Source organism: Babylonia areolata, chromosome 5 (genome assembly GCF_041734735.1).
Source record: "Babylonia areolata isolate BAREFJ2019XMU chromosome 5, ASM4173473v1, whole genome shotgun sequence".
NCBI classification, from domain to species: domain Eukaryota; kingdom Metazoa; phylum Mollusca; class Gastropoda; order Neogastropoda; family Buccinidae; genus Babylonia; species Babylonia areolata.
This window is the reverse complement of record NC_134880.1, coordinates 48,107,893-48,179,981: the sequence shown is the minus strand read 5'-3', so window position 1 is coordinate 48,179,981 and position 72,089 is coordinate 48,107,893. Positions and strand designations below refer to the sequence as shown.

The 72,089-nt window shown below is 43.6% G+C and overlaps 1 protein-coding gene across 1 annotated transcript; it reads right to left on the bottom strand.

The window, feature by feature from the left end:
- Positions 1-25,041: 25,041 nt before the first annotated feature.
- On the bottom strand, positions 25,042-67,038 carry LOC143282108 (aldehyde dehydrogenase X, mitochondrial-like). The gene is made up of 15 exons (XM_076587611.1): positions 66,900-67,038; positions 65,388-65,472; positions 45,896-46,000; positions 41,018-41,158; positions 39,548-39,674; positions 38,411-38,472; positions 37,184-37,312; positions 36,614-36,727; positions 36,139-36,241; positions 35,436-35,620; positions 34,140-34,304; positions 32,541-32,698; positions 30,555-30,629; positions 28,435-28,474; positions 25,042-26,946 (listed from the first exon to the last, which is right to left on the bottom strand). Exons 2-15 carry the CDS (start codon positions 65,433-65,435, stop codon positions 26,914-26,916), a joined length of 1,485 nt encoding a protein of 494 aa, XP_076443726.1. The 5' UTR covers positions 65,436-65,472; positions 66,900-67,038; the 3' UTR covers positions 25,042-26,913.
- Positions 67,039-72,089: the final 5,051 nt, after the last annotated feature.

Sequence of the window (72,089 nt, the reverse complement as noted above, 5' to 3'; positions counted from 1 at the left end):
TCTCAGTAAACTACATGAGGCTGTTTCAGATGATGGTGGGACATTCAGCACTTCAGAATCTCCAGTCGCTCTATGGGAGTATAACTCATCACAATATTCCGTCCATCTGTTCATTATGTCCTCCTCTTCTGTCAAGCACTTTCCCGCTTTATCTTGTATGGTGGAGGTTCTTGTTGATTTTGTTGCAGTTAGGTCTTTTACCAGTTGATAGGCCTTCTTACAGTCGTTTCTTTCCAAGCTGGTTTCTATCTCCTCACATTTCTCATCTATTCAGTTTTCCATAGCATCTTTCATTCCTTTCTTCACCTTTTTAGTTGCTTCTTTATACTTTCTTGCCCCTTCTGCACTCTGCTTCTGACTCTTCAGTTCTCTGCGCTTATCACAAAGCTCTAGGACTTCCTCAGAAACCCATGGTTTCTTTATTATCCTCTTTCTTCCAAGGAGCTCTTTTCCTGCTTCATTGGGGTATAGGGGGTTCTGGAGAGAGATAGTACCTTTGTTAGCTTGGCTGCTGCTTCTTAATAGAAGGACGGGCGCACTGGTTCTCCTCCACCCCCCAACTCTCACATGCTGGCTCCAAGCGCCATACCCCGGGACCTCGCCTCAGCAGGCGTGCCAAACCATGTGAGGGGGTGATGTTAACACTGCATCACTGGGCGTAACTTCAAGAAGAAGACTAACGGCCAAGGCGAACAGGTTCCAAGATGAACTTAACGGCTATGTGTTCGAGACCAGGGCGAGCCACCAAGTAGGAAGAATATGGCTGTGGTCTGGCATGGAGAGGGATGGGCTCCGCCATGCGACATTGCCCAAGACACGCCAATGAAAATGTCAAAATGTCAACAATGAAAATGAAAATGTAATTGTATGAATGTATTTTTAAAAAAACAACAACAACAATAACAAAAAAACAAATATTTAGAAGGAAAAACAACAGAAGTACTCTTATTTCCTTCAACAAGGTATCCAAAGGACACTAATGGGTATGGCCACACAGTCAATTACTAAAGAAACACTTCAAGTTTACTCAGGGGCCCTCATCTCAACCCCACTCCTACCAGCATTTAAACGCAGATAACCAACATTAAACACAGGTAAGCATCATTTCAGTCCAACACTTTCTCTCTCACCCTCCACAAGTGAGTATCATGTATATGTGCGAGTATGTGAATATGAAGTTGACCAAGTTTCAATTATTATCACACGCACACAAATAAATAAAAATATAGGTTACTGAAACACAAATGTCAAGAGTGAAATCTGACCAGGAATCCTCAGGAGCAGAAAAGAAGAAAAAAAATTGAAGCACTGAATTGTCTTTCGCTTTTGAACATGGAAATATCACTGTCAAACATGGAAAGGTGAAATCCTTGAAGACGCTGGCGGCCTGAAGTAGTAGTCCTCCGAACCAAGAGTCAGTTGCAACGTTGGTGGACCCGTTGCTGGTACCATGAGGCGGGTGGTCTAAAAATAATGTGAGCTGGAGACCAGCGGAAGATCTAATGCCACGAAGATGAACACTGGACGGAGCCTCTTCGTTAGAACAGCATCCAGGAAAACATCGACCAGACAACAACAAAAAAACGACCCCCCCCACCCCCCCCAAAAAAAAGCAACCACTGGCCTACACACAGCGAGTTGTGTAAAAAAAACAAAAACTAAAGGTGCCTGATACAGAAAAAAAGATATATCGAATGCTGATATTCCCATCAGGCGGACACATAGTCTACAGAGGGAAAACAGAACAAACAACCAAACAACTGCAGCAGCCAAACGCCGCTCTCCTCACGACCTTCTCCAAGGACACTCTCCCCGATATCTGTTTGACACCTACGTCATTCTACAAATACGTCATACACCAAAACATTAAGAAAAACGTCACACATAACTTGTGTTATACAAAACATTGTTGCACAACCATGGCATGCCTCTGGCCCTAGACCAGCTACAAAGAGAAACATGCATGATAAAAAGACTGAGCACAAACAACAGTAACACACCCGCCTCAAAAATAAATCCCAGCGGTACACAGCACCTGCCAACTTCATCTGCTGCAAAGGGGACGATACAGATTCAAACCCCCATCTGAACAACAACAAAAAAAAACACACAAAAAACTGCAACTGCTTGGTCGTCCGTGACAACATACTTCAGACCTATTCTGGGGAATAGGCCCCAGGTAGCGCTCAATTTTTCTGAGAGAGTTGTAACACACTCAGCAGTGTCTTGCAAGAGAAATACAGGCAAAGAATTTACAGTTCCTAACAATTATTTACACACTCACACTGGTGCACCAAACAAGCATTAACACAATCTTACACAATAAATGATGAGATCCAAGAGGGGGTCATAACTATTTTGACAGAAAGAACGCCTCACCCTAACCGAAAGAATGTCCTAATGCTGCCCTATTCCAATCTCTTTATCACCAGTGGTTGGGTAAGGGAATGGTGAATGATGAAAACTAACATAAAAAAACCCCTATCAATTCGTTTAAGACCCAGGAGCCTTTCAATTCTCTGCGCTTAAAAGAACAACTACAACAGGAACAAAAATAACAACAACAACAAAAAAACACCAACTCTTTCAAGAAATGTGTCAAGTTTCTTGTCTGGATTAATTGACATTCACATACAGCTATCCTCTACGAAGATGGAGTCTTCTCTATACTTTGTCCAAATTTTTCCCCAACACGCACGACCAAGTTAGGTACACGTAAGATGACACTCGCTGTTTGGAACTGGGTCTCCTCCACAGAAGCTCTGGTAAATTTCCATAGGACGTTGAAGGCACTGGTTGACCGCAGCTCGGTGGTGGATAATCTTAATTTCTCCACTCTGCCTTCCTCCTTGAATAGGACTTTTTGAATTCTTCTTTCTTCTTTCTTTTTTTTCTTCTGCCAAGGTCTCCGGGGTTGAGCAAACAACGCAAAAATACAACAAAAAAAAAAGAAGAAAAAAAGCTAATATAAATGGTGGATGTCAGAAAACTGGTCAAGAGCATTGACCTCTGCCTTCTTTTTGTATCACTTTCATGAAAAACGTCACTCCATCAAAGATTAATGACGATGATACCATATGATGTAAAACAGACAGGACATATGAATGACCATACTTCAAAGTTACATACATAACCAGTAAAGCCCAACATAAAATATGAGAATGAACAGTGAAGAACACGATGACCTCCAGTATGCAGATCAAACAGCTACTGCCAAGAGATGACTTTGCTTGAAAGATATGGAAAGTTCCAGACGAGTGAGGCTGTCTAACATCAACTTGCATACAAGCGCATGGAAAAAAAAATCTTTAAACAGCTTAAGGCATGGTAAAAAATGTAGCCTTTTTAGTAGACAAGGATGATGCAAAGTAGTTTGATACTTATTGTGACATCCGGCTCCAGTAATCTCGTTCCAGGTTGGAGCACTCCTCAATCTGCTGGAATGTGAATATGCAGCTCTGAAGAAATAATAATAAAATAATGGATAATGCTGTTGAGCACCATAGAGTGGTGCGCGGCATCCAACTCCACAGCAGTTTTAGTTTTGCATCAGTATTTCTGTTCACATATTCCTTCATATTTTCACAAACCTGCCATTCCCTGCCACATTCCATTTTAGGAGCTTTTCTATTCTCTGCACTAAGAAGAACAACTGCAACAGGAACAAAAAAAAAAACACCCCGAAAAAACAATGGCAGCTCTTTCAAGAAATGGTCTAGTTTCTTGTCTGGATTAACTGACATTCACATACAGCTATCGTCTACGAAGATGGGGTCTTCTCTACACTGTGTCCAAACTTTTCCCCCAACACTCACAACTAAGTTAGGTGCACAAAAGATGACGCTCGCTGTTTGGAACAAGGTCTCTTCCGCTGAAGCTCTCGTAAACTTCCATCGGACGTTGAAGGTAACTTGAAGGCGCTGGTTGACCGCAGCTTGGTCATGGATAACTTAAATTGCTCCACTCTCCCCTTCTCCTTGAATAGGACATTTGAATTCTTCTTTCTTTTTTTTCTGCCAAGGTCTCCGGGGTTAAGCAAACAACGCAAAAATACAAAAAAAATGATAGTTAATATAAATGGTGGATGTCAGAAAACTGGTCAAGAGCGTTGACCTCAGCCTTTAATTTAAAAAAAAAATTTATCACATTCATGAAAATCGTCACCACATCAAAAAATTTATGACGACAATTCCATATGACCCAAAACAGACAGGACATACGAATGACCATACTTCAAAGTTACATACATAACCAGTGAAGCTCAACATAAAATATGAGAATGAACAATGAAGAACACAATGACCTCCAGTATGCTGATTGAACAGCAACTGCCAAGGGACGACTTCCCTTGAAAGATATGGAAAGTTCCAGATGAGTGAGATCGTCTAACATCAACTTCTGTACAATAGCAAGCGCCAGGTCTTTAAATCAACACAGATCTGATGGAATGAAAAAGAATGAATCTTTAAACAGCTTAAGGCATGGTAAAAAATGTACATTATGATACTAACGGATCGCGATGATGATGAGAAAAAATGATTAGTTTACACACAAGCACACATCAGATCAGTGATCAAATGAAAACAAAACAGAACGGAAAAGAATTAATAATGAAATAATAATGGATAATGCTGTTGCGCACCATAGAGTGGTGTGTGACATCCATCTCCACAGCAGTTTTACTTTTGCATCCATATTTCTGTTCACATTTCCCTTCATATTTTCACTCACTTGCCATTCCCTGCCACATTCCAGTTCATGTACTGCTGGTCCCACATGTTCCCTTGATTCTTTCCTTTAATTTTCCCACTTCCCAGTTTTATCTCCCACAGGTGGGTATAAAAAGTTGGATGGGCACACCACTTCTTATACACACTTACATCAATATTTGAATTGTCCAGTTTCCAATACAAACCAATTTCTGTGTTGGACCAGCAGTTGATGAATGTTACATTCCATGCAGTCATTCTTCTTGTGTTTTGATATGCCTTTCACAAAACGTCAAAGCCTGCCTTGTGATTTTTCTTTTTATATGTCTAAGTTCCCAACAATAGCCAGTATTGCCACCATCGCCTCAACAACCATATTCCTGACTCAGTCTTACTCCAACTTTCCCTTCTACCATAACCAGTCCTTGCTTGCTCTATCTCATGTTTCCTCTATTCCCCACTCAAAATCTTCTTTCCCATTTGCAGTTTCTTTAATTTCCTTCAGCTGCCATCCAGCTCCATTTCATCCCCTTTCATCTTATCACACCTACATGTATCTGTTCCCACTTAACTAATTTTTATTTATATTCATATTCCCCTCCATTTTCACTATCAGCTCCCTCCCACACTGCTAATCAGTTCATCCATTTTGAAATAAGGTCAAAATACAGGAGTTCATCAAAGGTAGCACAGGCCTTTGAGTTAAAACAAAAATGAAAATTGATGTCATGACACTGATAGCAAGGCTTGAAGGGCCACATTATAAAAAAATCTTTTGACATGACTATGACTATAACAAAGCAGACATGCATAATTTGTATTGGGGACTTTAATGGGGCTGTTCTCTGCAATCCTTTCAGAAAATGCCCAGGTGCTAACCACCTATAAGAGATACATACATCTGCAGTGCTGGTCAGGACAGTTGATGTGTCAATGAAATACATGACACTTGCACAGTGAAAGGATGACTGTTGACTGTAATCCCCATCTTCCCTCTGTAGTCCATGGCAGACTGAGATCTTGGCAGGAGGTAGCTTAGGCTGAGAAATCTCACAGTCATAGTTGTGACACAAAGTGCTCAGACACAGCAGTTTGTTGACCTGTCAAATGTTTGGAAGAAACTTTGTGAAAAGGACAACAGATCTTTTAGAAAACTTGTGAAGGCCTGACTAAGCGCGTTGGGTTACGCTGCTGGTCAGGCATCTGCTTGGCAGATGTGGTGTAGCGTATATGGTTTGTCCGAACACAGTGACGCCTCCTTGAGCTACTGAAACTGAAACTGAAACTTGTGAAGAGAAATGCAGGATGCTTGTCTGATGAGTTCCACTGAGAACCTAACTCAGCAACTGCTGTTGTATATAATATTGGTCCAGCTCTTAATTCTGAGTTCTAGCTGTGGGAAAAGTTCTCTCCCAATTCAGTAAACAAGACCTAATTCCATATGAATTCTTTCTTATTTTGATACAGTAATCTTTTCATGTGTTGTGAAGCAAGAGCCACCAAAAACGTGAGCAAACAAGGTCAGCAAGGTTTTTGTCACCCAAACATGGAGATAATCTGATGTCTTCAAGCAGCTGAGATGGACAGCACCTTTGGCTAAATTCATGTTGACAGTCAGTGTGTCATCTGTTTCCCATCATGTGTGCCACAGTGCTAGTGGCAACTTACATAAGATCATGGATGGTGCATGATGAATATGGGCATCATACTAGGAGTCAGATCATTGCCAGCAAGGTTGTCTGAGATATTTTGTTTATAGAAAAATGCTTTGTGAACCAGGCTGCATTCCAGAAACATGTTTGCTTAATTGTAAACCATCTCATGTAAACATGCTGTCAGAGTTTAAAAAATGAAAAATAAATAAATAAAATAATTTGAGGACTGAGTTTCTCAACTTAAGAATCTGTTACCAGATATTTCTTTTTCACTGATATGCTTTGAAAATAAAGCAACAAAAGTGTGTGAAGAAATGAGCACTGCTGCAAGTTTATGATGAGTTGGCAGCGTTTGACAACATAGACCATGGCATTCTCACTACACGGTTGCGTGCCACTTTTGGCTGCTCCAGAACAGTCCTTGATTGGTTCATATCATACTTAACTTGCTGTACCCAGTCTGTTGTTGTTCATGAATCCACTCCGTCTGAAGTATGGGGTGCCACAGGGTTCATTCTTGGATCCAGTTTTATTTACAATGAACACACAGCCTCTACTGTTCCTCCAAATTTTCGAACTCTTGCCTGTAGTTTGAAAAATTGCATTGAAGATATGGCTGAGTGTGGATGAGTTTGAACAAGTTGAAGACGAATGAGGAAAAAACTGAGCTAATTGCCATTGGTACCAAATCAAAGATAACCAGACTGCCGCTGCCTCTATGCCCATCTCTGGCTGCACCATACGTTTTTCGCAGTTTGTGAAAAACCTTGGTATCTACATTGATGGAACAATGTTCATGGATGCACATGACATATCAAACACTTGTGCCACACTTTGTTCTGTCAGCTACATAGGTTATGCAAAATTTGCCCCCTCCTTTCTACTGCTGCTGCCAACTAACTTGCTGTTTCTTTCATTCTGTCCAGATAGACAACCCTCTCCCTGCTGGCCTCCCTGAATACAAACTAATAAACTTCAAGGCATTCAGAATCATGCAGCCTGACTTGTACTCCGTAAACGTAGGCATGAGAGTGAACATCACTGCTCAGAACACTTCACTGGCTTCCTGTTAAAGCCAGAATTCAGTACAAAATTGCTTGTCTCTGCTTTCAGTATGTTTGTTAGAACAATATGCCACCATATCTTCCAGATCTTCTTCATCAGTGCCATCCAAGGTTGATGCACTCATTTGAACCTCTAGCTGACATTTCCTTGGTTCTCCCTTGAGATCTTTGGGAAAAAATATTTATCTTTCTCTGTCCCCACTGTCTAGAGCCTGTCCAGAAAAAAAACACTCCGTTGTTTTTCAACTTTTAAAAAGAATTTTTAGTTTTATTTCAGCTTCACCTTGCATGATGCGAACAAATGACTGCTTGCTTCTTTTTTCTGTGTATGGTGATGTGTTGTGAGGAGGGGAAGGAGTGTGACTACTTTCAAACTTTGTACTTTATAAATCAGATTTTTATTGGGTGTATGCAACTGGTTTTAAGAGTTGAAAGTGGATTTTCAGTACTGTCATTGTCATTGTTGTGTATTGTGATATTGAGAGTAGTTTTTTAAGTGTTGTGATATGATATTGCATTATTTGGGTGTTTTGATGTGGTATCTATGATGAGTGTTTATAGTCTGTGATGTGTGTATGTGTGTGAGATCTTCAGTTTAACATCTGTTCACTAGAAGTGTTATTAGATGGAAAGAAGAGAGGCAGTGGATGAAAGAGGGGGAAATTTTGTGAATATTAGTGTAAGAAAGTGTTAATGTATATATTAGAGGAATGAAAATAAGTCTTTTATTAAAAAAAAAAAAAAGTTTAAAGAGATGGTGGTGTGTAATAAATGAGGTGTTCTGGGAGGGAAAATAGGTGTATGCATATCAGCAAGTGTTAACTTACAGCAGTTTAAATATAAATAACACAAATTAAAATACATCAAAGGAGGATACCAACTGGACTGGAGTTTAAAATTTTGGTAAACATTCTACGCAATGAATAATCATTTAAAATCTTTTCAGTGGCTATTGGAACATTGGTAAGTGATCAACAACAGCTTTTGGAATTAACTGTCTTTATGCTTGGACATTGAATGAATAGATGGCTTACAGTTATTAATTATTTGTTTACCGTACATATATTTTATATTGTTAGAAAATTTTGTTCAAAATGCATGTAAATAAATTCTGTACATAAGACTTGTAATTTGCACACATAATAAAACCTTGCATACAGTTTTCAGAAGGTCTGAAATATGATTTAAGGCCATAAGTATGGCTATAAGTTCAGCTGTGAAAATGGAATATTGTATAATTTTTCTATTCTAAATGAAGGAATATAATGCTGCTCCTGAATTATCATTTCCGAGAACAGATCCGTCTGTGTATATTTTTAGATAATTTCAATATTGATATTCCATTTTAGAGAGCACTTCAGTTTTTAACAGAAACGGTGACTGGTTCTTGGATAGATCTGTATAATCTATGTCAAAGGTAGCTTTACACTGCTCCCATTCAGAAACTGGTGAAAAAGCAGGTGTTTTTGCAATCTGTTTGCCATTTGATTCCGTGGCACTAATGATATCTGATGCAAATATGTTGATGGATGTTATGGACTGTATTGTCTTAGCTCTTTTAGCAAAATCGTTTTGTGAACTCAAATTAACTTCTTCTTTTGAAAAGGTTTGTGCATTGTGTGCGAGTGTGCATTGAAGTCGCCCGTGATAAGAACTTTTGGTCTGTCTGTTAGGTTCAGATCCACTGTGTGTTAAAGTCATTTGGATCCTGAGGTAGGTATACAGATATGACTGTTAAGAGTGAAGACTTTTACAGCACAAGAATGAATATTTGGTGTTTCTGGTGGAACCGTGCTGTGGTATTGAGTGTACTTGACCTCTTTTCGAATGTATATAGCTGTGCTGATTTTCTCATTGGTAGCCACCTTTTGATGTAAAGGCAGAAAGTGATAATGCTTAAATTTATTTAGTTGATCTCTCTTTACATTTAGAGATTGAAGGGCTAGCAAGTTGTAATCATGATTCACCAAAAGTTGCACTAAGTGATCACAATTCGTTCCACTGAAACACATTTAAATTGTTTTTTGACCGTTATTGCTGGAGAAAGTTCAGTGATTGTATTTTGTTGAAAACAGTTCCAGAATGTTAACTAATTTCACACACATGCACACACACAAACACACACTCACACAAAGAAAATTGATGGGATATGAATCAATATACTAAACAACTATGTACTAATGATTATAGAGTTGAAAATGGGGATGAAATAGCAGAATAATATGCAGCAGAGCGTCCTGGTGTTCACATGGGAATCAGTCAGTTCTGAACACAAAAAGTTTTCCCAGTGATCAGTAGGAAGACCAGTCTCTCAGGGTGGTGAACGGGTTGTACCACGTGGGCTGGGGGAAGGCGGACTAGGCTTGGTGTTGATAGCACAGTGCTGGTCGGGCAGGTTTCCTGGGAGTCTCCCACAGCAGGTCTCTGACAGCATGCCCTACGTTCCCTGCCAGCAGACTGGTCCCTTCCTGGTGAGGTACAGATTGTCCTGCAGGTGGTGAAGTTTTGTGTTAGCGTTTTCTACGTAAGAAATATTCTTCACGTCATATAGCTCTGAAACCAGCATGGTGTTGTACAGCTGATGTTTATTTCGATGCGTTTTTCTTTCACTACATTAATTTTACTTAGGATAAATTTTGTCATAAGGTGTTTTTTCGCTGTGTCTTTCAAGATGTTTGCTCAAGATTTACATGTTTTTTCAGGGTCAGCTGTTTCCATGTTGTTAATACCACATTGGATGAACACAGCTTCAGGTTGTTTTTCCTCAGAGCTAATTTCTTGTATGCATTGTTGCACATCACTCACTGTGGGGTTGTTTTTTTAAGATTGGAACCAAAATGAGTTTCCAAGCTGATTTTTTTGCAAACCATTCATGACTGAATTGTGAAGAATTAGGGTGTTTGGAAGTTCTTGCTGTTGTCATTTGATTTCTTTCTGAAGAAGTTTCTTTTGTTTGGATTTTGCGTCATTTTTTGCATATTCAGTGGATGAGAAATTGATGTCATTCACCAGCTGCCGAGGCGAAGTGGTTAGCATCGTGGACTGACAGCTGGGAGGATGCGGGTTTGAATCCTAGTGAAGGTGAGTTTTTAGGCTTGTGGCCGGCTCCTACCAAGAGTTGAGTATGCTGTGGGCATAAATGGGAAGACTGGACCACACAGTCGAGTATCATCCACTTGATAGATGCGTCTGGGTGTGTTGCTCAAATTGCCTGACCAACACTGCAAGTATCTGTATCTTTTGGGCCTGGTTGATGTGGGGATATCATAATGACAGGAAGCATAGAATACAGCCATGTCGAATTGTCCCAAACCTTAATGGACCTCCATATCAGCATCGTCATCATCATTGTCACTCTCCTCATTCATCATCAATAAAATTTTAAAAAGCCCCAAATTATGTGGCCTTTCGTGCTCTGCTCTCATGGGGACCTCAGTTTCCATACCCCTCCACTTCTGTGCTTGGGGTAAGTCTTGTCAAAGTTGACAGTGTTGGCGGGTTCATGGGGGACTGTTGTTGGAGGGACGTGGTGGCGGTCTCCACTCTAGGGGAGATGCCCATTCAGTCTGGCTCCACTACTAAGCCATTATTGTCGTCAGCAGGGGGCTTAGTAGGTGGTGTCCTAAGTACGTTAAGGCACTGCCTATCACCACTGAAGTGACTGAGCAGCAGTGCAGGGTGTGTGACCTCCTGGCCACCTAACATTGATGGTTTCCTGTGGACTGCCAGCACTGGAACTGCGACAGATGAACATGGGTGTGCGGGGGACTCGGAATGAGCAGTGTGGGAGTAATGTCACTGAAACGGCGTAGATGACGGGGCAGCAAAAGAAAAAAAAAGAAGAAAAAAAAGAAATTGATGTCATTCTTGAGCTTGGCAGCTTTTTCTTTTCGGATTGGGTCCATTAACTTTGTATTCTGTCTACCTTTTGGCTTAAAAAAGCCGTCCTAAAGCAGCTCAACAACCACCTTTGTTTCAACAGTCTCCTCACCTTTTTCAGTCTGCCAGCTGTGCTGACCACAGCACCGAAACCACTCTCCTCCACATTCTGAATAATCTACTGCTAGCGTCTGACTCAGGAAAAATGTCCCTTCTCACTCTTCTCAACTTGTCAGCCGACTTTGTCACGATAGACCATTCAATCCTTCTTTCCTGTCTTCTTTCTATATTTGGTATCAGCGGCTCTGCTCTCAGCTGGTTCAAATCATATCTCACCAACCAATTCCAGTTTGTCATAGTTGATAATTGTCAGTCTGAACCCGTTAAAAGTCTAACATGGAGTCCCACAGTGATCTGTTTTAGGCACTGTGCTCTTCACATTGTACGCTGCTCCTCTCGCTGAAATTATCAACTGCCACAATGTCAGTCATCATTCTTATGCTGATGACACTCAACTTCAGAAAAGTGATATCCCTGAAAATTTGTCCTTGCTCTTGCAAGAAACATCGGACTGCTTCCTGGACATTCAAAACTGGATGACTGAATAAATAACAGTTAAATGCAGACAAGACTGAAGCAATCATCACTGGGACTGCTTCAGTCTTGTCTGCATTTAACTGTTATTATTCAGTCATCCAGTATATTCATCCGTCTTTCCAGCTGTCAGGAACCTTGGTGTTGTCCTTGACAATACACTGTCCAAGCAAAAATTTATCAGTCAGACCTGTCAATCTTGATATTGTCCATTGCGGCTCATCAGTTCTATTTGGAAATATCTGTCAACCAAAGCACCTTGGTGGATTGAATGTAACAGTGTCACAGCATGTTTGTGGAGTGTGATAGTGTCACAGCACCATGGTGGATTGAATGTAACAGTATCACAGCACCTTGGTGGATTGAATGTAACAATGTCACAGCTTGTTGGTGGAGTGTAACAGTGTCACAGCACCATGGTGGATTTAATGTAACAGTGTCACAGCATGTTTGTGGAGTGCAACAGTGTCACAGCACCTTGGTGGATTGAATGTAACAGTGTCACAGCATGTTTGTGGAGTGTAACAGTGTCATGGCACCATGGTGGATTTAATGTAACAGTGTCACAGCTTGTTGGTGGAGTGTAACAGTGTCACAGCACCATGGTGGATTTAATGTAACAGTGTCACAGCTTGTTGGTGGAGTGTAACTGTCACAGCACCATGGTAGATTTAATATAACAGTGTCACAGCATGTTGGTAGAGTGCAACAGTGTCACAGCACCTTGGTGGATAGAGTCTAACAGTGTAACAGCGTTATTGTCCCATGACATGTTTCCACAGGCGGGTGCAGACCTTGAACGGGGGTCTGAGTGGGCATGAACACTGGGCTGGATACTAAAGAAGAGCTGGGTGAAGGGAAAAGGATGAAGGTGCCAGGCACTGAGAGGGGGTGGGATGGGAAGGGTTTGGATGGTTACTGACTGAACAGCTTGGTCTTGGGGGGGGGCAGGGGGGGGGGGGGGGGGAGTGAATCTGCAGGGGTATGCAACACAGCCTGACAGGTCAGCAATGGAAGTGTCTGGGGTGGAGGAATGGTTGTCAGAGCCTTCACCACACTCTGCAGGCTGTAGTCTGCTGGTTTCACTGAGGTTTTGGCTTCACCAGAACCAGGTGCTGCCTCATACATGGAGTATCACACTTGATTTCACAACAGCTAGTGTAATGCCCGTCAGTACAGAGGAACAATATACACCCTTCAGTTGAAAGGACAGCAGGAGAATGACCAGTCTCTGAGTTCTGAACTGCCCTCTATCCCCTGAATCCCGCAGTTTGCTCATGAATCAGCTAGCTTCCAGCACTTGCTCCTAGTTTCCCATGCTCAGGTCATCCACTTGCATGCTCAAATACACACGCACACACGCACGCACACTACACCCTCCCCTTGTTGTGGAGTCTGGTGAGTGGCTGGGCCAGAGTGTGGCTCCTAAGAAGCAGTCCAGTGACCAACAGGTGGAGACTGGAGTGGGGCTGGAGCAGGTGCTCCTAGAAGGGGTCACAACTGCCTGACTGGAGAATCACTGGGAGCATCATACACAAGATGGATGGGCCTGTCTCATTGGCCTGCGTTGTCTTCATCCCTCATGAAGGCTTTGCACTTCTGATGCAAGACCTGGCATACTTTTTCCTTCTGTGCTGCTGAGATGGGTGCATCATTAAGGTCCACTTCAGGATGGCAGAATTGCGCGAACGCTTCATTCCTCCCACCCTGTGACTGAGTAAGGACTCTGACCTTGGCCAGCGCCTCGACTGGTAGCTTTGGAAGGGCAGGGGTCAGTGCTTTAGGACTATCTTCCTGCATGAAGTGACTTATGACCTTGTTGGCCAGGATTGGAGCAGTCCTGGTGTCCATTTCTGTCATGACAAATGGGATGATGCTTTCTTGAGTGCCGACTATTTTGCAGTGAACACCAGCCAGCAAGAGGTTGTTCAGACCCACTAGCTGATGACACTGAGATTTTCACTTGTGGGTCCCCAGTCTTGCAGTGAATGGACATGTGACAAGCTGTTCTCTGCAAGCCACTTTTTTGTGACAAGGCACACTTGTGCACCCATGTCCCATGGCATCTGTGCATGTCTGCCATTGACCATCACCTTCACCAGGCACATTTCACCAGTCAGCTTTGTCAGTTGTCCTCGCATGCAGCCCTGATATGGCCTTAGCGGTCGGCTGGGCTATAAACAATATGATTTAATTTGATTTGTCCTCGCATGATATCCGGCACTTCAGATGAAATGCCTGATATGGAAAACGCATACTTGTGTACGAGGAGGGTGCTTATCAGTGTCATCAGTCAGTGCTGCCCTCCTTAGCTTGACTGATTATCCTTTCCCTGAGCTTGGCTGCCTTGCCCGTTTCTACTACAGTCATGCTCAAAGTGAGAACTGCTGCCACATGCCCAGTAGAGCATGCATCTCCATGTACTGTTTACTGTGTGTACTCTGGAATCGTCCTTTCCACCGCTGCTTCTTGAGCGGTGCCTACAGAACATTGATGCGTATCTTCAGCTGCTCCACCACATCATCTGATATGGCTTGGGAAAACCTGCTCCACCACCTTGCTGGTTGCTGCTGCTTCCAGTTTCAAACAGCGCTTGACCTGACCTCCTTGTGCTCTGCTTAAAAGTTAATGAAGCTCTTTGAGGAGTTTTTCGTCCAAGCTATCATTTTCTGTGACTTCAATATACGGATATGCATCTCTGCACCATTTTCGTTGAGTTGTGAAGAGTTCCATGGCTGATGGTTTCTTGGAGTGGTGTTGTAGCATCTTCATTGTGTCTTCCAGTGATGGGTTGACCACTTCCAAGTACTGTGTGATGGGATGACTAGGGGAGAGAGTGATGGTGATGGCATTCTTTACTTCCTGCTCTGACTGTCCTTGGCTGAGTGCACTCTATGTCTGTGGTGTCCCATTCATGAAGCTGCAGAATCAAGAGAATCTGAGATCACTATGAACTATGACTGCTGCACTGGTCTAGGGGTTGACTGAAAATTTTTTTCACAGACTTGGAAACAGTGTTAGTTTGTGCTGTTTTCTGAATACAAGTTGTGTTGATGAGCTTGCGGTCCTGCAGTGTTATCACCTCGGCCACTTGGAGAATTGAGGCCACAGCCGTTCTTTCAGCCTAAGATGCCTGGCACTCCTCTTGCAACCAGTGTCACCACCTGGTCCTCCATAGTGGGTTCATTGTGAAGAAGAGCCCCTAAATGAAATGCCTGTCTGTACAGAGGAACAATATGGAAAAACCAGTACTCTCTTGCTGCCCCTCGTGATATGTGAACAACAGTGCAGGTATCCACCTTTCCCACTCCTGCGGTTTCTCCTGGGTCAGGCGACACAGCATCCTCTTTAGAGTCCCTTTAAAATGTTTGACGAGTCCATTACTTTGCACATGGTATATGGTTGTATCCAGACCCCTGATGGACAGCAGCCTGTAGACCTCCTTTATCACTTGTCCAACAAACCGTGAGCCATGGTCGGTCAAGACTGTCTTGTCTTGGGAATCCCTGTCCGCGTCCACATGTTGAAAGCTGCTGTGATCTGGTGAAGAAGAACAGCTTTGGGGTAACATGTTGAAAAATTCACTATGACTAGGATGTACCTGTAGCCATTTCCTAATGCTGGAACAACGGGTTCAGTGACGTCAAAAGCCACTCTTTTGAAAGGTTCCTTAACAAGGGCATCCAGACCAAAGGCACCTTGGGCACTCTTCGCTTGTCAACAGTCCTCTGACAATGTAAACATGACAATATCGACAAATGTCGTCACACATGCCAGGCCAGTAAAAACTTTCCCCAATTCTCTCATGGATTTTGCTGACCCCAGGATCCCCAGACATAGGAATGTCATGTCTCAGACTCAATACAGCGTGACGCAGTTCCTTGGGAATGCATAATTGCGTCGATTCTCCTTTGGGACCCTGATATCATTGCATCAACACCCCACCTTTCTTGAAAAATGATGCGTGCCCATATCCAGTGACCATTTTTGCACCAGAGCCACAATCTTCCCTGGCTCATTGCAAAGACATCCCCTTCTTGCATCAAAGCCAACTTGTCAGGGGTGGTTTCCAATACACATTCTTGGACAGGTAAAGCCTCCAGTGCCTGACCCCCCTGCCTCCTCTGAGCACAGGTTTGCACTGCACTGACCAATGCCGGGTCAGCATACACAGGAACACTTGTCCACACAGCCTCTCCAGGCCTGTGTGTGAAGTTGCCATTGAGGACATCCTCCACAGGACTGGTCATCACCAGGATCTCCACCTTTCCCTTTATGAAAGAGGAGTCAAGATCTATCACGGCAACGGGCAAAAGACTGTGGCACTGCGATGAAGCCAACACCATGGGCACCGATTCACCTGTGAGAGCTGAAGCTGAGGCCAGCCATTTTGCTACCACTGTGTGTCCTGCTCCAGTGTCCCACAGCCCTTCCACTGGATTCCATGCACTGAGGATTGTACTGTTTGTTAGCGCAGGTGCCACAGAGAGTAGGTACTACTTTGCTCTTGGCTTAAAATCAGTTGCGGACCAGTTGAATTAGACAATGACGAGCCAAATGTCCTTTCTTTTTGCAGTTATAGCACACTACAGATGCCCTTGATCCTGATGATCTTGGCATCCTGGAATAGACCCGATCATCCCCCCCCTCCCCCCATTGTTCGGGTAACTATTTTCAGGACTGCTGTTTCCCTGGACTATTTCTGCTTGACCATTTCTCTCTCCAAGAGACTGTTGTTCCTGTCCATTTGACTCTTGCCTATCTTGCTTAGCCTCTCTGCCCATTCTTTTAGCTTCTGCCAGGACAGTAGCTTCTCTTGCCGCATCATCAACAGTAGATGGACACAATCTCTTTACCTCAACTGTGAGATCAGAACTCAGCATCTGGAAGAACGGTTCCTGCATCTAAAGGTCTTTGACGTCCTCCATGTCATTTTTGTCCTTCCCTGCTGTCAGTCACCATAACGAAAACCATTGCCTCATCATTTCAAGGAGCTGGGTGAATGTCTCAGCTGGTTCCTTTTTAATATTTGGAAATTTTTCCAGTAGGCTTCAGCGTCCAAACGGAAATGCCAAAACAGTGTGGTCTTGATTGTTTAGTAATCAGTCAGTTCCGTACAGGATAATCTCAGCACTGCCTCACTTGCCTTGCAGAAGGGGAATTTATCTAGTGGGCAGAGATTAATCACTCCAGTGACAGACCAAATCACTCCAGTGACACACACACAAATCACGAATGAAAGTCAGCCATGGTGTTGGCACCAACGATGACAGAATCGATGAAGACGACAAACGAAGACAACGACAATTGCGACAACAGAGTGAAGACGACGACTACCGGGGCGCAGGCTAGGACGACAGCAACAACAGATGAAGAAACATGCTTGCAAAGTGAGCACAGACAAAGTGCACACAAACACAACGCACACCCTCTTTGTTCACAAGGTGGGTGCACAAGTAGGTGACGACGTCTTGTTCCTCACCTCAACTCAACACATTCACCAGCGACGACAGCAACGGCCACAACAGCTACCTCATTAGCGGGAGGGGCAGGAGACACTTCAGAACCAAAGAAACAGAAAACCTGGACCTGCTGATCAAACCAGCACACAGAACCGGTGCCAGCTCAAGCTTGCCAATGTCATGGACAGCAGGTCGACCAGATGGCAAGGCACTTGGCTTCCAGAAATTGGTCATTAAGGACAGTAGGTCCACGAGAATAACCACTAAAGAAAGAAGGGGAAAAAATGCAAAAAAATAATACTTGCTTCGCGAGTCGAGGACCCTGACCCTTCAGTTGAACAGAAGAAAATTAGAATGAAAACTTACAGCAACACACAAATATGACATTGACAACCATGAACACAGTTACTTCCCTGCATCACAAAAACAGCAGCAAACACGCGAGCCGAATGCACAAAATTATGACTACTTTTTTTTTTCTAGAAAAGAGGGAAGATGACAACTCATCTTCCCAGTGTCTAGAAGCAGAATGGCCTAGCCATATAAAATTTCTGTTTTCTTTCGAGAACCAGGTTGCAAGTTGTATTTCTGCAATAGCAAAAGGATTCTCTGTAAATACGTTGTCGCAGCATGAAGAGGCTTCCTCACAATGCTAATCAGAGGCTTGTGGTCAGTCTCTGTGGTCACCTGCCAATCATAAATGAAGTAATGAAACTTGCGGCATGCAAAGACGGCGGCTAGAAGCTCCTTTTCTATTTGCACATATCTTGTCTCAGCATCTGACAAGACTCGTGAAACTAGCGCTGCTGTCGCCTCTTCCAGGAGGCATGCTTTACCAAGTCCACAGAATCACAGGCTTTGCAAGTAAAAAAAATTCAACACTTGAGGATTTTCAAGCGATCAAAAGCTTGTTGATGAGATTCAGTCAAGTCCCAGTTTACTTTGTTGTGCAGTAGATCATGTGGAACAGTCGTCTTTTCACTGTAGTTGTTGATGAATTTGCTCAGTTAATTCATCACATACAAGAAACGCAGCAGTGCAGTCCGTTCCTCAGGTGGTGGCATCTTGTCAATAGCACCTGTTTTCTCTGGGTGTGGCTGTAAGCCTTCCTGTGTGAACTTGTGTCCAACAAAGGTCATGCTTGTGGTTCTGAAATCAATTTTGCTGAAGGTCAGCTTAAGTCAGACAACATGCTCTTGTAAAGAATTTTCTTGAGGTTTGCATCATGCTCTTCTTGGTTGCACCCCAAATCAGAATGTCATCCACAGTGACTGCGCATGGGTAGCCCTCGAACAGTCTTTCCATTGTTTGCTGAAAAACCTCTGAAGCTGTGTTTATGCCAAAGGGCATGTGAAGAAATCTGTACCTGCTGAAATTCGTGCACTTGGAGGACTCGTTATCCAGCTTGATTTGCCAGAATCCAGCTTTGCATTGAGGATTGAGAAAATTGAGCATTCCCAGTCCTAGAGGCCACGTTGTCAGCTGTGCGCAGTGGGTAGTGTGGTTGGTGAAGAGCTTTGTTGATATCCCTAGGGTCTAAACAAATTCTGGTATCTCCATTTTTCTTCCTAGTTGCGACCATTTGTGATTCCCATCACATCTGTTCTCACCATGCTGTCTAGCTCTCTGTGAAGCATGTGCTCCTTGACTGCTGGGATCTGCATGACATTAGACACAGACATTACATGGCGGATTCTGTGAAGACTTTGTTTCGTGATGTCCCTCCGTGGACGTTGATGGACTTCTTGAAAGAAGTGAACATTTTTAATCAGATTTGAAGGTTTTAAACGCTGGAAGGTTTTTAAACTATAACTGAAAAGCTTGAAGTGGTGACTAGTTTTTATTGTAACTTTTTTTTTTTTAGCCATTGACTTGAAGTAGATGCAAATGTCGTCGATAGCCTTGAGATGGCCTTAGTGGTCGGCGAGGCTTTAAGCACCATAATTTGATTTGATTTGATTTGACCTTTTTTTCAGTGTTTGGGGAATCTTCCTTGCTGGTTTTACCACTAAAGGAACACTGGGAACACCTGTCTTAATACATGTTGTTGACAAACTTTCTTACTGCTCATCAAATAAATCTGCAGGCTTTGTAGTAATCTGCTCACTGGAATCATCTTCATTTTCAGGGCCTATTACATACACTGTCTCATCCAACTCAATCAAGCGCAGGCACAGTGTGTCATTCAGACCCAGAATGGGGTTGGCGTTTCTGTCAGTGACCTGGAATGTGATCAGCTCTGTAGTGTTACCAGTCTTACAGTGAAAGTTCACAGTACCAAGCGTAGAGAATCGCTCACCACAGTGTGCTGCCAGATTTACTGCTTTGGACCTGTTGATACGCTCATTTGCTTTCTCTCTGCTGTTGATATCCAAAGGCAGCACATTACATTTGGCACCAGTGTCAGTCTTCAACTTGACATCATGTGTGTTGATGTATGCTGTACAATGGATTTCATGGAGGTCTGTGTGAGGGCCTCAGTTTCAAAAGCTGCCTCAGGTACTTCAGCATCAACAACATTGATTTTTCCAGGTATCTTTCTGCTTGTAGTCTTGCAGACTTTGACAAAGTGGTTTGGCCTAAGAGGCAGAATGTATCTTTCCAAATGCTGGGCAGAGATCTATCTTTCTTGGGTGTGGCCATTCACAGTATATGCAGGGTTTGTCTCTTTTTTTTTGTCTTTTTTTTTTTAGCTATTAAGTTCCAAACAGCAGTGACTTCTGCTTTGTCATTTGTCACATGCACACAACTTGCCCACACATGCAGCAAACTCCTGACATGCACACAATCTCTCCTTTTATCCAGTGCGGACAGAATTCGCAAGAAAATCAGGATTTTTACTTCCCCCTTCTCCTACCAAACAGGGACTTTTAATTATCAAATAACATATGCAGTCTAATAAAATAAGTTAATTAATAAACCCACACACAACACTGGTTCTACAGTCAGTGAAGGAAGTCAGCTGCACACACAACGCTAATTCCGTAGTTAGTGAAAGACGTCAGCCTCACACACAACGCTAATTCCACAGTCAGTGGATGACATCAGCTGCACACAAACAACTCTGATTCCACAGTCAGTGGATGATGTCAGCTGCACACACAACATTAATTCCACAGTCAGTGAACGACGTGAGCTCCACACACAATACTAATTCTACAGTCAGTGAATGACGTCAGCCACACAGGATCGTAAGAAAGTCACCAGCCATTCAGCAACAATAAAAAAAAAAAAACCCAACAAATATCCCAGCACACAACACTGGTTCCACTTTACAGTGAACTACATGATCCATGCACAACACAAGTTCCAAAGTAAAGTGAACAACATGATCCCGACACAGGATTGTAAGAAAGTTGTCAGCTGTTCAGCAACAATAGAAAACAACAACAAATATCTCGGCACACAACACTGGTTCCACATTACAGTGAACTACGTGATTCATGCACAACACTAGTTCCAAAGTAAAGTGAACAACATGATCCCGACACAGGATTGTAAGAAAGTTGTCAGCTGTTCAGCAACAATAGAAAACAACAACAAATATCTCGGCACACAACACTGGTTCCACATTACAGTGAACTACGTGATTCATGCACAACACTAGTTCCAAAGTAAAGTGAACAGCATGATCCCGACACAGGATCTGAGGACACTCCACAGACAATTTGGTCATGAATGAGAGAGTCTTTCAAAGGTCCATGTTCGCAACTGCTGGCCAGAATCTTGAGTGATGTGATAAAGTTTTGCACATGCTCTGAGGGCTGCTGAAATCTCTATTGAATTTGTGCCATTCCGTGATGACATTAGCCAACTTGGCTTTCAGCACTGTAAGGTTCTCATGATTCACAGCAGCCTTGACGACATGACCAGCTTAATTGTTCACCTAAGCAGCATAGATAAAGGGTTTTTTTTCTTTCTTAGTAGCCTCTCTGCTAGCTAAGTTGAGTAAAATGTAAGCTTTCAGGCATTCATCTTTGTTGCTGAATGTAGCCTGAACAAAGAGGTCAAATTCAGCTTCAAAGTTCTTCCAACTCTTGACAAGACTGCCCCTAAAAGACAATGTCTCTGGGTTGCGCAAGGCTTCCATGTTGAAAAAAAAATCAACAAAATCTTAACCACTGTGCCATGTACTTTAAAATTCATTAACTCACACACAGCTTCATATGTATTGGGCAGGAAAGAGAAAACAAATTGAACAAACTGCATGCCAACTTGAATCTCAGTTTTCTGCACGTCTACTTGCACAAAGAGTTGCAGAGATAAGCATCTTCTTTGACTTCTGACACAATGAAAACATTCAGTCACTCATAACAAAGAGAGAAACATCAGAAATGAACAAGAGACTGTCATTTTATTTTGCTACTTCAGCTGTCCATGGCTAATGGAAGTGATAATGATATTTTCTGATGGCGTAAGGGCTTCCGTGTCTTTCAACGTAAAGGCTGATGAAGCTTAATTTGAATCATTCTGGCAAACTTTGCCATTGTTGGTGTATTTCTTTGACTTTGTTCAATGATGCTTGTTCCAGTAATTAGTAACCTTCTTGTACAGATAGAGGCACATAAAGTTCTATGGTTCCCAGTTCATGTTTGGCACCTTTTCTTTCAGCCCTTTCAGTCCATTCATCATAGAAAAGACCAAAAATGAGGGAACCTCATATTTGTTTTTACTTCAGTTTGAATCATTCTAGCATGCCAAACACTTTCTGTTTTTTGTTTGTTTTTGTTTTGTTTGTATGTTTTTCCTGTCATTATCTACATTGGTAGTAGTAGGCTTCAGGTTAACAACTTCCTACTTTAAGTGATATTAGATGGGGTAAACATCTGTCTGTGGCAAACTGATGGAACATATTATTCGAAGTGCCATCACATCACACCTTGACAAGCACAAGATCATTCTCGATGCCCAGCATGGATTTTGCAGAAGAAGATCCTGCGAATCACAACTGATCTTCACAGCAGATGGCCTGGCAGCAGTGCTTGACAAGGGAGAACAAACGGATACCATCTTGCTAGACTTCTCGAAGGTCTTTGACAAGGTGCCTCACTGCCGCCTCCTTCTCAAACTCTGTCACTGCAGAATCCATGGACAAATACTTCGCTGGATGAAAGAGTTCCTCACCAGCAGAACCCAGCAAGCGAATGTTGAAGGACAGATCTCCACCATCGGCCAAGTGACCTCTGGGGTTCCTCAGGGATCAGTCCTTGGCCCGACTGCTTGTCATTTACATCAACAAAACCATCAAATCCACGGTCCATCTGTTTACCAATGAACCATCCTATACCAGCAGATCAGGTCCCAAGCAGATGCTGACGTCCTTCAAGAAGATTTGAACAAACTTGAGCGTTGGGAGAAGACCTGGCAGATGTCATTCAGTGCCAGCAAATGTCATGTCCTCTCAGTGACAAGGAAGAAAAAGCCCTTCCCCACCACCTACTGTCTGCATAATGAGGAAATACAGAAGGTGGAGAAAGCCAAATACCTGGGTGTAGAGTTGACAAAAGATCTTCACTGGGGAGCAGATGTCCAGGCCACACCAGCAAAAGCAGATAAGACCAGTGCCTTCATGTATAGAAACCTGAGAGTATGACCCTACACCACCCAGACAACGTGCTACAAGGGGCTTGTGAGGCCCATCCTAGAGTATGCTGCGCCAGTCTGGGACCCACTGCAACAGTATCTCACAACCAGCCTGGAGATGGTGCAGCGCAGATCAACCCAGTGAATTATGCATGACTTCCGCCCCACCACCAGTGCAACCTAGCTTGTCTCCAGGCTGGAACTCGACCATGTCAAACTGCACCGCACAGCAGCCAAGGCCACCATGATTTATAAGATCTTGGGTGGCTTGGTTGAGGTAGCACCCCAGGAAGGTACTCCAGTGCAGACAAGTAGAACCATCCAAGGCCACCCAGAGAAACTACAGGTTCCCTAGTCCCGCACTGACTCCCACAGGCACTCCTTCTTCCCTTCAGCTGTCCACCTGTGGAATCAGATTCCAGACCATATTATCCCAGCCATTTCCCCTCATGCTTTCAAGACCAGGACTGAGGTCTGGCTGTGAGCCTCAGTATAGCTACAGGATAGGGTTTTTTTGTCTTTTTTTTTTTCGTGATGCTGTGTGGGGCCTTTGTTCCCCTGGCTGAACTAGGGGGCTTAAAGGTTGTACACAGATACGTCTCCTAGAGCGTGCCCCCCTATTGTGGATTGTTGCCCTGTACAGGGATTACCACAGCATCACAGACAAGACAAGACAAGGATGGAAGGGGTAGGATAATCTTCAAGTGTTTTCTCTCCTACTAGACCTTGAGTAGTGGTCTGGATGCTAGTCATTTGGATGAGATGATAAACCGAGGTCCAGTGTGTAGCAGTGCACTTAGCACACATAAAATAACCCATAGCAACAAAACTCTTGAGAAAAATCCACTTTGATAGGAAAACAAATACTCTTGCAGGCAGAGTAAAAGGGTGGTGCTGAACTGCAGTGACAAGCTCTCCCAGGGGAGATCAGCCTAAATGGAGTGATGTGGAGTGATGGCTAAAGATAACGCATCCGCCTGGGAAGAGAACCTCAGCAGGCTGGTTTGAATCATGGCTCAGTCGCCGGTACTTTCTCCCCCTCCACTAGACCTTGAGTGGTGGTCTGGATGCTAATCATTTGGACGAGACAATAAACCAAGGTCCTGTGTGCAGCATGCACTTAGCGCACATAAAAGAACCCACAGCAACAAAAGGGTTGTCCCTGACAAAAATCTTGAGGAAAATCCACTTTGATAGGAAAACAAATACTCTTGCAGGCAGAGTTAAAGGATGGTGCTGGACTGTAGTGACAAGCTCTCCCAGGGGAGATCAGCCTAAATGCCACAGAGAAATGTGTTGTGGCAGGAGTGACACAAGTGACCAAGCAATGTGTGGGTGACAATGGCTGCTGTTGTCATGCTGGGCTTGCTTGATGGGAATACTGACTAGAATCTTTCTATCATTTAAAGACTGGGAAATTGTTGGTTGTTCCTGTGTCCTCGTGTGTATTCTATCATTTTAAAGACTGGGAATTTCTTGGTAGTTTCTGTGCCGTGTGTATTCTATCATTTTAAAGACAGGGAAATTCTTGGTAGTTTGTGTCCTCGTGTGTATTCCATCATTTTAGACTGGGAAATTGTTGGTAGTTTGTGTCCTTTTGTGTATTCTGTCATTCTAAAGACTGGGAAATTCTTGGTAGTTTGTGTGTCCTTGTAAGATTTGCCAACCTTCCTTTTTGTATACAAGTCACTGAGGTGTGTGTGTGTGCGTGCACATACATGCAAAAGCAACACTTTTTTCTCCTTTTTTCAAATTTATGGGGGCTTCAATTTCCAACTTTCTTTTTCTCTATTTTGGAGTGGGTGGGGGATGGAGTATGTGTGGCCTCCATTTTCCCCATCTTTGTTTTTTCATGCATGTTTATACACAGTATCTAGTTCATCTCTCTCTCTTTTTCCACATCATTACTTTCCCATTTATGTATAAATCTTTGTCTGCTTCTATGTTTATTACATATGTTTTTGCATGCAATGTTACAGTGTTGATCGAGTGAGTGCAAGACTCGGGCTCACTACGCTCCACTGAGCATACTGTTCTGCATATACGCACGCACTCTCACGCATCTTTGCATCTTCCAAACACCAGAGCACAGAGCGGGTTCCCTCATTTTAATATTCAATGCTGCACCATTATAAGCAAGCAGATTTCAAGATGATGAAACCAGGAATATTTCTTTTTCATTAGAAAAGAAAAACCCAAGCAAATTAAGGCAACATCACTTGCAACTGTGCAAAACAACTCCAAAATAATGCAAAGTTTCCTGCAAATAATGCTCTGGTTACTTGAAACTGTCCATAATACAAGATTTGTTGGGTTTTTTTTTCAATCTGCTAAATGTAAGCTTCTGTTCTCATCAGCTGTTGCCCCATCTCAAGACTTTCTGCCCATCAAAGTGGAGGATGGAAAATAAATATCTTGACGATAAGAAAACAACCTCCAACTCAGGACTGTGTGACATCAACAGTCCTCTCCACATCTCTGCACCCAACCCAGGACTGTGTCCTGTGTGAAAGGTACTGAGGCTTACTAACCTCCACCTGCTTCATTCACTCCTTGTTTCCCCTACTTTTGTGGCAGATGCCCCCTGCAGCTGTTTGGCTTTATTGTGTGCCTGTGTACTCATGCATTATATGTTCACAAATCAGTTATTGGAAAATTAAAAGGAAATCCACCCTATTAATTGTTCACTCAAGGTTAGAAATTCCAAAATCTTTTTTCCTTTTGTGTCATGGTATAACTTGATGTGTGTGTCTACTTTTATATGATAAAGTTCTTGATCTTCACAAACCTGCTATCCACTGTTTCATGGACTTCCATAGAAATTTGTCAAGCAGCAGTAACTAACATATCTTCATTCTTAGGTTGAATACATACTGAAAACAAGTTTTCCTGTTATTTCATTTAGTTTTAATGATGAAACCAAAGAGGAAGGCCAAAGAAAGGACAGCCCTTCACTGGACACCAGAAGGTAGACATCAAAGAGCCCTCATTGGACACCAGAAAGCAGACATTAAAGAGCCCTCACTGGACACCAGAAGGTAGACATCAAAGGAGGCCAAAGAACAGCTGGTGCAGAACAGTCAAAGAACCCTGCAGCACACCAGAGGCAAAATGGGCAGTAAGTCAGTAAACATCATGCCCCCCTCTCCCCCGGAGTTATTCTCTATGACACCTGACCAGGAGTGCACCGAACACTTGTAAACCAGTTTCCTTCACTGACACAGGCAATTCAACAAATAAAATTTAAAAAAATTTTAAAAGCCAAAACACACCGGTAAAATGAGCAAACATTCTGCTAAAATATCAATTGAAACTGATGTATGCATGAAAAAAGAAATACTGAAGTTAAACAACAAATGTAAATACCAGCCTGATGGTGATGGTCTATCTGCAATAATGTCTGGTTTTGAGGGTAACAGGACACTTCTTTTCTTTTCTTTTCTTCAAATTATTTTTCTTATATACATGACATCCAGAAAGTTCTCAAATATAACTCTTTGAACAAAGCAAGAACAAAACATGCACCTTACAACATTTTCTTACCTGTTTTTTCTTTATTAATCAAAAATTATGCAGGGATTTTTAAAACATTTTGAACTGATAAAAAAAAAATTAAAAAAATGAAAATTACTAAAAGGGAATTTTTTTTTCAGACAAATAAAAAAAATTCCATTTTGTCATTTTCAGTTTTTACTCATATTTAAAGATTAAAAAAAAAAGAAAAAAGCAATCGCATACTTTCCAAAGGGTATTTCAAAACAAACCCTCTCCTCTTTTGTCTCTCCTTCCTTTTTTATATATATATTTTTTTAACCAGATCCCAGCATCTACTGCATGCTAAATTTTTAGGAACAGGCAATGTTTATTTCTGGCAGCCATCAACTGCAGGTCAAAGTGCAGCTTTTCCATCGCTGAACCTCTCCCCAGTCCTCCAAATGGCCACCACGGTCCACTCGGAGCCAGCTGTTTAGGAGTTTTTGGCTGGGATCTTGATCACCACCTGTAAGACAAGAAAATACAGCTTGCATTAACCCATTCAGGACAACAAAATACAGCTTACATTAACCCATTCAGGACAACAAAATACAGCTTACATTAACCCATTCAATCCTAGGGAGTTTACAGCCTCGGCAGGCTACCTTGCCATTTTGTGCAATAAAACACAGAAAACATACTAAAATCAACCATTCCCCCCTGTCCCAACTGACATGTGGACACAACTGGAAATAATGTAGAAGTTTGTTCTCTTTGCTTGTGGTTTATGCATAAACATGAGAATGTGGACATTTCGATGACGGGAAGCAATGTTGGGGTCCAGTGTTCTATGATTTAACTGTCATTCGTCCCTCATGTGTTCTCAGGATTAACCAAATTTGACTCGCTATATAGTGATACTTTGACACATATGCCTTACAATACAGTGCATCTGTATGTGGTTAAGTTAAAGGTTAAAGGTCCTGAAGCTTTTCACAGCCATTGGAGCAGTGAATTCTTATCCACTGTGTCCAGGGCTCGGTATAGGAAGGCAGGGCCCGTTCTTCCTTTCTGCAGATTCTGTCAGGTACCCATTCACAGCTGGGAGGAATGAGGAAAATTGGTGAACCCAAGGACAGAACACCATGCTGAAACTAGGTCTCGAACCCTGATCACTAGTGAACACTGGGTCAGAAATACAACATCTGACTGATCCTGTCACGGTGCCTCCCTGGCTGAAATGTGTCAACTGACTGTCATGAATCAAAATGATATCAAGGTCCAGAGATATGACGTTCACAGCGGTGAAAATGAAAAGAACCTTCCCTTCAATCAGAATAAAAACGGCTCACAAACAACTCCTGTACACAAAAACATCACACTATGGGAAGTGGGGGCAGGGGCCTGGGGGGAGGGGTAAAAAAGACGGAGATCGACAGAGCAGACAAATGAGCTGAAGACCGTCCTTATCATGGTATCTGTTCCTTTCGTGGTGTCAAGGCCTGTCCCTACCATGGTGTCTGCCCCTATAATGGTGTCTCCCTATAATGGTGTCAGGGCTTGTCCCTATAATGGTGTCTGTCCCTATCATGGTGTCCGTCCTTGTCATGGTGTCAAGATATGACCATCAACCTGTGAGTTGTGTGGTGGCTTGGTGGCAACACCTCCACCGAGCAAGTGAGGGTATCTGAGTACACAGGTTCAAATCCCACACTTGCTAGAGTCAGTCTGATTTAATAAACAAAACAGATGCAGAAAATATACAACACCATCATCATACAACATTAATGTTATTGCCAGTTTATCATTGACTTATACTGACACGATTGTCTGTCCCCCTCCCCTCCCCCACCACCATCACACAAACACACACATAATTATACAGTAACATGCATGCTCACATGTACACACTGTCAATTGCATACACATTCATGCATATTCTGTAACACATGCACACTGCATCTTGCAGATACAGAGTTTTACACACACACACCAACAAACACTTTGTACTCACATTCTTCACTTCCACATACTGCTGCAGTCCATATTCCCCTCTGAAACAACACAACATCCATCAGCTGTCTGCTGAAGGACACAAACATTATTCTAATAACAATAAGTAATGAATACTTATACAGCACTCTATCCAGAAAACTGCTTGTAACTGCACATGTTAATTCCCATGTGGATTAATCAAGTATTTTTTATTTCATTTTATTTCATTTTTACAAAATGCATAATGTTTGACGTACCACATCACATCAATGTTACATACAGCACAATGTCAGTACACCATTTGTTTATTTCACTGTCCAATTCTCACTACACATATACAGGGCGAAAGGTTCAAGCACAAGATACAATATTCAAGGTGTTTTGTGTGATTCCCAGCTTCCTGTAACATCAATTGCTGAGGTCATGTACCACTGTGTAGTGGTAACTGGTACTTTCTTTTACTGACAGTATGACAGATGAACTGAGGTCATGTACCACTGTGTGATGAGTAACTGGTACTTTCTTTTACCAACAGTATGACTGGTGACCTCTCCACCCAATGCCCCACCACTCCACTAATAGCTTGGGTTTTTTTGTCTCTTTTAGCTCAATACACATCCCCTCCCCACATCAAATCCCTCACCCATTCTCCATAGAATGACTCAGTGTGAGCTGAAGTGGCAGAACGTGTATGTGTCTAACTCACCTTGCAGTGAACAGACAATAAAACAATGATGAAAGAAAAGGTGAAAAATAGGAAGGAGAAGAAGGGAGTTTAAAAAAAAAAAAAAAAAAAAAATCCCAAGGGTAGGAATAACACATTATTGTGATGCTGAAATATTTAAATCCAGGATTCAGGGACTGATACATTATAAAATGGAAGTGAGGCAGAGAATTAAAAAAGAATCATTGAAAGGAGAAAGGCCAAAAACCTAACTGGAAACAAATATGCATAGTGAAGGAATAAAACCAACAAACTGACTGACTCGTGCAACAGAAACGTGTTCTGATCCAACTGTGATCAGTCCTATTGTGAAGACATATGTTTTGTTGCTGCCTCAACACCATCTGCACTGTTTCATCAGCATTTAACCCTACACCCACCACTCACCCCGAGTCCCCCATACACAGCCACACACAGATTCTGGTTTGCCTGTCTCAGTGCCAGCAGTCCACAAGGAACTACCAGCTGCCTTGTCACTTCACTATGTTCATGTTCATAATGCCTGGTCCACAAGGAACTACCAGCTGCCTTGTCACTTCGCTATGTTCATGTTCCTAGTGCCTGGTCCACAAGGAACTACCAGCTGCCTTGTCACTTCGCTATGTTCATGTTCCTAGTGCCTGGTCCACAAGGAACTACCAGCTGCCTTGCCACTTCACTATGTTCATGTTCACAGTGTCTGTTCCACAAGGAACTACCAGGTGTCTTGTCACTTCACTGATGTTCATGTTCATAGTGCCTGAACCACAAGGAACTACCAGCTGTCTTGTCTTTTCACTTCTGTTATGTTCATAGTGCCTGGTCCTCCAGAAACTACCATCTGTCTTGTTACTTCACTGATGTTCATGTTCAGTGGTGCCTGGTCCATTCCAACATACACAGGACACTGTTCTTCTCACATTGTATTGCTGCTTTCAATCTGTCTCTCCCCCCCCCCCCCCCCCCCCCCCGACCCCTCCTCCGTCTCCTCCTTTCTTCTTAAAATGGAGAGAAGGGTGCAGTTTTGGTTGCTGTTGTTTTTGAGATGATACAGACCATTCCTGGCTTTGAATCCTGGTCATGGTGCCCGGTGAATTATGTGGTGGAGATTTTTTCCAAACTCCCAGGTCAGCAAATGTGCAGACCTACTAACAACTGAACCCACTTCATGTGTATACGCATGCAGATCAAATGCACATGTTAAAGACTCTTGAATCCATGTTGGCAGGTTATAGAAGCAGAACCACAGAGCATTTCCCCATCCCCTCCTTAAAAAAATAAAAAGAAAGAAAAGAAAACAAAAAGTATAGCTGCCTACACTGCAGGGTAAACACAGTCATGCAGGTAAAAGCCTGCTGGTACTTAACACAAACACTGGAGCTGCAGCCTACACTGCAGGTGACAAACAAGGGGCATTAATCAGTCGGGTGACTCACAGTTCACGGCCAATGCCGGACATCTTGAATCCTCCGAATGGAGCCTGTGGGGTCACAGCATTGTAGCAATTCACCCTGCAAAAACAATCAGTCATCGGTCAGTGAAGTTACATTGACAACCTACTGGCTGTTATCTTCATTCTGATGATTCTGGATACTGGTATAGTGCCCATCTTTGGTTACAGACCTGGCTGGAAGTGCTTTGCAGAACCACTTGTACAAAAGGGTGCCTACCTGAGCAAAGCCAACAACTGCCTTTAGGCCCTCATCATTCAGTTCTTCCATCTCTCTCTCTCTCCTTCCCACCTTTCTCTTCCAACTCTTTCCTCCCAAAACCCCCACAATCTATCTTCTTCCATCTTTCTCTTCAACCCCTTTCTCTCTTCCCCCTACATCCCCACAATCTTTCTTTCTCCTCCATCTTTCTCTTCAACCTCTTTCTCTCTTCCCCCTACATCCCCACAATCTTTCTTTCTCATCCTCCTTCCATCTTTCTCTTCAACCTCTTTCTCTCTCCCCTCTACACCCCCACAATCTTTCTTTCTCCTCCATCTTTCTCTTCAACCTTTTTCTCTCTTCCCCCTACATCCCCATAATCTCTCTCTCCCCTCCTCCCATCATTCTTTCTCTTCCATCTCTCTCTCCCACACAACAAATCCAAACAAAAATATAAGATAACATGTGATTCAGATCTCACTGGATGCTGCCACTGATACGCATGTGCAACATTCTGTCATGGCTGTAAGGAGGGTTGTAACTCCTGTACCTCCCTTCGTGAGGGACTGTGGCCTAATGAATAAACCATTCACTTTCGCATTCTCACTGAACAAACATGTATGACAGTCATGTTCAACTGCCACCATCAGAACAGCAGTGGAGTTACTGCTGCCTGTCTATCTGGGCTAGAGTTTGATTATAGAGGAGAGAGGAGAGTATCTTCCTGAAGTTACATTGATTATAGAGGAGAGTATCTTCCTGAAGTTACATCCCCACTTTCTCGGCCAAGAGGGTTTTAGGACAGTCGGAGTTGGGATGGTTCCCAAAGGCCAACTAGCCCTCAAGGCTGCAGTACTAAGAGCCAGCCCAATCTTGCCTCCTAGTTTAAGAGTCATAGTCCATCACAAAAGACAAAGCTATAAATGACTTCCCAGTACGGTAGAAAAAAACTCTAATTATCCAGCTCTCACTTTGCTGCTGACCCAATTGTAAGTGTATGTCATTCTCTAACATAAGCCAAACGGTGAGCCTAAAAAACAACAACACCTAAACAGTATTTAGCAAATATTAACAGTTCAAGAAGACAGCTTGAGGAATGATGGCATATCTACCTTCCTATCATTAATTAAAGCTCTCTTTTTTTCACCCCCTTTTTTTCTTCTGTGTCCACTGTAGTCTTTGTTGTGTACATATTTATCCTTACCTGTTCCCTTGTTGCTACCATGAAGGCTTTAATAATATGTATTCAACTACAACGTGTGCTTTCCTACAATTGAGGCACTTGCTTGAGTGCAGGAAGATATATTTACCTTTTTTCCAATCTTCATTTTTTGTGAACATCCGTTTACATAAATCAAGCATAAAATGGTGAGACTCAAATAGGGGGATCCACTTAATGTGGGGTGTAGGTGTGTGTGTGTGTGCATGTATAGGAGGGGAGGGGGCGGGAGGGCAACAGGTGAATGGTTGAGAAGCATGAGAGAAATGATCAAGGGATGAAAAGTGTAAGCATAATACTCCATGAAACATTTATGTTATTGATGTTGATGATGATTTTGTGTGTTTGCATACATCTTTTGCCTAAATGTTTCAATTATTCTTTCCGTTTGTTTTAATTGTTTGAAAGTATGTACTTGTACAATGTAAATGTAAAAAAACAAAACTAAAATGTTCATTAAAAAAAAACACCACCACCAAAACATACAGCCTCATCATAACCACCCCCCCCCCCCACACACACACACACACACTCCCCCCTCCCAAACTGACCAGACAGTGCCAGCGCGAACCCCGTTGACGAAGGTCATGGCCTTGTCTATGTCCTTGGTGAAGACAGCCGCCCCCAGGCCGTAGGTGGTGCTGTTGGCTCGCTCAATGGCCTCCTCCACTGAGCTGAACTTCAGCAGCTGTTGGACTGGTCCGAAAATCTGTACCAGCAAAACAGAGTCACTATTCTGAAATCATTTAAAAAATTTGCACCAACAGTCACTACTCTGAAATCATTTTGAAAATCTGCACCCACAAAACAAAGTCATGACTCTGAAATCATTTTGAAAATCTGCACCAACAAAACAAAGATGCTACTCTGAAATCATTTCACAAATAATTGTCAGACTCGTGGCCCGAAAAATCTGCACCAACAAAACAGTCACTACTCTGAAATTATTTCACAAATAACTATCAGACTAGTGACCCGAAAATCTGCACCCTCAAAACACAGTCACTACTCTGAAATTATTTCACAAATAATTGTCAGACTATCGCTGTCACTACTCTGAAATTATTTCACAAATAATTGTCAGACTTGTGGCCCGAAAATCTGCATCCACACAACACAGTCACTACTCTGAAATTATTTCACAAATAATTGTCAGACTTGTGGCCCGAAAATCTGCACCAACCAACCAGTCACTACTCTGAAATTATTTCACAAATAATTGTCAGACTAGTGGCCTGAAAATCTACATCAACAAAACAAAGTCACTGTGCTTAAATGAAAAAAACATGCTTCTTCAAACATCATTCTAGTGCATAACACCGTGTCAAAGTCTACTTTATTCTACTGTATAAATTTGGATAGTTACACCAATTGTTTTGCATCATATATTGTTGTCGATATTGAATGTCATTTCGGCTAAACGTTTCTTGTACATGGAAATACCTGTGTGAAATGAAGTCAAAGCCATACTGGTTGATGACCGTGTGGTTCAACTTGCATTGTATCTGTCATATTTCATCTTGATGCAGGGGTTTTCACATGTACACAATGGGAACGATAATGATAAAATAAAAAGAGTGGGGGGTTGGGATTGGGGGGTGGGGAAGAGCCACCATCCTTGATAAGGTTGTGTTTTGTAGTCACATTTTTTGACTGAATTGTCTGTGTGAAATTTGGGCTCGTTTTCCCCCTAAGGAGAGCACGTCACCAAATTGCAGTGTCACCCTTTTGCTGTTTTTGCTGTGTGTCACCCTTTTGCTATCTTTGTTGTGTCACCCTTTTGTTGTGTCACCCTTTCGCTGTTTTTGATGTGTCACCCTTTTGCTGTTTTTTTTTTTTTGTTTTTTTTGCTCCGTCAACCTTCTGCTATTTCTGTTGTGTCACCCTTTTGCTGTTTTTGCTGTGTCACTCTTTGCTGTCACCCTTTTGCTGTTTTTGATGTGTCACCCTTTTGCCGTTTTTGATGTGTCACCCTTTTGCCGTTTTTGATGTGTCACCCTTTTGCTTTCACTATCAGGAGGAATGTGTGCGAACGTGTGTGTGTGTGTGCATGCACGTGTGTGCGTGCATGTGTGTGTGTGTGTTGTGCATGTTGTGTGCATTCATGTTGTTGATAAATGTCACACACACACACATCCACAGCCACCGACCTCTTCACGCGCGATGGTCATGTCGTCTGTGACGTTGGAGAAGACGGTGGGCTGGATGAAGTAGCCACAGTCACCAATGCGATCACCCCCAGCTTCCACCTTGGCCCCCTCACTCTTCCCCTTCTTGATCAGACCCAGAATCTTGTTGAACTGCTCGTCATCAATCTGAAAGGTAGCCACATAGACCAGGAATGAAAGGAGTTGCTGTGATTAAGGCAGACAGGGTGGGGGGGCAGTAACACATTACCAACTGTCCCCACGACTGGTGGTGGTGGGGGGCAGTAACACAACACCGTCTCCACTACTGGTGGTGGTGGAGGGGAGGGGGGGGGGGCAGTAACACATCACCAACTGTCTTTACTACTGGTGGTGATGGTGGGGGCAGTAACACATCACCAACTGTCCACTTCTGGGGGGGGGGGGGGCAGTAACACATCACCAACTGTCTCCACTTGTGTTGGGGGGGGGGGGGGCAGTAACACATTACCAACTGTCCACTTCTGGTGGTGGTGGAGGCACTAACACTCTTCCACTGAAGTAGATCTTATGTCCATCTGTTGTGGTTTCTCTAAAGTTCCACCTCATCTCGCAGATGGTACCTTGCCAACTCATGGATCAGTTCTTGCAGTTTCCCTGTTGCATGCAGTCCTAATATTTCACGTGCCAATGATAATGTTTCCTCTTCCTCTGGTCTTGGTTCGAGTTCTGGCACCAGTAGCACACCTGTCATCTCTGCCCTGGTGCATAACAAAAGGTGTGGCTCTTGGTGACCTGGGCAACGACCAATCCGGTATGGTGTTGGTGGTAGCTGTCATCATCATGTGGTGTATCAAGGGCTGGAAAGCTTGGCAGAGCCCATCCCTCTCCAAGCTTGACCACAGCTGAGATCCTCCAACTTGGTGCCTCGCCCTGGACGTGAACATGTGGCCATTGCAGTTCTTCTAGGAACTCATCCACCCTGGCCAGTGCCTGGTTCAAGGAGGTCCTTCATCCAGCGGTGCCGTGTTAACACCACCCCCTCATGTGGTTTAGCCTGCCAGCTGAAGCTGTTTCTCAGGACATGGTGCCTGGAGCCACACTTAGAGATGAAGGGGATGACTGAGGACCAGTGATGCCTGTCCACTCAGAGTGAAGCTGCCAGACACCAAAGGTACTACCTCTACTCACACCCACCTACACCTGCAAATGATATGCTTTACAACGAAGTAGATTTTTTTTTTTTCAAAAAAGCAGTAAACACCCCAAGCCTTGGTTACTAAAATCTACAAATCACATTTTTCAAACTGAACTACACACCTGAGGACCGTTGATGGTGTCAGCAGCGAAGGGGTCACCCACTTTCCGTTTGTTGGCCAGCTCAGCCGTCTTCTTGACAAACTCATCATAGATTTTCTCCTGGACGAAGGTGCGAGTGCCAGCCACACAGCACTGGCCCATGTTGGTCATACAGGCCTCTTGCGCTTCTGCCGCTGCTTTATCCACTGCACACACATGTTGGGGAGGGCGCTAGATTAACTCTTTCACTGCCACAAGTGACTTGAGTCAACTAGACAGTCTGGAGAGGGCGCTACATCTCTACATTAACTCTTTCACTGCCACAAGTGACTTGAGTCGACTAGACAGTTTGGGGAGGGCGCTACATCTCTACATTAACTCGTGTTGACTAGACAATCTGGAGAGGGTGCTGCATCTCTAGATTAACTCTTTCACCACAAGTTACTTAAGTTGACTAGACAGTCTGGGGAGGGTGCTGCATCTCTAGATTAACTCTTACCACAAGTTACTTGAGTTGACTAGACAGTCTGGGGAAGGTGCTGGATCTCTAATGCCTTTGAGATGAACCCTTTCACTGCTGAAAGTGACTAGACAGTCTGGGGAAGGCGCTAGATCTCTAATGCCTTTAAGATGAACTCTTTCACTGCTGAAAGTGACAAGTCGACTAGACAGTCAACCTGGAAATGGGCAACAGGCTTATTTCTTTAAACCAGTACCCACTCACCATCCACGTCATCCAGGAAGATAGCAGGACTCTTGCCACCCAGTTCAAGTGTCGTTCTCTTCAGGTTGCTGTCCCCTGAGGCCTTCATGATGATCTTGCCAACCTGCTCACACACACACATACATGCACACCAATACCCATACACACGCACCCACAATCCGCTCCACATGATGCAACACTAACCTGTGACAGCTTATGAATCAAACAGAGTAACACACACTCGCACGCGCACACATAGATGCACAGGAACAAACACACACAAACACGCACACCTACACACACCTCACACAATCCGCTCCACATGATGCAACACTGACCTGTGACAGCTTTTCAATCAAACAGAGCAACACACACACACACACACAAGAACAACCCACACACAAACGCGCACACCTACACACACCCCACACAGATACACCCTCAGCACCACCAACCCCCACACCCCCACCCTCTAAACACACACACACACACAGACCTCCGTGGAACCAGTGAAGGCCACCTTGTCCACATCAGGGTGAGCAGTCAGTGCAGCGCCTGTTGTGGGTCCGTAACCTGGCAACACCGCCACCACACCTGGAGGGAAGCCCACCTGTCATCACACACAGTGCATTAACATTTACACCTGTCATCACACACTGCAATAACACTCACACCTGTCATCACACACAGTGCAATAACACTCACACCTGTCATCACACACTGCAATAACACTCACACCTGTCATCACACACAGTGCAATATCACTCGCACCTGTCATCACACACAGTGCAATAACACTTACACCTGTCATCACACACAGTGCCAGAACATTTACATCTGTCATCACACACAGTGCAGTAACATTTACACCTGTCATCACACACTGCAATAACACTCACACCTGACACCTGGGGGCAAGCCCACCTGTCATCACACACACCACAACTTGCAATAGCAATGGCACCCACAATCACACTGTGCAGTAACACCAACACATGGAATAACACACAGTACAATAACACTTTCAACACTAAACACAGAACAGCACAGCACAACACACACACACCTCCTTGACGAGGGAAGCCAGGTAGATGGCGGTGAGGGGGGTTTGCTCTGCAGGCTTGATGATCACCACGTTGCCTGCCGCAGTGGCAGGAGCCAGCTTCCAGGTGAACATGGCCACCGGGTAGTTCCACTGGCCAGGGAAAACAATCTCTCAATAAAGTATGGTAGTTCCACTGGCCAGGGAAAATAATCCCTCAATAAAGTATGGTAGTTCCACTGGCCAGGAAAAACAATCCCTCAATAAAGTATGGTAGTTCCCCCTAAATAAAGTAAGGTAGTATGGTAGTTCCCCCTCAATCAAGTATGGTAGTTCCACTGGCCAGGAAAAACAATCCCTCAATAAAGTATGGTAGTTCCCCCTAAATAAAGTAAGGTAGTATGGTAGTTCCTCCTCAATAAAGTGTGGTAATTCCACTGACCTGGGAAAACAAACCTTCAATAAAGTATGGTAGTTCTACTGGGCAGGGAAAACAATCCCTCAAAGTACAGTAGCTTCCCCTCAATAAAGTAAGGTAATTCCACTGGCCAGGGAAAACAATCCCTCAATAAAGTATGGTAGTTCCACTGGCCAGGGAAAACAATCCCTCAATAAAGTATGGTAGTTCCAGTAGTGGAACCATAGAACAGACATGAGGTCTTGGGGTCTTTTTTTAAATTTCATTTTTTGTTCACAAAGCCTATTTACAAATGCCAGACTGAATATGTTTAGAAATGTTGTTGCATTTTGGGTTTGCTCGTATTTAACAGCAAAAGTGCCAACAATTTCTCTTTCTGAGATAATGAAGTGTTCTTGTAACCTGTATCTGGATAGGCGGGCTCTGTGGAGACTGTAGAGCACATTCATAGAGATATTCATGTCACTGTGAGGAGGGAGGGTGGCTGGGCATGTACGTTTGTTGGTTGAGGGTCGAGACTTGGTGTCGGTGAAATTGCAAAGTGCTTGCATGTGTGTGCTTGCATTTGCACTGATACTCACATCAGTGTGCGTATGTGCATGGATGCATACGTTTGATTTTGTGTGTGTGTGTGTGTGTGTGTGTGCATCTAATAATGTTTTACATAAACCAGGGTACACTCTCAAGGCCTTATCAGCAGGTCAGGCATCTGCCCATTTTATATTTATTATTATATATCTTTAAAAACCAGCAGAAGAGATGTAGCATATATGGATGAGTGCATGCGCTGCGACTCCTCCTTGAACCTGAAGGTGCAGAGAGTGACAACTCACAGGGATGATCTGGGCACAGACTCCAACAGGCTCGTGGCGAGTGTAGCACATGAAGTCTCCATCTGCACAGTCAACAACGCGCTTCACTTCGACAAGGAGTCACTTCATGAATCACCACCATATTACACCACAGACCCAGTAAACCCAGTGTGTCTAAAATCCTACCTTGGAGTGTTGGCCTGGAGGTAACGCATCCACCTAGGAAGCAAGAGAATCTGAGCGCATTAGTTCGAATCACACCAGCAGTTGTTAGTATTTCCTCCCCCTTCACAAGACCTTGAGTGGTGGTCTGGACGCTAGTCATTCCAATGAGATAATAAACCGAAATCCCATGTGCAGCATGCATTTAGTGCACATAAAAGAAAAAACCCATGGCAATAAAAGGGTTGTCCCTGAAAACAATTATGTAGAAAAATCCACATCAATAGGAAAACAAAGAAAACTGCAGGCAGAAAAAAATACAAAAAAATGTGTGGCGCTGTCAGTGTAGTGACACGCTCTCCCTGGGGAGAGCAGCCTGAAATTCACACAGAGAAATCTTGCGATAAAAAAAAGTAATACAAATAATACAATACAAATACTGCATTTGTGTTTGCAAATGACTTCTGATTCCTGATTGTACCCCCTTGATTTTCCTTGCCACTCTGGTACACTAGGTAATAGACATTCTGCTCTATCCCTTTCTATCCTATTCTTCACCTGTTTAAAACAAAATTAGCCACGCATATCAACATGCACTGACGCACCTTTTGGGAACAAGCTAATAATGGTGAATGACAAGGCAGTAAATCAACAACAAAAAGAGTGGTAATCACACTGCTATAATGAAGCATCATTTAAGACAGTTTTTCATCACACTGAACTTTCACTCTTCAACTTTTTTCTACACAAAATTTGATGCAATTCTCACTTGAAAATTTGTTCCCACAAAGTTTCTGCGATAATACACTGATATGTGCAGCAAATTTTACAAAATGGACGTAAAAATTGGGACTTGCCCATTCCACGGTATAAATTACTGATTGCATTTTGTTCAGTATTTGCACAAAAAATGTCTCGGACTAAAAGGTTCCAATTCTTTTCAGTTACACACACAAATGTACACATACACGATCAGACACACACACACACACTTACTGATGGGGATTGTCTTCCCATGGATTTTGTCGGCCCAGCCAGCATAGTAGCGCATGACCTGAATGGAAAACATCACGTCGCCCACAGCAGCTGTGAAGGGTTTTCCATTGTCCAGCACCTCTAGACTCTGTGTGCGAAGGGGAAAAAAACACCATGTTATTTCATCCCAAGGGTGGGAACTGTCATACAGTCACAAAAATTGTCATATTTCTAAATAAACGCATGCATAATAATAACAAAAAAACAACATCATTATTATTATCAATAATAATAGCAATAATAATCACACCATTTCCATTTAATGAAAACTATCCATGAGAGAGAGGTGTAAATCCTGCATGATACAAGCATTACACAAGCACTGTACGCAGCTGGAACTATGAAAAATAAAACAAAGAGGACACAAACACAGGGACAGCAAAACACGACAAAAGAAAAAAGGAAAGAAATGACAGAAAGAGAGAAAAAATATATTTACATGCACACCGAAACCTAAATTGGAATTATAATAGCTTGCATGCAACTGAGGTCTACAAACTTACTTAATCGATACGTGTTAACCAATAGACAACTCTAGTAATCACTGCTTGCAGCCATTGACGGTGTATTACTGCCAAGAGTGGAGCGGACTTGGCTGGGGGTCTTTTCACTTAGTTGCTGTGAAATTTGGCCATACAGGGTAAACCCACAGGCCCAGTTTGCATCAGACTATAAGTACAGTGTATTACACCAACAATGTTCAAAATGCATGTATCAATACATCACAAAAGCAAAAATAGTGAAAGTTGTCACATCCTCAGAAAAAAAAAGAAACCAACTGGTAGTCTTAAAAAGGTTGACATTCCATAGCTTGTTGGATAAGTCAACTTTCCACACAAAAATGTCAACATATCTGAAGTATGGTCAAGTTGACCATTGCATAAGTTGACTATTTTTATTGGTCCCAAGAGGGTCGCCTTATCCAAAGTCATGTGTATAGCTCCATCCATTGAAATACATTACATACACCATCAAGTCAAAACATGCAGGTCAGTCCAATCAGGTGAGATAACATTACAAACTTTGACAAGACAATGCATCAAAAGTACAAACTAAGTGCATACACATAGCAAACTATATGTGTAGTAGCAGTAGTAGGCATCCTGCAAACTATGGAGTCATGCTGTGAGTGATGTTTCCAGGGCAGCACTGGTTGTGGCTTGGCAGGCCTGTACAAGAATGGCAGTCTCTCCCACACTTTGCGCAGATAAAGTCTGATGCTGGTCTCTCTGTCAGACTCTGGGCCTTCCTTCTGTCCTTTGCCATTTCAACTCTGACTGTCCGGCAAGAGTCTCTTCAAACTTGGAGACCCTTTCTGCAATGTCTGCCTCCAGGATGATCATTCACAGGCTAAAGCTTCCAGGGCATACATACATACATATGCACACACACATTTAAAAAGTGACAATAAGAAAAGAAAGTTGTACGCACAGCAATGTAGGCAATGTTCTTCTCCATCAGATCCGCCAGTTTGAACAGCAGGGCGCCACGACGACTGGCGTCCATGCGTCGCCATGGAGACCCCAGTTTGAAGGCCTCTTTAGCCAACGCTACAGTTTTGTCCACATCTTCCTGCACAACCACAAGAACAACTACAAAAAAACCATTATAATCATAATAATATTTAACATCATTATCATTACAACAAAACAAATCACAACAATACTTATAACAACAACAAAAAAACACACAACAAAATAATATTAATATAATTCTTATGAAGAATTAAGAAACGTTCCAATGTCAGAAATACAGTTTGTAATACCAGACCAATTATTGTTAGATGTTCTGTTAATGAAGATTAGATCAAAAACAATCTGAAAAGGAAAAAAAACCCCAGGAAAGCCTGTGTTTGTGTCCTGTTTGTGCTGACATTGGGTAAGCATGTGTGTGAGTGGCCTGTCACATGCACTTGCTAAAAAAAAAAAAGAAAGAAAACAAAAAGGAAAGCCTGTGTTAGTGTCCTGTTTGTGTTTACACAGCGTGAGCACACGTGTGAGTGGGAGCGCGCCACACGCACTTGCTCATGATGTGTGCGTGTGGGTGTAAAAAAACAAAAACAAAAAACAAAAAAAACACCCCATCACGATACAATATGACCATATGCATGACAACACCACATCCAACACCACCTGCACAAAGTCTACATTAAAGTCATACCCTGCACTGTGACTCACCAAAATATACACCCACACACAAACTGGTCCATCAGGCAAGTGAACCCTCCACGCACGCACCGCAGAAGGCACTGCACAATACTCTCCAGCACTAGGAATCGGCACTATTGTGTCCACCACAGAGCAAGTGTAGGGGCGTAGGGAACAGAGGGACTGGGTGCGTGGGAGAAGTAAGCCCAAGGAGGGGGTGATGGGGGATGACGGTCAACGGAGGAAGGCACGGTAGGAGTGGGCTTCCCCAAAGATATAACAAGCGACAGCAAACAGCAGTACACAAAATGAAAGAACCGTATACAAGCATGTGCAGAAATCCTGCGAAAAGGGGTGGGGCTGCAAGGTTACCCTCTCTCAGTTGTGTTCGGAAATCATGTATCAATTCATGTATGTTTAGAAAATTACGTATGAAATGAATGAATGGGTGAGTTAATCGTTTGTCTCTTAACGTATTCCAATCATATTATAATGTTCACGAAAAGAAAAGGTAAAACATAAGAAAAAAATTTTAACACCCCACTCAACGTCCTCTCACCCTCCCCTTGCCACCAGTGCACATCCTGGGTTATAGGTATATGAAGAGGAACAAAAAAGGACATCTTATATGTACAATTAAGATGCCAAACTGTGTGCATGCATGTGGGTGTGTGCGTGCATGCGTGCATGTGTGTGTGTGTGTGTGTGTGTGGTTTAACTTGATTTTACGTTAATTCTACGTCAATGATACTTGGTGGTTGTGTACAGACATGTGCATACACAAGGGTTAGTGAGGGAAGTGGGTATGTGCGTGCATGTGTGTGGTTATGTGAGCGTGCCAGTGATCATAAAATCTTAGCTCAACCCACCAGATGCTGTGACCTGGTTTTGAACCCTGGGCCCTCAAAGTCTAATACTTAAACCACTCGCCTGTTGCATTTGTAAAGATGAAAGGCCAAGTTTTATTGATCAGTTTGTGACCCATCTGGTTTGCTAAGCTGCAAGACCAGATGACAACAGCTGTTCTCATTTTTTCTTGTTTGACAAGTTTGACAAGGTGGCATCAGTTTGTGACACACTGAACAGCAAAGCTGTATTTTTTCTTCTTTTTTTGTGGCAGCAACACTGAAAAATCTTTTCTGCTATGGACTACCTGAGTATGGAGCAGCATGAGGACAATGCCACTGGTAGAAGAGAACAGGAATTTCATGCCAGTGGTACAAAAGCTTACAAATTTCATGACAGATTATTCCATCTGATGAACCTGAGCCATCAAATCAAGGCTTGGCTTCATGAATGAAAATTTAGGAAGGAGGTTGTCCATGTCTACAGCAGTCTCGCTGGTGGCTGAAGATGCTTTGAGTACTGCATGTCTGAAGCAGGAGATTATGGCAGTTTGTCCTGACAGCATCAAACTGGATGAGTCCAAAAACTGTGTGGCCTAAGTCTTCACATTTGAGTTTTCAGCACACACGCTAACTCTCGGGGTAGTAGCCAGCCGCAGGCAAAAAAAAACCAACAAAAAACCTCTGCTAGGACTCGAACCCATGTTCTCCCAATCTTCAGTTTGTGGCACTACCCACTTCACCAAAATGGCTGCTGCGTTAAACATCTTGTAAACCACATCAACTTCAGCTGAATAAACACAAACACACCCAGCACCCACACCCTGAAAATGGAAGACAGCTGCCTAAAAGCAAAGGTCTGGTTAAAAACGACTGTGCACATAAAATCCCAAACAGGCAGGAGTAGTGTGGTAACCACCCCCCCCCCTGCCCCTCCCCCCCTTCACCCCCTGCCAGTCATTACCATTTAGATGGAGAAGGATCCACAGGGCTCAACCTCAAAGCTAACCTCTCTCCCTCCCCCTCCCTGGCCATAAACCCTCTGTCAGAGGACAGATCAAACCTACAAAAAAATCAATGCTCCTTTCCCCATCACCAGACGAACAGGCAGAGTGGAGTCCAAGTCATCCTGTTGCTCTGATGGGTACACTGCTGAGCAGGATAGAACAGTATGAGAGAGAAGAGAGAGAGGGAGAGAGACAGAGAGAGACACGGAGGCAGCGGCAAAGACAAAGACAGAGAGACAGACAGAGAACTGAGACAGAGAGACAGAGAGAGACACAGGGGCAGCGGCAAAGACAGAGAGACAGAGAACTGAGACAGACAGACAGAGAGAGACACAGAGGCAGTGGCAAAGACAAAGACAGAGAGACAGACAGAGAACTGAGACACAGAGAGAGAGAGAGAGAAATTTTCCCCCTGTGTGAGTGTGTTGGAGGGGAGGGGGGTGTCAGCATAGAATTTTGGGAAGATAGGGGAAGGATATCATTTATGACAGAAAGGATCCCAAAGGGGAATCTGAGATACTACTACTACTACTACTATGTTAATAATAATAGTGATGAGGATGGTGATAAGGATGATAATGATAACAATAATAATAATCAATAATAATAATGAGGATGATGATAATGATAACAATAATAATAATAATGTTATTATTACTATTATTATAACATATCAATAATAATAACAACAACAACAAATTTTAATAATGATAATAATGAGGATGAGGAGGATAATGATAACAATAATAATATCAATAATAATAATACTGATGATGATGATGAGGTGGAGGATAATGATAATAACAATAATATCAATAATAATGATGATGATTATCGATGATGATGATGAGGAGGAGGAGGAGGAGGAGGATAATAACAATAATATCAATAATAATAATAATGATGATGATAATGATGAGGATGATAATAATCATAATAAAAATAAATAACAATGGATTCTTATACAGCACATTATCCAGATATTTTGCTCCAGATGCAATACAAGACACAAGTTTATTACTTTAAATATTACATTAATGTTACATTTACACAAAATGTGACCGGCAAACCACACACACACACACACACACACAATGCATACATGCACTTAAACATACATTGAAACATCCATATGAACAAACCAGCCTCCCTCTGCACACATGCATTCATAGGTACACACATGCACACACTTACACAAAAAGATGAAAATACACACCCAGGCAACAAACACACACACACACACACACAAGCACGCCTGTGTGCACACAAGCACAACACACCTTCAAACAGATGCACATGTATCAAAGACAGAAAAAAAAAGACTTTGATCTCACACCATACACTGTGGTGAAGTGGTTAACATTGCTGATTGAGGACTTGGGGAGGATGAAGGTTTGATTCCCATCACAGGTGGGTTTTTTTTTTGGTTTTTTTTAGCCTGTGGCCAGCTCCTACCCAAAGCAGACCGCTAGGTCATCCACTTCACAGATGCATCTTTGGGAGTGATGCTTAGGTTTCCTGACCAACACTGCAAGTGTCTGTATCTCTCAGCCTGGTTGATTATTGTTATTATTACCAGTGTACAGCTTTGTCAAGGTGTCCCATGGCTGATTATTGTCATTATTACCAGAGTACAGCTTTGTCAAGGTGTCCTATGGCTGATTATTGTCATTATTACCAGAGTACAGCTTTGTCAAGGTGTCCCATGGCTGATTATTGTCATTATTACCAGCATCCAGCTTTGTCAAGGTGTCCCATGGCTGATTATTGTCATTATTACCAGAGTACAGCTTTGTCAAGGTGTCCCTTGGCTGATTATTGTCATTATTACCAGAGTACAGCTTTGTCAAGGTGGCCCATGGCTGATTATTGTCATTATTACCAGCGTACAGCTTTGTCAATGTTTCCAATGGCTGATTATTGTCATTATTACCAGCATCCAGCTTTGTCAAGGTGTCCTATGGCTGATTATTGTCATTATTACCAGAGTACAGCTTTGTCAAGGTGTCCCATGGCTGATTATTGTTATTATTACCAGAGTACAGCTTTGTCAAGGTGTCCTATGGCTGATTATTGTCATTATTACCAGAGTTCTGCTTTGTCAACGTGTCCTATGGTTGATTATTGTCATTATTACCAGAGTACAGCTTTGTCAAGGTGTCCCATACCTAAATGGACCCCCCTCCCACCCCCCACAGCAACATCTTCATCCTCCCAATCATCATGAAAATTTTGATTAACAATATGACCCAAATTGTCACACACACACAGACACACACACACACAATGAATAAATAAAACTCATCTCACCTTGTCTGCCTCCTGCACTTGCACAATGGTTTTACCGGTGCAGGGGTTGACAGTGGGGAATGTTTTCCCGCTGGTCGAGTTGACAAACTCATTGTTGATGAACAGCTGCAACAACACAACCACACCCCCATGCAGGGGAAACAGCTGTCAGTGAGTGTCAACGTTAACATGGCACGTGTGCTGGTTACTACCCCAAAGTGACTGTCTCAAATTGTATTCAATACCTCAAAAGTGTGCTGATTACTACCATAAGTAACTGATTGTTACCTCCAAACTGTATTCATTACCTCCAAAGTGTGCTGATTACTACCCCAAAGTGATTGTCTGAAATTGTATTCATTACCTCCAAAATGTGCTGATTACTACCCCTAAGTGACTGACTGTTACCTCCAAACTGTATCTATTACCTCCAAAGTGTGCTGATTACTACCCCAAAGTGACTGTCTCAAATTGTATTTATTACCTCCAAAGTGTGCTGATAACTACCCCAAAGTGAACTCTATGTTAACTCCACACTGTATCTAATACCTCCAAAGTGTGCAGGTCACTGACTCCAGTGCATTTATCCCCACGTGTTGATTATTGCCCCTAAAGTGCGATGATAATTACCTCCAGATTGCATTATCCCAAAATTATGTTATCCCCCCCCCTCCACCCTGAACCCCTAAAGAAAAAAAAGTGAAAGGAGTACCTCCACAATGTGTTATTACCTTTAAAGTGAGCTGATTATCACCTATGCATTGTGCAGATTATCACCTCCACAGTTTGATGATTAATACTGTAACAGTGTGCTGACTATTACCTTACCAGTGTGCTGATTATCACCTCCACAGTTTGATGATTAATACTGTAACAGTGTGCTGATTATTACCTTACCAGTGTGCTGATTATCACCTCAACAGTTTGCTGATTATCACCTTTCCAGTTTGCTGATTATTACCTTAACAGTGTGCTGATTATCACCTCAACAGTTTGCTGATTATTACCTTAACAGTGTGCTGATTATCACCTCCACAGTTTGCTTTTTATCACCTATGCACTGTGCTGATTATCACCTCCAACAGCGTGCTGATTACTACCATAACACTGTGCTGATTATCACCTCCAAATTGTGATGATTACTACCTCCATACTTTGCTATTGTTACCTCCACAGTTTGCTGATTATTAGCTCCACAGTTTGCTGACTTACCTCAACAGTTTGCTGATTATTTGCTCCAAATTGTGTTGTTACCTCCAGTGTGTGATTACTACCTCCAGTTTGCTGATTATTACTTCCACAGGTTGCTGATTATAACCTCCAAAGTGTGCTGAATATTAGCTCCAATAATTCCTGACTATTACCCCCAGATTGTGCTGATTACTACCTTCAAATTGTGCTGGTGATTACTTCCAGTGTGCAGATTATAACTTCCAAAGTGTGCTGAATATTAGCTCCAACTTGTGCTGATTATTATCTTAAAATACTCCCGAAAACGGAGTATGGCGGGGTAAAAACGGTCATTCATGTAAAAGCCCACTCATGTACATACGAGTGAAGGTGGGAGTTGCAGCCCAAACAGTGCCGGTTATTATCTCCAAACCATGCTGATTATTACCTCTAAAGTGTGCTGAATACCACTACAGTGTGCTTATTACCCTAAGTGTGCTTATTACCTCCAAAGCGCTCAATTTCTTCTACAATGTGTCCCCTGTGTTATTATCTCCACAAAGACAAGCACAACAGCCAAGTTGTTCAAGCAGAAGACTTTCAATGTGCAGATCTGCAAGTGTCTGAAGCCCCTTCGTGTGCGTATGTATGTTGAAGATCCGTGTCAGCGTTCAGTGGGTTATGGAAACAAGAACATATCTGGCCTGCACCCTCCTCCCTGCCCCCCGAAAACAGAAGAAGAAATACCTCAACACAAGCATACATTAACTGATTATCTTCAATGACACTGTCAGACATTTTATACCAGGGGAAAACCAAGTAGTTGGGAAGATTTTTTTTTTTTCAAGTATACTTCTCCATTTCAGTTTCTTTTTTTCCACTGTTTGCTAGCGGCTTTGGCTAAGGTAGTTGTTATTTTCCTTCTTCTTCTTCTCATTTGCTGACACCCAGTCAGTCTGCATGTGGTGACAAAGAAAAACATCTTCTCCCGGCTTTGACGGCTGGCCTGCCATGTTGATATAAGTTTCAGTTTCCAGGTGGTGTCAAAATATACAGACTAATCCACACTAGCTACACAGCTGCTGTTAAAAAAAAAAAGAAAAAAAAAAAGATGCGTGATCTCCTTACACACCATATGCACTGAACAGACCCTGAGGGCCAAACCTAGGTGTCTGTAAAAATGTCAGTTTAGAAATGAAATAAAATAACAAGACAAAATCAACAAATGAGTAATTGTTAAATTTTTCACAAGGACAGAGCATAACAATGAAAAGTTATAAGTTTCTTACTACACAGTTTCAATCAGTGAGCTGCTGTGAACTTTTCACTACACAGTATCAATCAGTGAGCTGCTGTGAACTTTTCACTACATCAGTATCAATCAGTGAGCTGCTGTGAACTTTTCACTACACAGTATCAATCAGTGAGCTGCTGTGAACTTTTCACTACATCAGTATCAATCAGTGAGCTGCTGTGAACTTTTCACTACACAGTATCAATCAGTGAGCTGCTGTGAACTTACAGTATCAATCAGTGAGCTGCTGTGAACTTTTCACTACACAGTATCAATCAGTGAGCTGCTGTGAACTTTTCACTACACAGTATCAATCAGTGAGCTGCTGTGAACTTTTCACTACATCAGTATCAATTAATGAGCAATTGTGAATTCTTAACCAGATTGTCAATTATTGAGCAGGTGTCATTTTTTCACATCATCATTTAATGAGTAGTTGTGACTTTTCCACCACAACAGATCAATGAGTAGTGAATTTCTCACAACAGTATCACTCAATGAGCAGTTGTGAATTTTTCAATGCAACAGAATAAAGTTGTTAATTTCTCACTGCAACAGTATCAATCAATGACACTTTCTCAAGGGGATGTCACTGCCTTCAGACGAATCCATATACCCTACACATCTGCTAGGCAGATGCCTGACAGCAGCATAACCCAACACAGTAGTCAGGTCTTGAGTACATGCATGTCAGGTCAGGTTATTAGATCTGCTACTGGTAACCTGTAATCCAGTACAACCTGTTCAGGGTCAGGTTGCCGACGACTAAACCGGCACTCCCACCACTCCCTTCTGGGACTGGTGAGGCGGGTGGCTAGACACCCTTATGGAGATCCATAAAAGGGCGTCGGCTCAGGAGAGCCACCGACGGCCATCTAGCTCCACCGTGCTGTGTGCATGCCACACGCAGTTGGCCCCCGGGGTGTGTCTACCCATGCATGCGAAGTCTGGATCCGGCAGAATCTGCGGAAGAAACCTATCGGTTCAACGGAGAGGAAGGCGGTTACAGCAACGCACTGTGGAGTGCAGAGAGCAAGATGAGACACCGAAAGGATATCTTGGTCATCCACTGCATCCGTGCTCATCCTCCAGTCGTCTCGACTTAGTCTTGCCACTGGAAATTGGTGGACCCGGACGAGAGAGTGAGGTCGACGTTGCGCAACTCCTCTTCACTTTAAACAAACTCATCGCGCAAGTCATCAGTCATCCAAAATGACCTTTCATCCTTCATCATTTCATCACCCCCAAGTCCTGTGGCGACAGGCGAGCGACGAAACGACAGGTGTGGGTACACTGGCAGTCGCAGCCGCAGACCTGCACGCAGGCGGCTCAGGCCATAGGGTCGTTCTTCGTCGACAGGAGCAGCGATGGAGCTCGGCAGCCGTCTGAGCGTCTGAGCAGCCCTCTTTAGGAATGCACTGCTCACCTCCCTGGCATGAGGAAGGGGCTAGAAAAGGTGCCCTAAAAATTGCCTGCTCCATATCACCCTGGCCAGCATACCGCGGCTGGCGGGGACCCTACATCAGCGGTCGAAACAAAGAGAAAGAAAAGAAAAAAGCAAGGATCGTTCCTCTCACCATTGGTGCTTGGAACATAAGGACTCTCCTGGACAGAGATAACGCGGACAGACCCCAAAGGAGAACCGCACTAGTTGCATCCGAACTCGCCAGATACAATATCGACATCGCAGCCTTGAGTGAGACTCGGCTTGCAGGCGAAGGCGAGCTCTGTGAACGGGGATCTGGTTACACCTTCTTCTGGAGTGGACGAGGAAGCGAAGAGCGACGTGAGGCTGGTGTTGGTTTTGCAGTAAAAACAGCACTTGTCAGCAAGCTAGCTGGAATCCCAAAGGGAGTCAACGATAGGCTTATGACCATGAAACTCCCACTGGCATCTGGCCAGAAGCACCTCACCATTGTCAGTGCCTACGCCCCAACCATGACCAACCCGGATGAAGTGAAGGCGAAGTTCTACGAGGACCTTCACTCTGTCATTGCTGCCATCCCTAAAGCAGACAAGCTCATCATTCTTGGGGACTTCAATGCTAGAGTTGGCTCTGACTACATCTCCTGGGATGGAGTGATTGGAAAGCACGGTGTGGGCCACTGCAACCCAAATGGATTGCTTTTGCTTCAGACATGTGCAGAGCACGAACTGCTGATAACCAACACAGTTTTCTGCCTCCCTACCCGTAACAGGACGTCATGGATGCACCCTCGCTCAAAGCATTGGCATCTCATCGATTACGTCATCATCAGGAAAAGGGATAGGCAAGATGTACGTGTAACAAAGACCATGTGCGGCGCCGAGTGTTGGACAGACCATCGCCTTGTAGTCTCGAAGCTGAATATTCGAATCCAGCCCAAGAGACGCCCCCAAGGCCAGAAGGCTCCAAAACGGCTCAACATCGCTAAGCTGAAAAACATCACCATCAAACAGTCCTTTGTGGAGCTGCTGGAAGATCGTCTGGAATCCGCCTCTCTGAACAACCAGAATGTGGAGTCTGACTGGAGGACCCTGCGTGAGCTGATCTATAGTACAGCTTCAGAGACCCTGGGACCCATGATCAGAAAGCACAAAGACTGGTTTGATGAAAACTGTGATGAAATCAAGCAGCTTCTGGATGAGAAACGCCGTCTGCATCAAGCCCACCTGAGCAACCCAAAGTCCACATCAAAAAAGGATGCGTACAATGCCATCCGCAGGACTGTTCAGCAAAAGTTACGCCAGATGCAGGATAAGTGGCTGAGTGACAAAGCTGATGAGATCCAGGGATATGCTGACAGGCACGATATGAAGAGGTTCTATGCTGCCTTAAAAGAAGTCTACGGCCCCACATCCTCAGGATCATCCCCCCTCCTCAGTGCAGATGGGAATACCTTGATCACCGAGAAGGAGAACATTCTCGAACGATGGGCTGAGCACTTCAACAGTGTCTTAAATCGCCCTTCCTCCATAAATGATGAAGCCATAGACCGTCTCCCACAAGTCCCCACCAACGAAGCACTGGACGATCCGCCAACACTTCTTGAGACCCAGAAAGCAATCCGTCTGCTATCCAGTGGCAAAGCACCTGGCTCAGACTCCATACCAGCAGAGGTCTACAAGGATGGAGGCACTGTGCTGACTGAGAAGCTTCATCAGCTGTACTCACTCATGTGGAAAGAAGAGACGATCCCCCAGGATTTCAAAGATGCATCTATCATTCACTTGTACAAGCGAAAGGGGAACCGGCAAGCCTGTGATAACCATCGGGGCATTTCCTTGCTCTCCATCGCAGGCAAGATACTTGCCAGGATCCTACTAAACCGCCTCACAGCACACCTTGACCAAGGTCATTTGCCTGAGAGCCAATGTGGATTCCGGAAAGAGCGCGGAACCACGGACATGGTGTTTGCTGCAAGGCAGCTGCAAGAGAAATGTCAGGAGCAAAATGCTGATCTGTTCTCCACCTATGTCGATCTCACTAAGGCCTTTGACACCGTGAGTAGAGAGGGACTGTGGAAGATCATGGCCAAGTACGGATGCCCTCGGAAATTTATTTCCTTGGTCAGCCAATTCCATGAAGGCATGCAGGCTCGAGTCCAGGACAATGGCGAAACATCTGCTCCTTTTGCTGTCACAAATGGTGTCAAGCAAGGCTGCGTCCTGGCTCCAACGCTGTTCAGCCTCATGTTCTCTGCAATGCTTACTGATGCCTTCAGAGATGGCGATGTTGGAATCGGCCTAAAGTACCGAACAGATGGCAAGCTGTTTAACCTCAGAAGGCTTCAAGCAAAAACGAAGGTCATGACAGACATCATCAGAGACTTTTTGTTTGCTGATGACTGTGCCCTCAACGCTGGATCTGAAGCTGACATGCAACTCAGCGTCGACAAGTTTGCCACTGCCAGCAGGAACTTCGGCCTTACCATCAGCACGAGGAAAACTGAAGTTCTCCATCAGCCAGCCCCAGGGAAACCCTACGTTGAGCCCAACATCACAGTCAACGGTCAGAGACTCAGTGCGGTGGAGCGGTTCACATACCTTGGCAGCACACTGTCACGAAATGCGACCATCGACGATGAAGTGAATGTCAGGATTGCAAGAGCAAGTGCAACTTTTGGTAGACTCAGTGCAAATGTCTGGAACAGAAGAGGCATTAGTCTTGAGACCAAGCTAAAGGTCTACAGAGCAGTAGTTCTCCCCACACTACTGTACGGCTGCGAAACTTGGACAGTGTACCAACGGCATGCCAAGAAGCTGAACCACTTCCACACAACATGCCTCAGGAAGCTACTGAACATCAAGTGGCAAGACAGGACCCCAGACACAGAGGTGCTCGCAAAAGCCACCCTTCCCAGCATCTTCACCATCCTGATGCAGTCCCAGCTTCGCTGGGCTGGACACGTGGCGCGCATGCCAGACCATCGGCTGCCCAAAAGGCTCTTCTATGGCGAGCTGCAACAAGGGAAGAGATCACACGGAGGTCAGAAGAAGCGCTTCAGAGATACTCTGAAAGTCTCTCTGAAAGCGTTTGATATCAACCCTGACTCCTGGGAGGAATCTGCAGTGGACCGTAACAAATGGCGCGCTGCTGTGCACAAAGGCGCCAAGTTGTGCGAGGCCAACAGGACTGCTGCAGCTGTTCAGAAGAGGCAGGCCAGAAAGTCACGGGCAAACAAGCTCCCTGACAATGATATGCCTGTCTTTGTCTGCCCCAACTGTCAGCGAACATTTCGTGCGCAGATTGGACTATTCAGCCATCTGCGCACTCACAGATAAGACTCATGAGCATCCTTCCCCCCACCCCACCACCACCCTCCCCCCATCCCCCATCTGGATGACAACGATGGTCATCATCGATCTCGATGGACACACCACGTACATGCATATATATTTGTGTACCTATCAGCACAGAGTACTTTTTACAGAATTATGCAAGAGGACAACACTTTTGTTCCCTTGAGTTCTTTTTCAGTGTGCTAAGCGTATGTTGCACACAAGACCTCTGTTTATTGACTAGACGCTCAGTTTGATTTTCCAGTCAAACTTGGGAGAAAGGGCAAGAGCAGTGTTCAAACCCAGACCCTCACGATCACTGTACTGGCAGATAAGCATCTTAACCAATCTACCACCTTGCTCCTAACGGATCTCTTCAAGTTTTCAATGATACTGATACTTATTCAGCGCCTATCCTCGTTTGGAGACAAAGCTCTAAGCGCTTTACAAACACTGGGTCATTTGCACAACAGGCTGCCTACCTGGGAAGAGCCGACTGACGGCTGCTACTGGGCGCTCATCATTTGTTTCCTGTGTAATTCAGATTTCAGGCACGCACACATACACACTCAGACAGACAGACATGTAAGATTTTACATGTATGACAGTTTTGTTTATTTACCCCATCATGCAGACAGCTCTACTCCGCTTTTTGAGGGTGTGCATGCTGGGTATGTTTGTGTTTCCATAACCCACTGAACACTTGACATGGATATCAGGATCTTTAACATGAGTATTGATCTTCTGCATGTGTACACACATGAAGTGGGTTCAGGCACAAGCAGGTCTGTACATATGTTGACCTGGGAGATTGGAAAAATTCCTATCCTTTACCCACCATGCGCCACTACCAAGATTCGAACCCAGGACCCTCAGATTAAAAAGTCCTCCTGTTGCCACTGAGCTTGGTCCTCAACCCAGCAGCAAATGCCTGGACCTTCGGTCACTCTGCTTCGATGAAGATGTCACTGAGCTTCCACTTTTCTCCCACGGAGTTTGGGCAACACGGCTCCACAATAAATGACTAGTCAATTTTTCTTTCTTTCTGGTTCAGATACTTAATCAAAAAGGCCACTGCCCCATTTTAAGGGGAGACATACAACAGTCAAACTTAAAAAAAACACCAAAAAAAACATTAAATACATAAAAAAATAAAAGATATGCTTTTTTTTTTTTTTTTTAAACCATTTAATGGGGAGAGATACAACATTCATACCTCTTTTTTTTTTCTTTTTTCTTAATAGATATATATAATACTCTTTCTTTTCTTTTTTTTTTAATAGATAAATACATATGCTTCTTTACAACACTCTTACAATGAGCATATCTATCTGATGAAACGCATTCAAGTCCAGCATGCGTAATGCAATACCCTCCCTGGTGGGAGAGAATTCAATGCTCCCCCAGGCGCAGCCACTGAAAGTTAATCTACCTTCTCCTGTCACCACACCTGACCCCCACCCCCACTCCTGTTCCCCCTGCCTCCACCTCCCACCCCCAGCACCTCCAATTTCTTCAGCCACTGTTTGCAAAGTCAGCTTTCAAAATGTGGCAAGGGCATGTTGTGTACCTTACACAACAGCGTTCAGGATATCTCACCATGACTTCTCATTATGCATCCATAGGCGCTTGTTAACACTGTGACCCAAGACATGACTGCACAAGTTCACAGAGCTGACACAGTCACTCAGCTCCATAACAGTGAGATAAAGCGACATGAATATGAAGCACAATACACATTGATAATCACAGATCATTTTATTACATTTTCATGTATTTATTCATCTGTTTATTTTCTTTAATTGATTCATTTATTCCTTCTTCTCCTTTTTCTGCTTCTTTTTCTTTCCCTCCTCATTTGTAATCAATGTATTTCATTTTTTTTGGTTTATGTTTTAAACAAACCTTGGCTAGACTCTCAAGGCCTGCCCGCACGACCAGTGTGTTGGGTTTATGTGTAGTTCAGGCGTCAGTGCTTTTTCCTCTTCTTTTTTTATTCAGTGTATTCATTTTGTTTCATTACTAAGTTTCAGTTTCAGTTTCCCAAGGATGTGTTACTGTGTTCAGACAAATCCACATATACTACACCACATCTGCTAGGAAGATGCCTGACCCACAGCATGACCCAACACGCTTGCCTGGCCATGAGTGCATGCATATATGTGTGTACCTATCAAGAGTGGATTTCTTCGACAGAATTTTGCCAGAGGATAACACTCTCGTTGCCATGGGTTCTTTTTCAGTGTGCCAAGTGTGTGCTGCAAACAGAACCTTGGTTTATCTTCTAATACAAATGACTACGTGCTCAGTTGGATTTTCCAGTCAAACTTGGGAGAAAGGGCGAGAGTTGGATTCGAACCCAGACCCGCATGGACTCTGTATTGGCAGAGGAGCATTTTAACCATTCTGCCACCTTTCTCCTTGATGTTTGCACTCCTTTTATAATAATGTTTTTCTAATACAAAATTAGGGTTCTCATCCTCTGTACTTGTATGTTGTTTCACGGGAAGTGCTTGGAGCCGATTTTATGGGGACTTTGTGACATACAAACACCTTATTTAAAAAAAAAAAGAATGTCTGGTATCTGAACTGAGCCATAAAGTTGTGTAAACTAATCGCACTGACACAGACAGCTGTCCACACCTGCACAGATAATGCCTCAATCAATGGGGGTGTGTGTGTGAGTTGGGGGGTGAGGGGGGGGGGGATGTTTTACACAAACATATGCTGGGCTCTCACGGCCTGATCAGCGCATTAGATTCATGCAAGATCAGGCATCTGCTTTTCCTTTCTTTCTTTCTGTTTTTATTGCAGCAGACTTGGGGTTTGGTTTAAGGAACAGTGCACAAGCTTTGAAACGTCTTTGGAACTGAAACTTAACTGAAAAACTGAGCCAAAAATGAATAAAATATAAAGTCTACACTAAAACATTAAACAAAAAAAAATAAATAAAAGAAACACCTTAAAGCAGTCACATACAGAGCTGTAAAAACTGTATGACAGTTTCAGTTTCAGTTTGAGTAGCTCAAGGAGGCGTCACTGCATTTGGACAAATCCATATACACTACACCACATCTGCCAAGCAGATGCCTGACCAGCAGCGTAACCCAACGCGCTTAGTCAGGCCTTGAGAGAGAGAGAGAGAGAGAGAGAGAGAAAAGTGAATAAATAATAGATAAATACATTAAAAAAAACAACAACAAAACCAACTACTACCAATATGTATGAAGCGCAAAAACTTGATGAAGTCAACTATAAGCATACATAAAGTAAATAAATAAATAAATAATAATTATAATATAAAAAAGGTAATAATAATAATAATTAATAAATAAATAAATAAGACAACAATGATGATAAATAAGCAAATAAATGTAAAACATGGAGACACACATTCACACATACACACACATATGCATAACCAATATGCACCAAACATGCAGTTTCACAGATATGAAAGCACAGTCAAACACACATAAACGTACATGAGCCCCAACACACACACACACACACACCCCACACACACATTATCCTGCACCTCCTCTACCCCCCCCCCCACCCCCCACACTCATTTCTAGGCTATGTATCGCAGCTTCCACGGCACACACACACACACACACACAGATGAACACTTACTTGTACAAGCACACACACATACGCCCATATCCCCCACCCCCAACCCCACACACATATATACAAAGATATATATATATATACACACCCGCATGTTCCAATATCCCAATGCTCCCACAGTGTAGGCATGCATACACTCACATACCTCACAACCCCCCCACCCCTCACACACACACACATACGCACGTGCACAGAACTCTCCTGACACTTGTGTACACTTACACAACAAAATATGACAACAAAATACAAGCAGTGTTGAAAATTCTATGTCTGTGCGACAACTGCAAAGTCTGTATCATATCACTGCATCAGTCGTAATTGTAAATACTGTACTATAAATCATACAATGCTGTGTGTCAACTATAAAAAGCTGTGCGATAACAGTTAGCGATGTCTTGTGACTGTGCATGAGACTCAGTACCTGTGAAGAATGTTCCGTGACAGTGAACTCTGCAAAATGAAACGATTCAAAACTTGAGATGCGGCAGTAAAACCAAAAAACACTCTGAGCAAAATTGTAAAGTGCAGTAACTCAAAAACTGTGTGAGAGCTGAATATATCAGCAAAGCGTCTCTTTCCATCAATCTACTTTCATAGCGGCACAATCCACACACACTTCTTTGTGTGTTTTTTTTCAAAATATCCTATACAGTTATGTCACCATTTCCAAGTGAACACACACACACACACAAATATGCAGATTGGTGTGCGCATGCACACTCACACATACACACAAATATGCAGGTTGGTATGCACACACACACACACACACACACACACAATTTCATTTTGCCACCACTGTATTTCTCCATACTCAGCACATGGCTGGCCGCATACGTTTCTTCACGTTTCACTCTTCCTACCACCTCTCTTTCCCTTTACCCTCTACACTTGTACTGACCCTCTTATCATACCACTATGTCTCTCCTTAACATCTATCTCCTAAAAAGGTGTGTGTGTGTGTGTGTGTGTGTGTGTGTGTGTGTGTGTATGTGTGTGTGTGTGTGTGGTAGCGTGCATGCGTGCATGCACTTGGACATTTCTAAGTGTGTGTGTACATGTGTGTGTGCGCATGCACATGGATGTTTCAAAGCAAACATATACTTCTCTCCGTGTGCATGTGCAAGCATGTGAGTGTATCTGTCTGAATTAAGCATTGTGTGTGTGTGTGTGTGTGTGTGTGTGTGTATGTGCGGTGAGTGTGCACACGCACTTTTATGAGCCAGCGAGTGCCTGTGCGTTCTTGCACATGTATATAATGTACACCTATTCTGAATGTATTGAGTGCGCACACATGCATGCATTCTCGTAATCATGAGTATGTGCCCTTGCATCTGTGAATGCATGTGTAAAAATGCATGGAAAGACTTGTACAGACAAACACATAAATGCACATCTGCCAGTGTCAAGCATCATACACATGTGTTGCACAAATTTTCTCTTTAATGCACCCAGTCAGAGTGATCCCTGCCAAATGAAAGGCCATGACATATGCGTCAAAATTATTAAAAAAACACACAACAACAAAAAAAAAAGCTATGAACAACTGTGCTCCCCCCATCCCTCTTCTCCTTCCCCCCTCCCGCACTCCTTTATCTCTTCCCAAACAGCCTGCAACAACCCCTTCCTCCCCCCTCCCCATTCCTTGTATTTATGCTTTCATCACTTTTGTGACAAAAGTATCACAAAGAGGACAGAGAGAAGAGGGTTTGCTGTATGGGATGGGAAGACTCTCGATCAGAATCTGACTCTGCAAAGTCACTGAACTGTTCACCAGTGCATTTAAGGGAAAAATGTGCAACAAGTACACTCACTCACAATACATCCCTTCACACACTCAACTCTGAGCACTGATAACAACTTTGAGAACACTCTGATAACAGCTCAGGTCAAACACTGAGTCAGCTGAAAATATACTGGATATCTATGATGATAAATCTCTTTCTAGCTAGGTGAAAGCTGCAATTATGGTTAAAGGTTTGTCCTTTATCTACTTGCAACCTGCAAGACTGAAAAATTATTCTATTATTATTTTTTATTTTTTTTTTTATCTAAGTCCTCTTGGCAAAGCATTGACACAAACACTTTTTGTGCATGACTAAGCGGTTTCAATGGAGTGTCTGCACAGGCAGTTATTATTATTATCAGTGCTTATACAGTCATTGTTATCAGAACATATCAGTATTAAAAAGGGGAATAAAACTAATGCCAAAATAAATGACTAAACACTTGTTTAGCTTTAGTCCCTCCTCTGGGTGAGGGCTGGAAGTAAAAAAAGAAAAAAAAAGAAGAAAAAATATGTTGTTAACATATATATTACTCTTGATAGATAATTCATCTTGTCTTTCGTTGACCTTCATCCCTGTATTTGATGGGGAACAAAGTGATTTGCAATGGCAAACACATGAAAAAAAAAAGTGTGAAAACACTCAAACATAAAACAAAAACAACAACAAAACGGACCTACAAATTCTTTATCAACTGCCACACATTCTTTTTTTTCCCCCATTTTTGAAAATGGTGAAGCATTGTCCATCTTTTGCTTGCAACTGCTTCATCCCACTCATTTCCTCTCTTTCCATTATGATAAATAATAAATCATATACCATAGTAATACCACAACCCTGAACATGACCTTTAGTGCAGCATGTGAAAGACTACCTGCAGCCCAGTCCACATGCAATTTGTTCACAATGTGAGGAAATGTCATGACAAAGCAGGAAACATAAAAAATAAAAAAAAAAAAAAAAGAATCTGGGTAAGTCCAGAGTCGAGTTTCACATCACACAACACTGTACTGCTAGATTAGTCCTTATGGTTGCAAGATAACATTTTGTCAAACTTTTTTTTAATCGGTGATCACATATAATAAGATGACACAGCAAAAGAGGGGTATATGGTTAGTCCAAAGTTTACTGCAACAAATTATTCATCACTGACAGATCACTTTGCAAATTTGAAAGACTTGAGTTCTGGTGTCTGTGACTGTGATTTCTGTATTGTGCGTGCTTCTTCGGAGCTAGCACACACAACTAGCTTAACACATTCGGAAGACCACTAACACGTAGCAAGACTGACTGTCTTTTTGTTATCATGTGTATTCGCCATCTTTTCTAACCGAACCCGTCCAAACCGAACCGAATCGGAACCAACCAAGTTGGAATACAATACATCTCCTTTTTTTTTTTTTTTTTTTTCAATGGACATTCTTTCATAACCGAAGTTAATCGAAACGAAGCCGAATATTGCGAAAGAATTGTTTGTTCTTCACTGTTCAATCAGTCTTTGGGTCGGCTTCCTCGGTCTTGATGATCGTCTCGGCTCGGATGTCTGGGCTGCAGCTGGTTCTGGCTCCAGGCTCCCAGTCGTTGGCAGGCGTGCCAGCGTCCTCTGGGCTGCAGGCGTCTTCTCGTCTGCAGGCGTCTTCGGGGCTGCCGGAGTCTTCGGGGCTGCCGACGTCTTCAGGTCAGCAGGCGTCTTCGTGGCAGCAGACATCTTCGGGTCAGCAGGCGTCATCTCGGCTGCATCGGAGAATGCACCCAAGTTGGGAGGTGCACAGGAGGTGGAAGAGGCACCTTCTGTAGTGGGCACGGATGGGTACAGTTTCCGTGTCATCTGCCGGTTTCGCCTCAGGAGGCCACCATCGGAGGTCTGGATGATGAGGCTTCTAGGAGCCTCGTGGAGTCTGATCACAGTGCCTCCTTTCCTCTGGTCAGGAATCCAAACAGCATCACCGGGTGTCAGATCTTCTGGTTCGACTACCCGATGCCGTCTGTCATAGTTAGTTGCCATGTCCTCACGATACTGCTTCTCCCTCCTCTTCAGGATGTAGTTGTCAGGGGTCTGGGGTAGGAGGGTATCGGGGTGACATGGGACACGGGTTTTGAGTCTGCGTCCCATACTCAGTTGGGCAGGGGAAAAACCATTGGCCAAGGGTGTGTTGCGGTACATGAGTAGCCCAAGGTACTCATCACCACACTTCTTGATGAGATTCTTGATGGTCTGAACGGCACGCTCAATCTCACCATTGGCTTGGGGGTAGTGAGGGGAAGAGGTCACATGTTCAAACCCCCAGGATTGGGCAAACCTTGCGAATTCCTCGCTGCTGAACTGGGGCCCGTTATCTGTGACAAGGGTGTCTGGGATGCCATGGCGACTGAAGACCTTCTTCATGCGGGATACAGTCTCTGCAGTCGTCACTTTGTTGGACACAAGTGTAATCTCCACGTCTCTGGAGTAGTAGTCAATGGCAAGGAGGAAGAGTTTACCATTATGCTGAAAAAAGTCAGCTGCGATCCTGGACCAGGGCCGCTCCGGAAACTGCGTCCCCTTCATTGGTTCCACTCTGGCCTTTCTGTTCTTGGCGCACTCAGGGCAGGTTTTCACCATGAGGTCAATGTCTTGAGAAAGGCCAGGCCACCACACACAGTTTGCTGCGTTCTCCTTCGTCTTGTTGACTCCTTGATGTCCATCATGGAGATGACGTAGAACGTCTTGTCGGAGAGATGCGGGAATCACCAGTCTTTTGCCTCGCAGTAAGAGGCCGTCATGAACAGAGAGGTTGCCCTGTTCGTTCAGGTAGGTCTTGACTGGACGATTCAGAGTGTTCTTGTCTGGCCACCCATTCTGCACATGATGCATGACTACCCGAAGTGTGTCGTCTTTCTGGAGCTCTGACCTGATCTCATCCAGCCTCCTGTCTGAAGCTGGCAGGGTTAGTAGGACAGCATTGACGTATGCCTCCGCCTGGTAGGTCAGATCGATGTCCGCCGTCTCGGTCGTTGACAACGGTGCTCGGGAGAGCGCATCAGCAGTGTACAGATGTTTGCCCGGAACATGGATGATGTTGAAGGTATACCTCATCAGCCTCATCCTGAAGCGCTGGATGCGAACAGGGAGTTCATCAATCAGTTTTGACGAAAAGAGGGGGATGAGAGGTTTGTGGTCTGTCTCCACACGGAATGTCATGCCGATGAGTAGGTGGGACCAGTGTTCAAGGCTCCAGGTGATGGCTAGTGCTTCCTTCTCGATTTGGGCGTACCGCCTCTCGGTCTCCGTCAGTGATCGACTTGCATAGGCGACAGGATGAAGCACCCCATTGCCTTGGCGTTGCAGGAGTACCGCCCCAAGTCCGAAGCTACTGGAATCAGCAGAAACAACGGTCTCACGATCTGGGTTGTACAGCGCAAGTGTCTCTGGTGATGCTAGGTCTTTCTTGAGAGAGTCGAAGGCAGACTGCTGATCCTGTCCCCAGGTCCATGTAACATCCTTGTGTAAGAGCTCTCTCAGAGGCTTCGACTTCTCAGCCAGATTGGGCACGAACTTCATAAGTTGGTTCACCATACCCAGGAATCTTCTGACATCTGACACATTCTGTGGTTCCTGCATGTCCACAATAGCCTTCACCTTTGTGGGATCCTTCCTCACGCCCTCTGCATCGATCACCTGGCCTAGGTATTCGAGCGTTGTTTTGCCAAACTCGAATTTGTCAGAGTTCAGCGTGAGGCCGGCCTGTAACAGCCTGTCAAGGACGTTCTTGAGCTTGAGGTCATGGTCCGCCTTATCCTTGCCAAAGACAAGAATGTCATCCATATGGCACAGCACTCCATCCAGGCCCTGGAGGATGTTGTCCATCATCTTCTGGAAGTATTCGGGCGCCGATGATATGCCGTACGGTAAACGCTTGAACTTGTAGCGTCCAAATGGCGTTATGAACGTTGTAAGCTTGGAGCTTTCTTCATTCAGCTGGATCTGGTGGAACCCGGAGTTGGCGTCAAGCTTTGAGAAGACTTTGCCCTCGGAGATCTTGCTCAGCGTCTCCTCTACTGATGGCATGGCGTACACTTCTCTCTTCACACTCTGGTTCAGTTTTGTCAGATCCACGCAGATTCTGACGTCACCATTAGCCTTCGGCACCACAACAATGGGACTGCACCAGTCAGTAGGCATACTAACTGGTTCGATGACACCATTATCAGTCATTTTGTTCAGCTCTACCTCCACCTTCTTGAGCAACGGAACTGGGATACGTCTGGGTACGGACTGAGAGAAGGGCTTAGCATTTTCCTCCACCTCAATGTTCTGCTCACCCTCCAGTTTGCCTAAGCCAGTGAACAGCTTGGGGTAACGTCGCTTTATGTCCTCGGAAGATGTGAAGTTGATCTGATCTTGTGTCTTGGGAGATTGCTGATTGGCTTTCAGCGTTCGAATGGCACGTACTGAGAATGCACCGGGAATGTCGTGAATCAATCCGAGCTTCTGAATGGCAGGCATACCCAACAGCAGTTTGGAGCTTTTGACGACATACACCTTCTCTTGAATGCTTGTTCGGCCGTGGTGGAGCCTGATGTAAGCAAAGCCTTTGACACTGAGACGCTGGTCACCAGGTCCAAGAAGAGTGCGGTCAGCTTGGTGTAGAGTCCCAAAGGCTGGCTTGTAGATGTGGTCCGGCATCACAGAAACTTCAGCTCCAGTGTCGATACACCAGGTAAGCTCTTGCGATCCAACCTTGAGTTTGATGTGCCACCCCAGGCTGGTCGATGGCACTGACTTGTCGTTCACGCCTCCAATAAAATGGCTGTCTTCCCCTGCTTGGTCAGCTGGGTCTTGAGAAACTTCACGAACTGATGCTGCACTTCTGCACACAGTGGCAAAATGGCCCATCTTGCTACACTTCTTGCAGCGGCTCTTGGCTGCAGGACAGTTCTTCTTTCCAGCAGGATGTCTTCTATTGCAGTAGCCACAATTGCCACTGGCCATAGAATCACCTGAAGGCAGGCTGCTTCTCTGGTTCTGATATTTGGGGTCTCGTCTTTCTCCCCCATGTCGCCGGTCGCCGGTTTTGGTGGAAAGTGCCTCAATACTGGCAGTCTTGGATTCAGCAAGCTCTTGCTTTGTCATCTCTCGCACTGAAAGAATCTGGATAGTCTTATCCAATGTTAGTTCTGCCCCTATATCATATAGCTTCAGTTTTGATGAGTCATCTCTGCATGCGAAGACTAGTTTGTCCCTTATCATTTCACTGACATTGTCAAACTTGCATGCTTTTGCTTTTTCTTTGACTGTACGTAGCCACGAGTCAAACGACTGTCCGGGTTCTCGATGTAGAGAGTACCAGAACTGTTGCCGTAACATCAACTGCGGGTCACGTCTGAGAAAGTGTTCGTCGAACTTCCGTATGACGACGTCATAATCCGTCTTGCTTTCTGCCGGTAACTGGTTATCAGCGTCAGCTGGATCTACTCTGGCGTCAAGGAAAACAAAGTTCGAAAAAATCTCGAGCCCGTCGTCACCAATATGGTTTAAGAGCAGTCCTACCTTGACAATGTCTGGCTTTGTTGACGCTCCAGTTGCCTGTAGAAATATCTCGAATTTCTGTCGCCACTTTTGCCAAGCTAAACTGGGATTTCCGCCGCTGACGAGCAGAGCGTCTGGCGTTCTTGCGATATGTGCTTCAGCCATTACTAACTTCTGACACCATGTATTGTGCGTGCTTCTTCGGAGCTAGCACACACAACTAGCTTAACACATTCGGAAGACCACTAACACGTAGCAAGACTGACTGTCTTTTTGTTATCATGTGTATTCGCCATCTTTTCTAACCGAACCCGTCCAAACCGAACCGAATCGGAACCAACCAAGTTGGAATACAATACAATTTCCTCCCAGATTGTGACTGTAGTGCAGAAATTCACAGACTGACAGGCAGAGAGTGAAGAGTCAAGCTGCACTATTCTGTATTTTCTACTCCCTTTTTAATCAGACACTGATGTATGGATTTGTACATTTAGGACTATGTGCATCTGTCTGTATTACCACAAGATGGGTTTATGAAGAGACACAACCAACCTGTCATTGATGTACACATCATGCTAGAGCTGTTTTTTCTGGAGCCGTAATTTTGTATGTCAAGTAGTTCAAGTGTGTACAAAAGCAGTGCAGTGCGTCTATGTTGTAATATTTAATTTGTCATATCTGCTGTTTAACTTCAACGCCCTAAAGCCAACACCAATTCACAAGATGCTTTTAGTTTTCAACAATGATGACATTGGCCGATGACAGCTTTCAATTCATGCTTGTCCCACCATTACTTCATACTCCACAATCCACTCACATAATACACTGACTAACAAGCCCAAAATTAAAAGGTAAGAATACTTCACAATCCAATTTACATAATACACTGACTAACTAGGTCAAAATTAAGGGGACATAATATCAAATACACTGACTAATTAGGCCAAAATTAAGGGGACATAATATCACAGAATACACTGACTAACAAGGCCAAAATCAAGGGGACAGAACACTTCACACTCCATTTACATTTTTCATTTATTTATTTATAGTCTATTCATCTAAGGTGATGATATTAGACTGAATTAGCATTTTATCTACATAATACACTAAAAAGGCTAAAATCGAGGGGAAAGAATATCACAGAATCTAGGAGATGTATTGTTAGCATGAAGTGGATGCCAAAATTGCCTTGTGGAGGGAAGATAGAGGATAAAAATGAAGGGTTTTAGAATGCATTCTGCAGACTCAGCGGGCAGTTACTTCTGAAACTCCACTGGTACATGAAAAGATTACATCCCCATACTACTTGCATGACAGCAACATTAGAACTTAGTCATAACACTGACAAACACTGACCTGGGTGAATTTGACCTCTGGTTCACGGATTGGTTCAGGGAAACTCATGATGGCAATGCAGCGTGACGATGACCAAACAAAAAAACTGTGACAGAGACATGAACGAACCCATGTAAAAGCATAAAATATTGCAAAACACATGACTTTTACTAAAATCAAAAAGAAACATACCAAATACATTAAAACAAAGACATGATTAACCTTCATAAAAACATTAAATACTGTAAAACAAACAAAACACAACTTTTAGTAGTTTTACCAATATTAAAAAACAAACTGACAAACTACATTAAAGCAAAGATATAACCTACATAAAAGCATAACATACTGTAAACCAAAGACAAGACTTCAACCAATAAAGACACTTTAAAGCAAAGACAGAACTTGTGTAAATCCATAAAATATTGTAAAACAAAGACAAAATTTTAAAAAAGAAAACAAAAAAACAAACAAACAAAAAACACACAAAATATTTAAAAAAATTGATACAACCTAAACATGAAACACTTAGTATAAAACAAAGGGATTTTTACCAATGTTAAGAAAGAAAAAACACTTAGAAACAAATACTGGACCTAACCCATATAAAAGCATAAAATACTGTAAAACAAAGACAGGACTTTAACTGGTGTTAAAATAAATGAATACAATAAAAGAATTTGAAAAAATACAGGACCTAACCCATGTAAAAACATAACATACTGTGAAAACAAAGACAGGAATTTAACCAATTAAAAAAAAAAAAAAATTAACACAAGGTATAACCAATGTAAAAGCATAAAATATTGTAAAACATACACATATATGGCCTAACATAAAAACATAAAATGCTTATAATCAAAGACAAGACAATCAATTAATGTAAAAGAAAAAAATACTGTAAAACAAAGACATGGCCAAACTGATGAACTAACATAAAAGTTTTAAAACACTGAAACAAAAGACATGAGAATAAAACACTGAAACAAAGACATGATCAACGCTGTGTAAAAACATAAAACACTGAAACAAAGGCATGATCAAATTGGCAAACCGATGTAAAAATTGATTTTAAAAAATATTGCCATAATTTTTTTTTTTTTTAAATCTAAAGTGAAGGGCATGCACATGTGAACAAACAACAAAAACTGACTAAGCGACAGAGACTGAGACAGTGAGATACTGTGTGTGTGTGTGTGTGTGTTCGTTCTTTAGTTTAGCGTCTTTTCAAATGCGAGTATTTTGTGTGCGTTTTGGGAGAATGTATACGGATGGGTACCGGATTAGGGGTGCGGGTGTGTTTGTGCATGTGCGCAAGCAGACAGTGCCTGCGAAATCTCACTCCTGCATTCGAACAGAATAACTTGGAAGGCGTGCAGAGATCTAGCTATAAGGATCGAGTGGATGAACAACAAAACCACCCACAAAGCAAGAAAAACGATACAGGCGAGTACACGAACTGAAAAGCGACTGTGATCAATCAAAATTTAGTATGCAACACAATGCAGAAAGACTGAGACCCTGTCACAGTACCTCAGAAGCCCTGCTGGAAGACGTATCAACACTCGACGCACTTTGCTCCTGTGGTGTCGCGTGCTCGTCTGCACCCCGCTAACGGCGAAAGACAACGAAAATGTATCACGTGACTTCGCCGCGCCAGTTCGTGCATAGATGTGTGGTTCGCGGCATGATCTTAAAAAAGAAAGAAAAAAAACAAGATCGGTGGGTTTGTGGCTATACGCCCGATGTGGCTATCAGGACAACATTTCCCTCCCGTTCAAATAAATGTGCAGTTTTCCATCGTATTGATGCTGATGATTAAATCAACAGAAGAAGCTTTATTTTTGTGTCTCGTGTGCAAAATTTTATAATCTTTTATTAGAGATGCAATAGTTTCACATATGAAAGTAAATAACCTTTATGTAGAATGCCAAAATGGATTTAGACAGAGTAGATCATGCATAACACAACTACTAGAAGATCTGACTAAAATGACATAATTTATTTAGACTTTAAAAAAGCATTTGATTCTGTCCCACACGAAAGACTGTTATTAAAATTAACCTCGTATGGTATTACTGGTAATTTACTGAACTGGACAGGAAGCAAATAGATAGAACACAATTAGTTAAAATATGAGAAAATAAGTCAACTTGTGCAAAGGTAATTCACAGGGCAGTATTCTTGGACCACTGAGTACTTTTCACAATATATATAAACGACCTTCATGATTGTGATACAAAGTATGTGTAATTGTTTTTGCAGATGACACTAAAATATACGCTGATCATGGCACACAACAATCTCACATTGTAAACCGATTTATATAAACTACAAGAATATGGTCTGACAAATGGAATCTTTATTTTAACTGACGTGTCAAAGTGTAAAGTAATCATTAGTGCACACAGGGGAAAAATCCAAATAACAATTACCATATGAATATAGAAAACACGACACAGAATATTGAGAAATGCCATAGTGAGAAAGACCTAGGAATAGTGTTTAACAATATTCTATCCTTTCATACACATATAGATAATATTATAAATAAAGCCAATCCGGCAAATGATTGGTGTGATTAAGAGAACCTTCAATTACCTAGATAAAGATATATTTCTCAAACTATATAAAGCATTAGTTAGATCACATGTAGAATATGGTAATATTGTGTGGCGCCCATACCTTAAGAGACAATCTATAGCAATGGAAAGGATCCAAAAAGGGCAACTAAATTAAGTTAAAAGAATGCAAGAATATGAGTCATTAACAAAGACTTACATACTCAAATCTACACTCACTAAAGGTAGAAGATTAACTAGAGGAGATTTGATCAAAACTTATAAGATATTAGATAACATAAATGATGTAAATGCAAAAACATATCTTCAGCATGTCAGATTATGATAGTACAAGAAACTCAGCAATAGAACACTGCAACACCAACCTTGGAAAACATTCATTGGCTAACTGAATTGCACAAATATGGAATGAACTACCAGCCGAAGTTAAACTTGCCTTGTGTCGTCTTTCCCTTGCAGCAGCGAGACACAGTCACCTGCATGTCCTCTTCAAAGGCAGCTGTTGCTTTAGAGGTGAGAAACCTCCAGGATGATCTGTCCGCAGAAGAGGCTTCGAGCTCGCGTGGCTGAATGCTACATCATCTGAGGTTGCTCTAAAGGGTGTCAGTTTGGGCCTTCCCTGTCTGCGTGAGCCCTCCTTGAGCTCACCACACATTAGTTGTCTGGGGATGCGGCTGTCGTCCATTCTGATGACATGACCAGACCAGCGTATGCGTAGCTGAGCTTTTAGCAACAATGACTTGATGCCAGCTTTGTCCAGCACCTCTTGGTTTCAGTTGTGGCTTTGTCCTGCCAGCGAAGGCCTATGATCATGCGTAGCGATCTCACATGATGTGGAACTGTTCTAGCTGCTTGATGTGCTGTGGATACAGGGTCCACGTTTCACATCCGTACAGTGGTGAAGAAAGGACTACGGCCTTGTACATCTTTATCTTTATAGACAGTGTTATGCCTTTCTGCTTAGTGGAGAACCTTAACTCGCAATCTTCCAAGAGCCTGGCTGGCTTTCTGGACTCGGATCCTGGAGGTGATCTCTTTATCCAGTGATCTATCTGCAAAGATAGTGCTGCCCAGAAACTTGAAGCTCTCCACACACTTCAGTTAGACTCTGTCAATGGTAACGGCTGGCTAGGGCTTGGCTGTTTGGGGCGGCTTGGACCAGGACCTCCGCTTTTCCAAGACAGACTGTCAATCAGAACAGCTTGAATGCTTCTGCAAAATGATCAACAATGACCTGCAGGTGGTTTTCCTTGTGTGCCATGAGGGCACAGTCATCCACAAAGAGGGCTTCAAGGATGAGTTTCTCCGAGGTGTTGGTTCGAGCGTCGAGACGATGAAGGTCGAACACCGAGCGGGACTTGTCAAGGTCTTTCACAGCATAGAGTAGGACCTGCGTGAAGTTGAACATCAAGGGGGCGAGGACATAGCCATGTTTCACTCCGTTTGAGATGTTGAAGGAGCTCGTGTAGTCACCATTGGTAAGAACTTGTCCAGTCACGTTGTCGTGGAAGAGCCGTATGAAGGTGGTGACAGCCCAGCTTCATCAGGATGGTCCACAAAGGTTCTCTGTTGACAGTGTCATAAGCTTTAGTCAGGTCTATGAACACTGTGTACAAGTCCATATGCTGTTCGATGCATTTCTCCTGGATTTTTCGCACAGCAAACACCATGTCTATGGTACTGCGGCCAGGGAGGAAACCACGCTGGGCTTTAGGAAGGTACGTTGCTCTCAGAGATGTTGGTGATGAGCTTGTTGAGGAGGATGTGGGCAAGTATCTTTCCAACGACAGAGAAAAGAGAAATTCCTCTGTAATTGCCGCAGTCTGATTTTGCCCCCTTGTTCTTGCAGGTCTGCTGGCGTGTCTTCTTCCTCCCAGATGGTCGAGAGGACGTCGTGTAACGCTTTAAATATGCGGTTCCGAATGCTTTGTACATTTTATCTGGAATTCCATCTTTTCCTGACGCTTTTCCGCAGTTCATCTGCTTTATCGTAGTCTTGACTTCATCCTCAGTGGGCGATAGGTCGAGGTCCTGTGTAGGCTCCTGGGGTATCTGTTGTAGAGCTTCCTGGTTAACAGTAGATGGCTGCTTGAGAAGTTGGCTGAAGTGCTCCTCCCACCTTGCGATGGCACCCTCCTTGTCCTTGATAGTGGCAGAGCCATTGGCAGAAAGCAGCGGGGCCATAGATAGCCTTGGTGGCACTGAACAGCATTTTGGAGTTGTTGGTGTCTGCATAAAGCTGTACTTCATGGGCCTCCCTCTCCCGTCATCGGTCTTGCATGGCGTGGAGTTTTTTCTGGGCTATGGCCTAACAGTCCTTGAGTCTGTCCTGTCATGAAACAGTTGAGATGATTCTGTCAGTCAGTGAAGACCTTTCTCCTTTCGTCCAGCAGTGCTTGCAATGCCTCATCGTTTCCATCAAACCAGTCTTTGTGGAGCATCTTCTTTGGACCTAGCACTGTCCTGGCTGTCTCTGTGACCACGTCTTTGAACTGGAACCAGCCGGTACTTTGCAAACCAAGCAACTCGTACAGAAAAGGCTGTGTGAGATGAAGAAAACCTGGTGGGAGAAAAAGTCCGAAGAGCTTCAGTCCGCTGCTGATGCTCATGACACGAAGACCTTCCATGATGGTCTCCGAGCTGTGTATGGGCCGAGAGTCACAGGATCAACCCCCGTCCGAGCCTTGGACCAGACCACCCTCCTGACAGACAAGAAAGATATCCTTGCCCGCTTGGCAGAGCACTTCAACACCCTCCTCAACAGGGACTCGTCCGTATCTGACAAGGTATTTGCAGCCCTCCCACAGCTACCAGTCAATGACTCGCTAGCTGCCCCTCCCACCAAAGCCGAGACCCGGAAGGCCCTGAAGCTGACAACGTCAGGAAAAGCACCAGGAGCGGATGGAATCCAGGCCGACATTGTATGGAGGCGAGGTGCTGACAAACAAGCTAACCGCCATGTTCCAGTCTATCTGGGAGAGAGGGGAAGTCCCCCAGGATTTCAAGGATGCTTCAATTGTCCACATTTACAAACGGAAGGGAGACAAAACACCCTGCGATAACCACCGTGGAATCTCTCTTCTCTGCATCGCCGGCAAGATCTTCGCCCGCATCATACTGAACAGACTGGTTGACCATGTCTCCAACACAGTCATCCCTGAAGTACAGTGCGGATTCTGCTCAAGCAGGGGAACATGTGACATGGTGTTTGCCGTATGCCAGATGCAAGAGAAGTACCGTGAGCAGAACAAGGACTAAGGCCTCCAAACGTTCGACTGCCCAGAGAGCCTCATTCAGCTGATTGTGTCATTCCACGATGGCATGCAGGCGAGAGTACAGGAAAATACTGACATGTCGGATCCGTTCCATGTGGTAAATGGAGTGAAGCAGGGCTGCTTCCTGGCACCCACACTGTTCTCCATTCTCTTCTCTGCCATGCCAAGACTGTGATAGGGGCATCTACATTCAGTTTCGCACAGATGGCAAACTTTTCAACTTGTGGCAACTCCACGTAGGTCCAGGGTGTTTGAGGCACTGTTGAGCGAGTTCCTCTTCACTGATGACTGCACACTTGCTGCACACACCCATGAGGACATGCAGTTCATTATGGACAGGTTCTCAACCTCCTGCAGGCGCTTTGGACTCACCATCAGCCTCAGCAAGACCGAGTCCATGTACCAACCAGCTAGCTCACAGAACGCCAGTGCCTCCCCCCCCCCCCCACCTGCAATCAAGATCGATGACACAAAGATCAAGTCAGTCGACAAGTTTTGCTACCTGGGCAGCACCCTATGCAGCAACGGAGCCCTTGATGCAGAAGTGATGCTGTGCATCGTCAAGGCCAGCTCCGCCTTTGACAGACTCAACAACAGGCTGTGGAACAACAAAGGCATCAGGCTCAGCACCAAAATCAAAACCTACAGAGCTGTTGTGCTCACCACCTTGTTGTACTGCTGTGAAACATGGACGGCGTATCGGCGTCACATCCAACAACTTGAGCAGTTTTCACCAGAGATGCCAATGAACGATCCTCAGCATAAAGTGGCAAGACAGGGTCTCCAACCTCCAGGTCCTAGAGAGGAGTGGCCTGCCCAGCATCGAAAGCCTGTTGATCCAGTGCCAGCTACGCTGGACAGGACAC

What these genes read in the sequence shown, in the direction of transcription:
- LOC143282108 (XM_076587611.1), bottom strand. Translation starts at nt 65,435, where the DNA reads ATGAGTTTCCCTGAACCAATCCGTGAACCAGAGGTCAAATTCACCCAG. An exon ending in TGGCTTCCCTCGTCAAGGAG is followed by an intron (nt 36,728 to 37,183) that starts GTGTGTGTGTGT and finishes GTGTGATGACAG; the next exon opens with GTGGGCTTCCCTCCAGGTGT. An exon ending in CCTTCACTGGTTCCACGGAG is followed by an intron (nt 36,242 to 36,613) that starts GTCTGTGTGTGT and finishes GTGTGTGAGCAG; the next exon opens with GTTGGCAAGATCATCATGAA.